We start from the raw sequence: 71,898 nt of genomic DNA on the forward strand, positions 1-71,898 counted from the left end.
CCTGAAACTACTAAAGATATCTCGAAATTATTTTTGGGTATTCTAGTTGATACTTCTGACACATCAAGAACTTACTGCATATTGTGTTTGTAATCATTTCTTTTATTTTGGGTGGTAGGAGTGGGCTGTACGCTTACATGGTCAAGAAGAATGAAGATTGCTTTAGATGCTGCGAAAGGGCTTGCTTTTCTTCATGGTGCAGAGAGACCAATCATTTACCGCGACTTCAAGACATCAAATATCTTGTTGGATGGGGTTAGTTGTCTTGTTATCTTTTATATTGTGTTCATAACTGTTGAGCATCTTACTTGACGTGCTGTTAGAAATATTTAAAAGAGAATACTTTCGCATTGAAACTCAACCACGCGATGAAGTCCACATGAACGTTAATTGTCATGATCCTTTATCTAATTCTGGCAAACAAAGACAGGTGTTTTCTGATTGAATACTATTATGCATGTTTTTTTTATAGGAAAATGAGCGATTTCTTGTGAATAACTTGTGCTGGTTGTTTTTACTGAAATTTGAATTATAACATACAGGATTTTAATGCAAAGTTGTCAGACTTCGGCCTTGCAAAGGAAGGACCAATGGGAGACCAAACCCATGTTTCAACACGAGTGATGGGAACGCACGGATATGCTGCTCCTGAGTATGTAATGACTGGTGAGTGGTTTCTTGCCACCGATTTATCTTGTAAAATGTATTTTCTTTCTTGATAGGAACGGACAAATATCTTTTAGCATTTTTCATAAAGATATGCAAAGAACTATCATGGATGTTATACATGGTTGACTAACGTCTGATCATATGCATTGGTTTTCATCATGGTTTTTGTGCTTCTGATTTAAAGGAAAAATTGAGAGGAAGTTATTTGAATATTGATAAGAACTATCCCCTCTATCTTCCTCCCTCGTGTTCTCTCTCCATATACATCAATTTGGCGAGTGCGTGGCTTTTATATGAATGCTTTTGCAGATGAAACAATATCAATGTCAAGCCTATCTCAACTTGGTTTTTTATAGGAGTATACCTTTTAACAAGTAATATGGCATAATTCCTTATTTATTGTTGGTAATATTTACATCATAGTATACTGTGACTGAGTATTAAGTTGATCCAAACAGGGCATCTCACCGCTCGAAGCGATGTTTATGGATTTGGAGTGGTACTGCTTGAGCTGCTCATTGGAAGAAGAGCAATGGATAAGAGCAGACCCGGCCGAGAACACAACCTGGTGGAGTGGGCTCGCCCACTCTTGAATCATAATAAGAAACTTCTGAGGATTGTAGACCCTCGACTGGAAGGGCAGTACTCACTTAAAACTGCAATGAAGGTGGCCAATTTGGCGTATCAATGCCTTAGTCAAAACCCAAAAGGGAGGCCCCTTATGTGCCAGGTGGTTGAAATGCTCGGTTCTCTTCAGACAACAGGAAACGATGAACTTCAAAGTGGAGAAGGTGGTGTAACTCTTTATGAGGCTCCGAAGGGAACCTTTGGAACTCCCGCCAGGAAGAGAGACCCGAACAGAAGAGACGGTGAAAGGGGAGGAGAGGCACGTAGAAGGAGCAAACCGGGAAATGGAGGGAGCAAGAGCGAGCCTATGAAAGATATCGATAGTAGTAACTTGTCTCCAGATTTTGTTACATGAAAAGTAGCTCCGACTGGATGGAGGGTTGAAAGTGTACAAGATGATATCAACTGGTCTGTCCATTTGGTGTTTTTGAGTTAAATCCATGCCCAGGGGCGGGACGAAATTTGTGATTAACACTTTGTAATTCATTTTCTTCACATTGTATTGAATCACTATCATGTACGAATGAGATTATAATTTAGTAGAGCATCTCAAGAAAACCCTTTTTCTCTTAACTGTTATTGTGGATCTCTACCCACCTTTTCTCTTTTTCCATAGTTTATGAGTATTAGGGCTTCAATGTTGCTGACAACACAAACGCTCCCGGTTTTCGTGACACGACGGAGAGATGGATGTGCACGTTAAACTACCTACTACAGGAAAGGAAATTCTAATCCAGGAAAACATTCTAAATAACCCGACTATCTGGCTAAAATTGTACAAACTACAACAAAGCTTTATCCCACTAAGTGGGGTCGGCTATATAAATCCTAGAACGCCACTGCGCTCGGTTTTGTGTCATGTCTTCCGTTAGATACAAGTCTTCCTAAGCCTTCCTCTACCTCCTTGGCCCTGCGTCCTGTCTCGTTATCACATCTTCTAACAAGAGAGTTTGTAGGTCTTCGTTTCACATGTCCAAACCACCTAAAATTGTACAAACACCACTTAAAATTTCTAAAACAAGTTACCAATCGGAGTCTGCAAGTTCCATAACACAGCATAGCCTTGGTTTAATAACTGACTGTCACGAGCCTGCAGAAGTAGGCAATTATCGTTACCAAAGGCAGGTGGACGGATAATTTTTCAAGACTGCGTTAAAAATGCAAGTGTTGGGAATGCAAACACAAACGTTAACATGGAAATGAAATTACCCCATAAATGGTGTAACTTCACAGCTAACTGAGTAACAGATCTTCTCTCTGAAGGATTGGAAAATTCCATATTCAGAGATTCCTCCATGGAAAACAAGAATTCTTGTTTTGCTTTCGCTGGCAGGCCGAGGTAGTTTGGTACACGCTTGGTGCTCAAGTCAGCAATCTAAACGAGTGAAAATCGCATTAAGCATTAACATTTCAATTTGGAACACATTTTGGTTTCTAAGTAAAAATTACGTTGCATAAATAATGTATAAAAGCACTTGCCTGCTGCAACCAAGGAATTATGATGTTGATAAACCTTTGTTCTAGGAGATATGAAGCTAAAGTGCTAAGAACATCCCTCGCAGTTTTAGGCAACAAGCACTCCAGAACTGGACCGGTTCCTTCAAGAAGCTCAACCAGAACAATTTCATCACCAGAACAAAGAGCTTCCACATATGCAGAGTCGAGGTCCCCTTCACATAGAAAACCTTTCACTTGTTTCCAGAGGTTATTCTTACTATCTACAACATTTTGTCTAACTTTGGCATTAGAAGCTGAAGAAAACATAGCATCCGCCCTTGTTGGACCATTACTTATCCTCTGTGTTCCCTGCCCAGGAATTTTCCGAATGTCTTTCCCAATAGGATTCCGGGTAAGCTTCCCCCTATTATTACTCCATGTTTCTGTACAGTGTCCTGCAGAATTGTTTGTTCGGCTCCTGCCAATTGTGTTTGCCTCCCAAGTATCAGAATGTTTCACTGACAACATTGAAGGCTGCCGGCTGGTCATATCTATAGATGGCCTCGGAATGCTTGTGGAGAGCCTTGGAGAACGCAAATTCTGTCTCTGTTTCATGAGTTTGGAGGCTGCTAAATTTGAATGCTCCCTCCTGTGTTCAAAGTACTGAGCTAATCGGTTTACAACATCCTCTAGACCCACCACCCTTGTTTGAAACACAGACAAGCTATCCAGTATGCCAGATGTCAACACCTGTGAACAAAGTTTAATGCAAGAGATAAGTTAGAGGGTTTAGATTGATTAACGCTGTATGGAAATGAAAACCAACATATATTCTGACTTCTGAGCAATATTGTGTCAAAGTGACCAGCATATCAGAGTTTCTCTAGGAGCTTACACAAACTGTGCAGCAACTAACATATATGTATGTCTCAATGTATGTACCTGTAGAAGATCCATTAAGTTTGACTGTTTGGTTTCAATCTCCACAAGTTGTTTTCTAATGCAAACCACTTCATTGGCCATTTGCAAACAACATCCATGTGGAGTATGGGAACTAGATTCTGTCACAGTTGAATCCAGACTTCTACGGTGGTGTATCCTTTCAGAGTACATCTGTTTCTCACTACCAATCTCTTCAGCTGCAAACCGCTGATTTCTTCCCACTGGCTTCTGCGAACTACCCTTGACACGGCTATGAGTCACAAACTTCCCCTCTAAGTCATCACTAACAAGATTTGACCCAGAAGAACACTGTTCTTTTTCATCCATAGGCACATATTCATATCCAATGTCCTGTGTGCTTGTAACATCTGTGTGCTTGTCCGTTCTAAAGTCTTTGTAATAGAGCTACCTTCAGATTCTTCATTCTGAAATTCTGGCAAAGAAGCATTGTGGGTTTTCGGAACTGCAACTTCAAAATGCCAATCATCTTCATTGGAGCGTTTATGACTTTTGCCAAAACTTGGACATGTCTTTTTAATAGACAAAGGGGCTCTGCTCTTAGTTAAGCCAGTAATAACTTTCTTGAGTGCGAGATCCTTCCATCCAGATTCCCTGGCACTAGTAATATCACTGTAGTCACCGCCAAAGAAATTTTCTGACAAAAATTGGTATAAACATTATGAGAAGTAACAAGGGAAGCACAGTAAGTCAAAATTTTGCAGAACTACAAAAGAAAAAGGATGACATCTTTATCAATTACGGCAGGCTTTCCATGCACTAGTAGCATTTTTACTTTATTTTCTAAAACTTAACAACTACACCCTAGTTGTCCTCAGATTCGAGATGCATCTCAAAATGTGCATAACCCGTTGAAACTGCACCAGTTTCTAATTCTTGTCAGCTTAATTGAGAGTTGAGACCATCCAGAAATAGCATTGCGGTAAAACCCAGCAAGTAAAACCAATCTGAAGCATATAAGAGCACATGAACACATTAAACCTTTTATAGAAGATCCAGCTTCTGAAGGTTCAGAAGCATCAGGTCCTGGAAGACTTTTCCAGCACTGCAGGGCCTGAAGGACCGTGTCCCTAACTGGTTTCACCTACAACACAAAAAGCACAAAAAAGATCTGGTTTAATAATCTGCACGAAAGAAGATTCTCCAAATGTAGATTTTAATTAACACTGAACTTGTCAAAGCGACATGATTCAAGCGAACGAACGCAGGAAGCCTTAAAAGAGCCCATGAAGGATCCACCACTTGAAGCTATTTCCCCTAGTGCTATGCAAGCAGCTTTGAGTGTTGTCCAGTCACTACTCTCTAAAGATTCTTGAATGCTAATCATTTCAGAAGAGAGAACATTTTGCGTTGGAGCACCCCCTGCCTAGAGTAGAGTATAGAATCAAGCACATAGAGCAAGGATATTCTAATTCTACCACACAAATTCAAACAAGTGGTACCAAAAAATATGCAGCAAAATAAACACAAGCAATACAGAGCACCGAAATAGGCTGTTTAGCAAGTTACTAGACAACTGGCACTATCCAATTCCATTCAATGATTAACTGAAGAACGCACTGTGCCATGATTGAGAGGAAACACCACATAGCATGTTTTGCAGACAGAGACTCAAAGCAGATTACTTCGTACAAAATAAAAGTGAATAAACTAATAATATTGATGCAGATACATCAATCTGTGTATATATAATAACTTAAAACTTTTGTCTCGGAGTTCTTTCATGCCATACATTGTAAACTCACAAAAAAGGCCTCTCCCGATTATGAGGAGTACTAATTCAAATGGTGCACATAGAAATCAATTAACAGTTCTTCATACAGCATTTGGGAAAACAGTATTTTTAATAGCTGAATCATAATAGACGACCTGTAATATCATGACAACTTTAACTTATGTTTAACCTAAAGAATTCACCTGAATAATGCTTCCGTTTAACTCAAAGATTGCTGGCTTTGCCATGAAATGCGGATTTTAAGCAACTTTATTGTTCGATTCAACATGGGCTGCAGAATTGAAACTGGAGGATCATGAGTATTGTCAATGGCACTGGCTAAGCACAATGCTGAACCCGACTGCACCTGCCTGTTTTGTTCACACAGAGCTTCAAAAAGTGCCTGACTAAAACAACAAAGACCCCATCACCCTCACCCACATCATTACTGAGTTTTGATGCTAAAACACCAACAGTCTCCACGCATGCATCTCTCACAACGGAATCTGGATCCCTGAGCCGCTTAACAATGCTGGCAACCATCTACCAAGATGCATTCCAACAAACCCCTCATGATATCTAACTAATATACCAATTAGTCTAATACACTCCTTTCGGACTGCACTCTTTTGTTCTGAATCCATATCCAAAATACAAGACAGAAACGGAGCAAACCCATCTGGGGTCAAGCACTCAGCCATTTGCTCAAGTTCCTCGACGCCTAATTGGTAAGTATCCCGATCAGCAAGCTTGTTCATTGCAATCACCACCTTGTGTTTTAACTCGAAAACCCCATGTTGTGTAGTGATCCTCGCAGGTCCCCTCCCTTTAACAAGTGCACGTCTCTTCATCTTGAAATGCAGCAAAAAAGACCCAATTCGTGGTTATACAAGATTAATCCTTTAAAGTTGGGATTACTGATGGAGTAATTGGTATTACAGACACATCCCAACGTTCGAAATAACAAGTAGCAAATCCTGTAACTCCAAAGTAGAATACAAAAATTAAAGCAAACCAAACATTATTGATTATTATACCATGATGAACTAAACGGCAACTTAGATTTAACTCGAGAAATTTATTCAATTTCTTCTAGAAATTTATTTTATTTAAAAAAGTGAGAATTAAAGATTTAACTTTTTAAATTCCTACAATCATTTCACCGTTCCTTGAATTAGTGTTTTGAGCGTCACAAACTTAAATCCAAAGTATTTTCTTCAACATTTACGAAACTCCAAATTTTTGAAATAAGAAACACTCTAGGACCCTAGAAATTTGAAACCAAGCACTTACAGATGCATGCGTGGAATAAGAAACACTCTAGGACCCTCGCCGGATTAGGAGTCTTTCGCGTTACTACGTCAGAGCCAAGTACCAGAGCTTCCTCCTCTCCCACTTTCTCTTATTTTCCAGCGCTTTCTCGACAACCAAACAAAAAATCTACAGCGAGGAGAAATTTTTGAAAGAATGGCTTTGAGACTACCGAAATTTGAAATATTGTAAATTATAACCTCAGAGGGCGTTTCCGGGACGGAGTTCGAGAAAATCTGAGGGAGGGAGGGAGGGAGAGAGGGAGGGAGAGAGTGAGTGGTTTTTTTTGTTTTTTTGGAGCGATGGTGGGGTTTGGCTTCAAATTTCGCGCTGGTGTTCGGGTTTTCAAATTTAGAAGGATAATAATACTGGGTGAGAAATGCTAATTGCACTCTGGAAATATTTTTGATCACCACCCCTCAAGTAATGGTAATATTCTCCATTATATTTATTATTGTTGGATAAGTTTAACTTTCGAGATCTATGTAGTAAATAGACACAAATTTCAAAATTTAAACTCATTCCATAGTAACAAGTAGGATGGTGAACATTACCACCACTTGAAGGTGGTAAGCAAAAATGCGCAAGTCAATAGTAACAAGTAGGATGGTGAACATTACCACCACTTGAGGGTGGTAAGCAAAAATGCACTCTTGCAGTGCATGTGGTCCAATATTCTAGTCGGTAGAATTTTCACATACGTCCTGGATTCGAAACTCCCCCATGAGATGGCAGAGAGTCCATTTTTGAGAGATTTTCCTTAGCATTTCTCACCTTTTGTTGTTGTCTAATGATATTTCAACATATGTTTTCTTGTTTTAAAAATAATAGACATGTTATTAATTTTTTTGGCATTTTGCCCAAAAAGTGATTCCTTCAAGACTCGCTAGCCATGTAACTTTCCTACCCCTTCTTAAATTATAGATGGGGCCCACATCTCAAACAAAACAATAAAAATATACAAATGTTCAATAACCATACCTTGGAAATGCAAACAAGGGCAAATTTTTTATCTATTATCTCATCAAATTTAAATTTTTTATTTTACGGTTCTACTCCTCATGTAAGAACAAGAAGCAAAATATGAGTAGTTAGGAAGAAAAGCCAAGAGACCAGGCAACCACTTGAGTCACCTCACACTTGTTGTAACGTGATTTTCACAATATGTGTAATCATATGTGAAGATACATTATAACATTGGTGTACTAATATCCATATGATTGTAGTGAAATAAGTTATAATTAATTAATTAATTAATTCTAAAAGAATATGAACAGTTGTATTTCAACATGAAAAGTTATAACTTCTCCTGAAGAATACAACTGCTCTAGAGAGGTTACTTCCATCTCTATATATTTGTCAAACCATTTTCTGTCAGATTCATTCAATTCAATATTCACTATCTATTCATATCTTTCACACCATATTGTATCTATTCATATCTTTCACACCATATTGTGATCGATAGTCTAAACGACATCAATTTCCGATCTTGTGAATTACTCGATTGATTCGTAATCCTTCGCTGACTACTGCAAATCCGAGACTACACTCACGATTTTCACACTTTCCTCCGTCATGGTCTCACCTTCCGTTGTCGTCTCACCACAGCACCCCATTGATCCAAAGCAGGCAGAAACGTGTTTGTGTTTATCCATTTGTGGTCTCGTCCACTCGTGGTAATACATAACACCGATGACATCAATATACTCCAAGAAGAATTGTCTCTGCCGTTCGAGATTATCTGCCATGCTGCAGAACGAAGCAGAAAGAAGAACCTGTTTTTTCCCAGAGGAAGTGTTTTGAAAATAAAGAAGAAGAAGAAGAAGAAGAAGGGAATTGCTTTGAAAATAAAAAAGTAGAATTTGTTTTGGGGGAGGCTACACGTGGGGACCAGATTGAAGTCAAAAGATTTTTTGGTTCATTGCATTATGACAGTGCATGTTAAAATGCAAGGGCTTCAGGTGGGGAAAAAACTAAAGGTAGCAGATCGTTTGGTTATAAGCACTGTGATAGTGCACGTGAAGGACTAGGGGAAATTGATAAAGATTATTGTCCATTCAAGTTTGCAAGTCTTTTGAGGTGGGCTCATCTTCATGTGGCCCAAATTCAAAAAGTCACCTTCAACCATTTCCTACAACCTTGGCAGCTCCCTTCAATTCAAACTCAGGTTTTACTAATCCCGTTTATCCTAATAATTTTACTCATGAGGTTGATTTGTAGAATACTTTGAATAACAGTCACAAAAACCAAAAGTGGAAGCAAAGGTTTAATTTTAGGGATCTAAGAGTTAGAGTGCTAAATCATTTGGATCAATATAATACTCGTTACAGTTTTATATATCCTGATTTGACACAAAGAGAAATTTTAACTGCAAGAAATTTAAGGGGACCAAGGCCACTGAGAATTGAAAGAGAACCCACTAGACGAGAAGAGGCTACTTTTATGCAGGAAAATAGAGAAAGAGTTTATCACGCCTGGCCAAGTAGTCAGGCAAGAAATCCACGAGCCTTCTATCGATGTGATCGCATGAACAAGTACTCGTCTTTCATTGATTAGACAAAGCCTTTGTGAGTGCGTGCAATATCTGCTACTAAAAATAAACAAGTCTCTATCTTTTATTTTATTTGTTTTTAATTTTAAACTTATTAAGAACATTTAGTATTTGTGGCTTGTAATAATTAAAAGTACACTAGTGGCGCGTTTACGTAACCGTAATCAAAATAGAGGAATTAGATTGAGGAGGAATTGAATTGAGGAGGAATTGGATTAAGGAGGAATCAGAATAAGATTCATGTTGAAGCTGTTTACTTAAATGTTCTGGAATCGGAGTAAAAATGAAACAAAATTCATATAAGTTGTTTACTAATTCATCTGAATCGGAATAAAAATCAATATGATTACTAAAATGCCCTTATTTTTTTGTTTTATTTCTTGTCCATATTACATTTTCATAAAATGTCATTATTGTAAACCTTCATCTGCCTTCTGTATCTTCCCCAGCCGAAGATAAAAACTCCCCCCTCCCATTTTCCCCCTTGCTTTCATCTTTCCCACTCACCTTACCCCCATAATCACCACCCCTCCTCCCTGCCAAGTATTTCAATTTCAAGATTTTCTGGGTTTTGAGTGATTTCTTCACCGGATCTGTGGGTTTATTATTTGGGGTTTGGATGATAAATTCTTGAATCCGATTTGGGGGAAATGTGGTTGGGTTTTGTGAGGCAGTGGCAGGGGAGTAAGGCATGGCTACACTGGGAGGTGGAAGGTGTGGCGCAAACGATGAAGGTGAAGCGCAGGGAGCGATGGGTTTGTTGGCAAAGGAGTGATAGTTAGCCATCCTAATTTCCTACCCCAACCACACGCCATTAATATCATACCATCCATCCGATATCCCCCAAACTAACTCTTACACCCCAACAACATTTCACGTCGTTATTAAGGAGAAAGAGCCCATTTTCGAATCTCACTCTCACCCTCATTTCTCTCTTTCCGGTTGATTCGCACTCTCTGCAATTCAAATGGAAATTGCATGATTTTTCTGAAATAATTAAAAGGGTTTGTTGCTTGATCAATTTGTTGAAGTGCGTCTCTCTCACTTGCTGTCGACGATGAAGGTGACTGTAGTTTCGCGAAGTGGCCAAGAAGTTGTCAAGGGCATAGAGCTGCTGGAGAGGATGGCGGATGACAATGGAAAAAGGAAAAGAGTACTGAAGGTGGAGGGCATTTTGGAAAGGGAAAATTGATTCCGGATGGAGCCTTCTCCCCGGAATCCAAATACCACCTTCGTCTACGTAATCCAATTCCGGCAATATCAGGAATTGAAATCCTGGTTTTACATGGGGCCCGCGGAACTGTGCATTCCGCTTAAGTTAGTAAACAGATAAATGATCAGGAATGGGGAATGACTCCCATTCCACCATATCCTTTCCCTGTATGTAAACACGCCATAGTAGTATTTGTATTTGTATTTAAGTTTGTATTAAGTATTGTGTTTGTTTTGTAATTTTCTGAGCTATGGCAACTAAATCTTCCAAATCCGAAGTTTTTAAAATTGAGAGGTTAAATAACGTTAATTATCAAATATAGAAGAGAATGATCACTTATCTTTTAACCCATGACAAGACCTTGTACACTATCAAGGACGAGAGACCCCTTAGGCCCTCTCAAGTTTATAATAAATGGGTGGAAGATAATGAGTTGGCTAAGGCCACAATCTCAATTACAAGGAAGATAAATTAATATCTCTCTATGAAGAATATGATTCGGCCAAAGAAATCATGGATGTACTTGAAAAGAAGTATGGCCCTAAATCTCAAACGTACATTCAGTTATTGCTTGAGAAATACAACAAAAATGGAGGAAACTGATTCTATGGTTGATCATATTACTAAAATGGAAGTAATGGCAAAAGACTTAGCTAATACTGGTCATCCAGTTTCTGATAAAATGCAAGTTAGTGTTCTTCTTGGTAACCTCCCAAATTATTGGGAAAATGTAGTTACTTCCATGACTTATGGTCAAGTTGAATTAACGATGGATAAATTGCCTGCAATGTTGGCTTTGAAGAAGTTCGTAAAAGCTATAGGAAAAATGAAACTGGACAAGGCAGAGCCAACCTCCTCATATCAAAAGATTCTCAGAAAAACAAGCAACACATGCACAAGCTACATAGTAGTAATAAGCGCCCGAACTGCAAAAAGTTTGGACACCTCAAGCAGAACAAGTTTAAAGAAAGGGAGAGTGCATGTTACAATTGTAGAGAGACTGATCATTATAGGTATAAATGCCCAAAATGACGCAAGAACAACAAAAATCCTAAATAAATGATTTTGACTGTCTCCGAAGCACTCATTGTTAAAGATCAAGGACAATGGTGAATAGACTCAGGAGCAACTCGTCAGGTATGCAAGGACGAAAGTTGCTTCATCAATTTCAAGGAGAAAACACTAGGAGAACATCGTCTCTACATGGGTAACAATACTTATGTCGATGTTTTGGGTGAAGGAGATTGCAAGATCAACAATAGTAAATCTACCATTGTGCTTAAAAATATTCTGTTTGCACCAAATATAAGGAGGAATCTTGTCTCTGTCCAAGAAAAGAAAGGTTTTGAGACAAGTTTCATGAATGGTGTTGTCACTATTGGAAAAAAAAAAGGTTATATTTATGTAAGGGAAATAAGAGTCGATGATATGTACTCAGTTTGTATTAATAAAAGTATTTCTTCCGAGTATGCCTTTGTCTCTACTGTTCAAAATTTGTCATATTTATGGCATTTACGTTTAGGTCACAAAAATAAAAATAAAATGATACGCATGAGTAAAAATGGAATGTTGCCTCAAGTAAATGCACATGATTTTAATACATGTGAATCATGTATTAAAGGAAAAATGACTAGAAAATCATTTTCTCAGCATTGGACTTCTATAAATTTACTTGAGATAGTGCATACAGATTTATGTGGACCAATGAGAACTAAAACCCATAGAGGAATGAAATATTTTGTGACTTTCATCGATGATTATTCTCGTTATGGACATGTCTACTTTTGCAACATAAAAATGAAGCCTTAGACAAATTTAAAGCGCATGTCCTCATTCCAAAACCATTAAGAAATAAATTACAAGCAAAAACTTTGGAATGTAAATTTATAGGATATCCTGATAATAATAACGGATATAGGTTTTATCATCCTGAGAAAGGATTGATCGAAAGTAAAGATGCTACTTTTATTGAAACTACTTATTTGATTAATCACATACAAGAATTGTAATCTTTGGGAGAAGAAAATTCTCCTACGAATGATCAAGATTTCCATCTTGATTTAGACTTGTCTCATGATCATGACATTGACAATGATCAAGTGGGAGACGTAAACATGAGTGATCATAACAATGCCGATCTTGACACACACATGGATGATGATCATGATATTATCATGGAAGATATAAATAGTGGGAGTAATGATCAAATCAGTAGGAGTCAAAGAAAAAGGGAACCATCTAGAAGATTGAAAGATCACTTTGTTTTCAATCTTGAAGAGGTAGATCATTTAGTGGGAGATCCAGACCCAAGGAATTATAAAGAAACAATGGATAGTTTTGAGTCTGAACAATGGCAACAAATAATGAATGAAGAACTAGATTCCATAAAGAAAAATAAAGTTTGGGAATTGGTTGATCTACCTGATGGAAGAAAGCCCATCGGTTGTAAGTGGGTACTTTGTAAGAAGTACAAATTAGATGGTACCCTAGATAAGTTTAAGGCTCGACTTCTAGCTAAGGGTTATACTCAGAAACCCGGTAAGGGTTATACTCAGAAACCCGGTATAGAATTTGTGGACACTTACTCTCCAGTTGCGAAGTTTACATCTATTCATATTCTTATGGCAATTGTTGCTAGTATGGATTTAGAACTTCATCAATTAGATGTCAAAACATCATTCTTGAATGGAGATTTGAAGGAAGACATCTATATGATTCAACCCGAAGGATATCATGTCCAAGGACATGAAAACAAAGTCTATAAATTAAGAAAGTCGTTGTACGGCCTTAAACAATTATCAAGACAATGGTATTTAAAGTTCCACCAAGCCTTATGGAAATGGGCTACAAAATAAATCCATTGGATCATTGTGTTTAACTTGGAAGTGCCAAGATAATTTCTGTATGTTGTCACTATATATAGATGACATCTTACTTGCAAGTAACTCCATAGATATGGTTGAAAAGACTAAGTCATATCTGGGATCCAAATTTGAAATGAAAGATATGGGAGAAGCATGTTCTAGGAATTAAAATTACTAGGGATAGAGATGCCAAAACGCTCTATTTGGATCACCAAAATTATTGGGATAAAATATTTAAAAGATTTAATATACAAAATTGCAAGCCAGTTAGTACACCTGTTTGTAAAGGAATGATGCTTTCCAAATATATGTGTCCGGTACAAAAGTAAGACATCATTGATATGCAAAATGTTATGTATGCCCAAGCAGTTGGAAGTTTGATATATGTTATGACTAGCACAAGACCTGACATATGTCATGCAGTTGGATTGGTAAGTAGATATCAATCCAACCCCGAAAAGCAACATTGGATGGCAGTAAAGAGAATTATTAGATATCTAAAAGGCACCCAAGGTATGAAAGACTTGGATGACAAAAAGTCAACAAGTGGTAACATTGTCTTGTTTGGTGGAATGATTGTTTCTTGGTTAAGTCAGAAACAAGGTTGTGTTGCAAAGTCTACCATGGAAGCAGAATATATATCTTGTAACACAGCGGTAAGTACTACAGTATGGGCTAAACGATTTATCAATAATTTAAATATAAGTATACCTAAGGAGCTCGTCAATGTGTTTTATGATAATAAGTACGCCATCTTTCTGATAAAGAGTGGAGCAAATAGTTCCAAAGGAAAACATATTGATATTAAATATCACTATATACAAGATAGAGTGGAGAGAGGAGAGGTAAAGGTTGACTACATACCTCCGAATAGATGGTGGTCGATCTAATGACCAAGGGATTGTCTATGGAAAAATTCGAAGAGCGTGTGACTACAATGGGTTTGCAAAACATCTAGATGTGTTGTAGTGTGAGACGTGCGGCGGGCATCGTTGTATAGTTTTAGGGATGCCTGAAACATGGACAAGTAGATGCGACTCTATCTGGTTCTTTAGTACTTGGTCGGTTAAAGATAGAGGGCACTAGCGAGGTAACCATGTTATAATAAATCGTCTTGAAGGTAAAATCCGTAATAAACTTCAAGAAATAATTTATATAACATTGTGACGTATAGTGCAGGACAAAGTCATCATTTGTAACCGGGTATGGATTGTTTTTCCTAGTTACTTGGATAACTAAGTCATCATTTGTAACCGGGTACGGATTGTTTTTCCTAGTTACTTGGATATGATGTTATTTTAATAAAGAGTAAAATGTTAGCAGATAAAGTGGAATGGTGCATACCAGGTAAAGAAGTCACATATCTGATGTTACATTCAATTTGTTTATGAGTAATACTCTTAAGAAACAAATCAGAATAGGAAACCATTTATGTTATCATAATCAAGTGGGAGATGTTGGAATATGATTCTGATAACATGGTTTTCACAATATGTGTAATCTTATGTGAAGGTACACCATAACATTGATGTACTAATATACACATGATTGTAGTGAAATGAGAAAGAAAATAATATAATTAATTAATTAATTAATTCTAAAAATATATGAACAGTTGTATTTCAACGTGAAAAGTTATAACTTCCCCTAAAGAATACAACTCCTCCAGAAAGGTTACTTCCATCTCTATATATTTGTTAAATCCCTTTCTGTCAGATTCATTCAATTCAATATTCACTCTCTGTTCATAACCTTCACACCATATTGTGATCGATAGTCTAAGCGACATCAATTTCCGATCCTGTGAATTACCCGATTTCTATCAACACCGTCGTTTGCAAACCCTCTCCTCTCATCGCTGGTAAAAATTATTGCTCTAAACCTCGTGCATCTTCCTCTCTTTTCTTCGCTACCTAGAGACCCAACTCTAACCAAAGCAAATTAAACACAAAATGATGATGGGACCAAATTTATTCGAAGCCCACTTTCAAATTTAACACAAGTTCTAAGACCCATTTTTAAGAAGGGAATGCGACTGATGAGAAATGTTTAATGTGGGGGTGAAACGGGAATTTAAATTTGATGAGACACTGGAGGAACAAAGCTTGCTGCCGTTCGAATTTCCAATGCAGAATTAATGAATAACATGGGCCCTAGCTAGAATTCAATGAGGGGCTAAAAAGCTACTAGGTTAGAAAGTCATGGCAGAATCACTTGCTAGCAACTCTTTTTAATTGGATCAAATCAGAAAATGATAACATAGAACACTCGTTAGCAACTCTTTGCTTGGAAGGGCATTTTGTTTTCTCAAGCTTATCACGTTCGAAGCATTCTAAGTTATAGTTTTCAAGTATACGTTATTACGTTTGGCCTCATCTTCATTTAAGTCAATTTCAACGTTGGGTCAGGAATTTTTTCTGGTCAGGTGGTTTGGACTCTCGTGTTACTCCCTTAATTTCTTGGCATGTTTGTTGTCGCCCAAAGCATCTTGGTGGCTTGGGACTAAAAGGTTTAACAGTTATGAATTGTTCATTATCTTTAAAGCGTTGTTGGGACTTCTAGTTTCTTCATATCTAATGGCTATTTTCAAGCGTGCTCGCTTTTTGAATAAAGGTTTGATTTTCTACTTATAAAAAGTTCTCAATGTGACTGGGTTTTAAAAAGGTTCTTCTTGTAGAAACTTATGATTCTGTGAGAGAAAGGGTAAAGGTAGAGAGAGAGAGAGGATTCTAGAAAGAGAAGTGTATTGATTGAATGAATTCATCTTTCTGTCCGAAAGAATACAATATCATATAAATAGGTACAATTAGCTTAATAGCTAAGTAAAGTAAAACCTTTAATTACATATAGGTTCTATTATATTCCTAACACACCCCCTCAAGGTGAAGGGAGGAGGTCGAACTGAAAGCTTGGAAGCCAATTCGGCAAATCTATCAGAGGGCAAAGATTTAGTGAAAATATCTGCAATTTGAAGAAGAGAAGCAACATGATGCACACTGACTTTGCCACAGAGAACCTTCTCACGAATATAGTGATAGTCTATTTCAACATGCTTCGTCCTAGCATGAAATACAGGATTGAAGGCCAGTGCAATTGCACTTTTATTATCACAAAAAATCGCAGGAGTTTTGAGAAGAGGAAAGGAAAGATCCTGCAATACTTGACAAACCCAACTGAGTTCAGCAGCTGTATGAGCTAGAGACCTGTACTCAGCTTCAGTAGACGATCGAGCAACAGTGCATTGCTTCTTTGCACTCCAGGAAATGAGATTCGGTCCAAGAAAAACACAGTAGCCACTGGTGGATCTTCTGTCAACAGGACAGCCAGCCCAGTCAGCATCAGACCACGCAGTGAGGTATTGAAGACCTTTTGTTAGCCAAAGACCGAAATGAAGGGTACCTTTCAAATATCGAAGGATCCGTTTAACTGCCTGTAAGTGGACTGTCCTAGGAGAATGCATATGTTGACAGACTTGGTTAACAGCAAAAGCCAAATCAGGCCGAGTCCATGTGAGATACTGCAAGGCTCCAACAGTGGAGCGATAAAAGAAAGGATCAGAAAGAGGAGAACCAGAGTGATCCAGTTTCGCAGAACCAACAGGAGTGGAGCAAGGCTTGACACCAAGCATATCAGATTTCTTCAGCAAATCAAGAGCATATTTGGACTGATGCAGAAATAAACCTTTGGCAGATCGGTGAACCTCAATACCGAGAAAGTAGTGAATATCACCCAAGTCTTTCACATGAAACATAGTTTGTAACTGAGTAATAATGGATTGACAAACCGTGGTAGAACTACCAGTGATGATGATATCATCAACATAGACTAAGATGAAAGTAATGGTAGAATCCTTTTTGATAAACAGACTGGAGTCAGAATGTGAAGAGGAGAAACCTAAAGAGAGGATAGCCTTGTGAAAAGCATCATACCAGGCACGAGATGCCTGTTTTAAACCATAGAGTGACCGTTGGAGTTTGCAGACATGTGTAGGTTTGGACTGATCAACAAAACCAGGAGGCTGAACCATGTAGACATCCTCCTTTAATGTACCATGCAAAAAGGCATTACTGACATCAAGCTGATGGACAAACCAGTCATAGGAAACAGCAATGGATAAGAGAATGTGGATAGTAGTAGGCTTTGCAACGAGACTGAATGTCTCAGAGAAGTCAAGACCCTCTTGTTGATGGAAACCTTTGGCGACAAGACTAGCCTTATACCGTTCAATAGAGCCATCAGGCTTATGTTTGAGTCGAATGACCCATTTGCAACCAACCAAGTTCAAATGAGACTGAAACGGAACCAATTCCCAAGTGCCTGTGGATTTCAATGCTTGAAACTCATCCTTCATAGCTTGCATCCAGTTGGGATTTTTGGAAGCTTGTAAAAAGGTTGTAGGTGTGGAAGGAAGACAAGCAATAGAATCAACAGAGGCTGGAAGGGAATGTTTGGTTGCTGTGAAGACCTTTGGTTTATGAATTCCAGCCTTAGCTCTCGTAATCATAGGGTGCAAATTAGATAGAGCAGGGGCAGGTACAGTAGCAAATGGTAAACAGGGAGTAGACTGAGGAGAAGTAGCAGCTGTGGATGCATTACTGTCAGGTACAGAAGATGCTTGATGTGGATTACTGTCAGGTACAGAAGATGCTTGATGTGGTGATAAACCAGCAGGACTAGCAAGCTGTGAAGTACTCAGTGAAGTCCTTGGTGAAGAGGAGACAGGAATAGTGACAGTAATAGGAGAAGAGCTGAGATGTGAAGGACGCTGGGGTAAAGGAGAGGCAAAGAACAAGCCTTGCTTAAACGGGAACAGGTGTTCATCAAAAGTAACATGCCGTGAGATATACACTTTGTTAGCCACAGGATCAAAACAACGATAGCCACAATGATTGAGACTATAGCCGAGGAAAACACACAACCTGCTCTTCGGATCAAGTTTAGTTGATGAATAGGGCTGCAGCCATGGGTAGCACGCACAGCCAAAGGCTTTGAGAGTGTGATACTGAGGTACAGCATTGAAAAGTTTTTCCCAATGGCTAGTAGGAGATGCTTGAGGAGGCAGTCTATTTATAATGTAGACAGCAGTCTGAAAAGCCTCAACCCAGAATTTTGGTGCCATTCCACTCTGAAAGAAAAGAGTCCGACCCATTTCAACAACATGCATGTGCTTCCTCTCTGCGCAGCCGTTTTGTTCAGGTGTATGCGGACAACTTAACTGATGTGTAATACCCTGTTCATTGAGAAAAGTCTGAAAATTCTTGCTTAAGAACTCACCCCCTGAATCTGACCTGAGACATTGAATCTTGCAAGAAAAGAAATTTGTAACTTTGAGAACAAAAGTCTTGAAAGTGGAGTAAACATCAGACTTATAAACCATAGGATAAAACCAGCTGTATTTAGTGTAGTCATCTACCAAAATGAGGTAATACTTGAAACCAGTACATGAAAGAGTGGGAGAAGGACCCCAAACATCTGTATGCAGTAAGTGAAAAGGCCTAGTGGAAGTACAAGGCAAAGTAGAAAATGGTAATCTAGATGCCTTCCCCATCTTACAATCAGTACAAATGGACCCTGAATTGACAGAACCAATAACAGGTAGCTGATGTTTATGGACAACATTATGTAAAACTAAGCTCGATGGGTGGCCGAGTCTTTTATGCCAGAGATGAACATCTGCCTTAGCTATCATCAATGCCGTAGGCGAGAAAGCAATGCCTGAGGTTTTATTGGATGCAGTCCAGTAGAAAGGATATAAGCCACCTTCACAGAGGCCTTGGAAAAGCATCTTCCCAGTTCTTAGGTCCTTGATATAGAACCCAAAATGATCAAAAGTCAGAGAAGCCCAATTGTCATAGACAAATTTGTAAACGGATAACAGATTATGGGATGCTTTGGGAACCAACAACACATCATTGAGCTTAAATGTAGCATTGGAAGTACGAATTAAGGCAGATCCAGTATGAGAAATGTACAGACCTTTACCATTACCAACAAACAGTTGATCACTGCCATTGTAGGGAATTGCAGAATTAAGAGAGGATGGATCAGGTGTCACATGATGAGAGGCTCCACTATCAGTCAACCAATAGCTCAGTGGAGGAGAAGTCGCAGCCGTCATGCCAACAGGAGGTCCATGAGGTGATCTTTGAGATGCAAACTAAAGGAGCTTCTCACAGTTGAGAGCTTCATGACCAAATTTGAGACATAATTGGCACTGAAGAGAGCGGCCAGAAAAGGAATTGGTGAAATTCTGACCAGAGAATGTGGATCTGGAATTAGGACCAGGACCAAGAAGACCTCAAGAAGTGTTGTTGTAATGACGATTTCCTCCAAAATTGCGATTCGAATTGTAGCGATTTTTGTTCTGAAATCGACCACGGCCTCTGAAATTGTTGGAACCAGGTTGAGCCGTATAAGCATGAAAAGGTGCTGAAGAAGAAGACGGTTCTCTGGATTTGCGTTTCAGAAGAGAAATCTCTTTACTCAGGAGTAATCCATGCAGCTCATCAGGATTGACAAAGTCAGATCGTGTTTCAATAGAATCAATAAATGATTCATACTCAGTAGAGAGACCAGAAAGAATGTAGGCCACAAGATCTGAGTCAGAAATTGGTTCGCCAGCCGCAGCAAGTTTATCAAAGATTTCCTTAAGAGAGTTGAGGTAATCAGTCATTGAAGAGTCTCCTTTTTGGATAGTCTGAATCTTCGAACGAAGGCTGTGAATGTGAGTACGAGATGCACCAGAAAACCAACGTTCAAGAGATTACCAGAGAGATATGGAATCGTCCATGCCAACCGTCAATGGAAGGAGATCTTCAGATAATGTTGAATTAATCCAAATCATCAGGATTTGATCACGATCACACCAATTCTCAAATGCAGGATTAGAAACTTGAGATCCGGACGAATCAGTCACAAATGGAGGAGGACACACATCAGTTCCATTGACAAGCCCTAAAAGCTTGAATCGTTTCAGAACAGGAAGAAAGAGACTACGCCAAGTGATGTAGTTGTGGCGAGTGAGCTTCGTTGCAACCATGCCAGTGATATTCTGAACAGTGATCGAAGAAAGAGACGGATTGGACGCATTGGGCGTGACATTAGAACCAGAAGAACCAGCCGGAGAAGAAAGATCCGCAGAATTCACACCAGTCGCCATCAGAGAAGCAAGATTGAAGAAGAAATTGTAAGAAATTGAAAAAGGTCAGGCAGATAAGATCTGTTTGGGAGAAGAGAAAGGGTGAGAAAATTCAAGAAGACGGAAGCGGTGGATCGAGGTCGTTAGACATCGGCGAAGATACCATGTAGAAACTTATGATTCTGTGAGAGAAAGGGTAAAGGTAGAGAGAGAGAGAGGATTCTAGAAAGAGAAGTGTATTGATTGAATGAATTCATCTTTCTGTCCGAAAGAATACAATATCATATAAATAGGTACAATTAGCTTAACAGCTAAGTAAAGTAAAACCTTTAATTACATATAGGTTCTATTATATTCCTAACACTTCTTATTATCTCTTCACATTCAACTTGAGTTTTGGGTGATGGTTCTCAAATTTCTTTTTGGTCCCATACTTGGGTAGGCAGGCCCTTGATTTCTTATTTTGAAATCCTTAATGCTCTTGCTTATACGACCAAAGACATAGTGAAGAGACTTTAAATGTGGTTCTCATTGGGAGTTGCCGGCTGATTTCATTACTATTTTCCTTGAGGTGGCTACTCTAATTATAACTTCTTCCCTCCCTTTGCAGGCATCTATGGACTCTTTATTTCTCTCCTTAATATTTTTACAGCTAAAAAGGCTTATTCTCACTTGCTTAACTATGATATCCAGGTGCCATGGGGGGAAAATCATCTGGTCTCATTGCATTCAACCAAGGCAAAGTGTTACTGATTGGAAAGTCCTACAAGACTGTCTCCTCACTAATGTGGTGCTTTAGCATATGGGAGTTTCAATGGTTTCTCGTTTCTTATTTTGTAATTCAGCCGTTGCTTTCACATTTTTTTGGAATGTCCTTGGACGGTGGATCTTTGGTCTTAGTTGTTGGAGCTGTGAAGTCTAGACTTAAAGTTTTTATTATCTTTCCTTATCAATATTGTAATATACCACACATGCTCTAATTAGTTTGAAGATATGCTCTCATTAAGGCTTGTTGCTGTTGGAAATAAATGTTCGAGGCTTTGGCACATCACCTCAAAGGTTTGTTCATGCATGCATTTAACGTTCTAAATTCCTGTTACATTCTAACTAGTAATGTTGTCTCGTCATTATTGCTCGCTACTTTCACGCAAGCTGCCACGCAATTTAAGACTGCCCACATGGGCTGACTGACACATTTTTGCTGAGAGCCAGTTTTTTAACCTTGATATGCTCAGATAATTTTTTTTTTCTTTTTTTTCTTTTTTGTGTTGACAAGTGTCATTGTCATTGTTGACTGAAAACAAACAAGCCCTTTTGATAAAACCAATCCTAGGTTTCATTTCTTACTTGGTTGTTTAGATTTTATGTTTTAGAGAGAGAGTGCATTAAAGCTTTGAGCTTTCCCTCTTCCTCGTTAATGAAACTCTAGTTGCCATACCATTTTTCATGCAGAAAATTCCCAATCATTGAGAAATAGGTTTGCATTGTTTTCATGGTCTAGCTTTAAGTTTTAAATCGTCATATAGACCCTTGTTTGGATTCTCAATTAGTTTCTTCCTTCACTATTTGACCAGAGATACTAACTTGTCTTTTGAATCCACATTTCATATCATCCTACATCGTGTTGGTCTGGGTGCCACAAGAATATCCGTCTGGTAACAATTTCAGGAGCTTTTTTGTCATCCTTCTTTATTGGTAGGATCAATGTTACAAGTTTTTTTTCAAAAGTCTTCTTTCAACTCTTTTTGGTTCAACTCGAAAACTTTGGATTATAGTAGCTTGTACTTTTATATGGGGTATTTGGTTTCTTGGAAATCAAATTAGGTTTGGGGGCTAGTTTGCTTCATTGGGTTATACCAAGTGCTGGCTAGGGCTCGGTTTTGTGACTTAGCACTAGTGTGTTTCCCAAGTTGTAGCTCATCGTTTTTAGTGTTGGAGTTTTAAAACAGGTTTAGATGCTGCGCAAAAATAAAAATTGTTAGTAAAGATAAAAATTGACACTCATAAGTTGACTCGTAATTAAAATACTTAAAGACAATCACTGTCCCTGTCAACGATGCCAGAAACATGGTGTGAATAATTAGACCACTAACAAATAACAAATTCAAACCTCGCACGTATACGAATCGAATCAGATAATATAATGACAAGCAAGGGTCGATTGCACATAGATGAGATTAATTAAAGCAAAAATAATATCAACTCAAAAGTAGAATCAATGACTCTTTATTTCATTTTCGTATTATGACTCAACTAAATACCAAAGCATTAAACTAAAAATCACAATTTGGTTGCTTGATAAGCAAACAAGAAAACCAACGAAACAAGATAGTAAAGGAAAGAAATAAAACACAACAACGAATGAATGATTGTAATGAATTAGGATTGTAATCTATGGATGGTGAGCCTAAGGTTTCGGAATCCACACTCAATCATACGCTTCTGAACTCAATGCTCCGTTCATATATTTCCAATTTATTTCTTGAAGTTTACCTACAAAAAGGTCTTGATCCAACTCAATTTGCAATTGTTTCCCATAAATATAATTTCTCCCAATGGTCATGGTAAGAGTCAAGTATTTTTGTATACAACTAGCCTATGGTCAAGGTCGAATTTAACATCCAACAATCCATTAAGCTCTTTGGAAACGATAAACTTACACACCATACAAGTCTAGGTCTAGCTCATATGCATATGCAATCTCTAAATCGTTGTGCTTATATGTAAGGCAAGACAATCACTCAACACAAACAAATACAATTATATCTGTGGAATAATAATAGATAAGCATCAAACCATATATAATCAACGATAAATTACGTTTTGAGATTCAAGAATCCAAACATTAAAATTGCATCAAGTTTGCATTGAAATTGAGAAACTAAATCTAACTGTTTCATTCTAACCTTAGGATGAGAGGTTTAGCTAGACAACAACAACAACAAAGCCTTTTCCCACTAAGTGGGGTCAGCTATATGAATCCTAGAACGCCATTGCGCGCGGTTTTGTGTCATATCCTCCGTTAGATCCAAGTACTCTAAATCTTTTCTTAGGGTCTCTTCCAAAGTTTTCCTAGGTCTACCTCTACCCCTTCGGCCCTGAACCTCTATCCCATAGTCACATCTTCGAACCGAAGCGTCAGTAGACCTTCTTTGTACATGTCCAAACCCATTTGGTGTACGTGTTGATGCTTCACTGCCCAACATTATGTGCCATACAGCATCGCCGGCCTTATTGCCGTCCTATAAAATTTTCCCTTGAGCTTTAGTGGCCTACGACGGTCACACAACACGCTGGAAGCACTCTTCCACTTCATCCATCCAGCTTGTATTCTATGGTTGAGATCTCCATCTAATTCTCCGTTCTTTTGCAAGATAGATCCTAGGTAGCGAAAACGGTCGCTCTTTGGTATTTCCTGATCTCCGATCCTCACCTCTAACTCATTTTGGCCTCCATTTGCAATGAACTTGCACTCCATTTATTCTGTCTTTGATCGGCTTAGGCGAAAACCTTTAGATTCCAACACTTCTCTCCAAAAGTTAAGCTTCGCATTTACCCCTCCTGAGTTTTATCTATCAACACTGTATCGTGTGCGAAAAGCATACACCAAGGAATATCATCTTGAATATGTCCTGTTAACTCATCCATTACCAACGCAAAAAGGTAAGGACTTAAGGATTGTTGATGCACAAAATCAGTGAGGACTTTGGTACAACAGAAAGTATTAAGTTTGTGATATTCGCTAGATTGCTCTGGTCATTAGTGTGGATAAGTATGTAAATGGATAGAGACAGGAAAGCAAACACAAGATGTACGTGGTTCACCCAGATTGGCTACGTCCACAGAGTAGAGGAGTTCTCATTAATTGTGAAGGGTTTAAGCAAGTACATAGGTTCAAGCTCTCCTTTAGTGAGTACAAGTGAATGATTTAGTACAAATGACATAGGTGCAAGCTCTCGTCTTCACTTGCCTTAACTGTCTCATTGGTAGATGTGGCATCTTCTCTGGAAGTACGCTTCCTCCATCCAGGGGTGGTATCTTTAACTGGTGGAGATGCACAAGGTAATGTATCAATTTCACTTGAAGCTTACTTTTAGTTTCAGGCTTGGTCAAGCGCGATACAAACCATGTAGTAGGAGTCCCCCAAGTCGCCGAGCTAGGAGATCTGCTGAAAGAGGTGACAGACAAGGTAAGCAATCAGAGCTCCAAGCAATCAGTCTCAGATCTAGAAGTTTGATTTCGAGTTCCGGCTGGTTGTTCTCATTCTCCCTATCTTGCAGGCAACATGAAGGATAAAGAGAAGAAAAGGAGAATAGATGATATGAGATACTTTTGCTTTTGAAGAAGTAACTTTCCACAAGCTTATTCTTGAACTGGGCTGGAGGATTTTCTGGTTTCCTCCAGAGTACAAGGCCGACTGAAGAATTTGAGGGTCAAAACACGTCCATCAAATCTAGAGTACGTTCGACCCTGCTGATATGGGATACTTTTGCTGTTAACAAAGTAGTGGATGTATCGGCACGTGTTCTGTTACGCTTGTCTCTACATGCTTCCTTGTATCCTTCTGACTTTCCCTATCTATTTTTCAGGCAGATGTGGTATCTTCTCTGGAAGCATAAGATGTTGAAGATGGGTACTCGAGAGCAATGCCAGGTAAGTAATCAGGTAAGGGGTTCCAGGCAGTCAGTTCCTGACTGGAAGTTTAATTCCAAGTGCTGACTGATTGCTCTCTTTCTCCTTGTCTTGCAGGTAAGAACAAGGCCAAAGGAAAAGACAGGGAAAAAGCATGATATGAGATACTCTTGCTTTTAACCCTGATGATATGAGATATTCTTGCTCTGGTGTAGCTTGTTTGCAGAGGTATTATCCGGGGGAAAGAAAGCTAAGTATTTCGAGAGGCTTCGTTGGGAGTGCCCTCTCAGATATGAGGGAGGGTTGAGCATTTTTGCAGGTCTGCCTGTCCGTTGAGGATGGAGGTCGACATATATAGGAGTTTCCCTAACAACAAGTAGTAATGATATTCCTTTACCCTGCTTGGTCATAGCACGGTAATGGGAGCTGCCAGCTTCACGTGTGTCAGAGCACTTTGAAAAAGTGGTCTGTGGTATCTGGAAAGCTGATGTTGCGTGTGAAGATTACAGACAAGCTTTATCCAAGGAGATCTGGCTCTCGAAGTTGAGAAAGCGGTGCCTCTTCGATTTTCGTACAAGCAATCCTATCGGGGATCTGGCTCTCGAGATTCGGAAAACGGTGCCTGTGACAGTCCGTCCCTAATTTTAAGAATTTTTCAAGTTTTAATAAAGGATTTTATAAAAATGCCCGTTGAGGTACGTGCATTATTCGAGGTTAATCGTTGTGTCGTGCCATCTAAGATTTGTTTTCTTGACATATCCTCGTAGTACTCGTCACTACGGAAGCGTGGGCGCAGACAGTTCGTGATTTGGAGTTATAACGAAAAAGATTTTAAAGTTTGAAGTTTGGGCATTTTATAAATTTTATTATTAAAATTTGGATGGCCCAGATTAAAGGAATTTGAAATGGATGGTTGGGATGAGAGAAAGAAAGTTTTGTATGTGTGTGTGCGTGAGAGGAAAAAGAAAACAGAGAGAAAGAGAGATTGGGCAAAGCTGCCCAATCGGAGAAGAATGAGGAGAGGCCGAATGGGGAGAGGAGAGAGGAAGCTGACTAGCCAACCAGAGGAAGGTAAGGAGGAAAGGAGAGAGGGCGAGAAGCGGAGGAGAGAAGGAAGAAACGGGTTTTCCCCAACCCGTGTGCCCGCGCGACCCGCCGGTGTTCTTAACCCATTTCCATCGAAATTTCATCATTTTTCCGGTGAGTTACATCAATCCATCACTTGGAAAACCCTCTATGATCTTCCCTCTTCCTATTACACCCCAAAAATCAAGGAGTTTGGCCTTGAAATTTGATTAAAACCGTGAGGGGTGTGCGGTAGCTTAGTGTGAAATTTCTTCAAAACCTGAAACGTTTTCTTTCAATTTCTAACACCCATAGCATCCCCTTAGGACCTGGAACAAGCCCAAGCATTGAATTGGACGGTGGAGTTGATTTGAAGGTCGAATTGAAAACACCCAATTCTAGGGTTCTTCACGGTTTTGGTGAAATTGAAGTGCTTCCAAGCCAAATTGTCCTTGGCTTCAGGTATAAAGTTTACTCTACTCATTGAGATCTTCAATTCTGTATTTTTTGAGAATTTTTGGAAATAGTTGGATTTTCCGGCGAGCCGGGGCGGCCAACCGCCACCCGCGGCGGCCCGTGCGGCGGCGCGTGGCCAATGGCCCGACAATGTCATTCTTAGCATGTTTTTAAGGTTCTAGGTTCAGTTTTGATAATTGATGGACGTAAAGTGAGTAATTGAACCTAAGTTCGTCTCGATTCGTGGTTAGGTGAAAATGTGAATTGACCATCCGATCGTTGGATCGTCACCAAACTTTGATACATTGTAATACGTAATATTTGAGGATTATAGGAACTTACGGATCGGGAATCCGATTTACGGATCTTTCGGAATTGGAGTTGTAAGTTCATAAAATAGAATGTTACCGTCACTTGGTTTTGGAAATTGACGGAGATCCGACCGTTGGATGGTAATGAAATTTTAGGATGATGTCCTAAAGGTATATTGTGGACCTCTGGAAGTTATAGATTTGAAATCTGAGTTGCAGATCTTCCGGATCGAACTACGTAGTGACGTGTTTTATATAAGTTATATATTGTATCGATATGATTTCTGAGGTTGGATTTGATTATTGTTCTAGGCGGCGATCGTCATGACGCCTTGATGTGTTGTGCTAGGGAGTTGTAAGGCGAACTCCAGGTGAGTGGGCAGTATTTTCTGTTTATACCTATATGCTATTGAAATTCCCAGAAATTGAGTTTTAATGAAAGTATGTTTCTAAAATGCCATGCATGCATGATATGAATGATATGAGTTATATGAATTGATAATTGATGCATATATATATATATATATATATGTGAATTGGTGCTGTGAACGCACAGGTAAGTATCAGGTGAGTTTTATATTATTCATGTGAATCATTGATGATGTATATTATGTTGATAGCTCATAACCTGCACCCTTGGTGTTAGTGCTTATATTATTCACCGCACCACATGCTCACCTTGGATCCAAGTAGGTGAATGTCGTACAGACCATGTGAGGGTTCCGACATGCTAGTCGTATAGATCGCTAGAGGTGATTCCGACTAGTGGGTGACCTTAGTTTATGCGCGCCGATGATTGATGAGAGAAGCACTAGAGCTTATTATTACACCATTCATGTCGTACAGACTACTTCAGGTAGTTCCAACTTATATGCAGTGTAGTGTCGTACAGGTCACCGAGGTGACTCCGGTTGGATTGGATGTTGAGCTATAGAATTAACCGTACAGGACCAACTGCAGGGTCTCCGGTTAATTCACCATTTCACCTGTTACATTGATGCATCATTCATTCTGTTTTTGAAATTATAACATGGCATACTTTCTGGTTTTTGAGAAAAATTGATGATTTGAGATTTATGAAAAGTATTATGCTATTATGCTATTATGCTATTTTCTGGGAAAGTATACAGGTTTTACAGCGAGGGGTTAGAAATGTTTTAAATGAAAAGTTTTCGAAAAACTTTGTTTTACTGACCCACTCAATTTTGTTTTGCGCCCCTCCAGGTTCTAGTTAGCAGAGCTTTAGTGGCCACAAGGAATCCAGCGGTGTTCTGACAGAATTCACAAAAGTAGGACTCACCCTCGAGTGTTTCATCTTGGTAATTGTATTTTTTTAAAGCTTCCGAACTGTGTAAATGGTTACGTCACACTCACGTGACGGCCAGCATGCCCTCCTTCGGGATGGGGTGTGTCAGTGCCTCTTCGATTTTTGAGAGAGCAATCCTGCTGGGAGTCTAGCTCTCGAGATTCGGAGAGTAGTGTCTCTTCAATTTTTGAGAAAGTAATCATGTTGGGAATCTGGCTCTCGAGATTCGGATGACGGTGCCTCTTCGATTTTAGAGCAAACAATCTTGTTGGGAGTGTTTTCTCGAATGTAAGTAAAGGTTGGGCATGTTTGCTAGTCTACCTTGCCACAGAGCATAAAGGTTGACGCACAAGGACTTTCCAATTATCCAGCAGCGGTGCTGTTCCTTTACCTTTGTAGGTAATAATATGGTAGCTAGACCTTCAAAATTTATGTGTCTAAACTTTGTTAGTGCTGTTTCTTTACTATTCTTTTACCCTTCTTGGTCATAGCGATGTAGTGGGAGCTGCAAGCTTCACGTGTCTAAACTTTATCAGAGATCTTTGGCAAAGTTATTTGTGGTACCCCTGAGCTGATGGTGCGTGTGGAAAGTGGATGATTGAACAGTAAGATTCATGTGCTTTCTACTTCATCAGAAATCTTCAACAGAATGCCCGTAATTTCAGCAAAGCTGAGTGTGCATGTGACAGGTGCTGACAAGGTTGAAAAAAGTAGGTGCCTCTTCGATTTCTGAGATCGGCCCTCGTGGTCTCTGAGTAGCCCAGCTTTTGAGAAAGCAAGCGCCTCTTCGATTTCTGAGATCGGCCTTCGTGGTCTTTGAGCAGCCCAGCTTTTGAGAAAGCAAATGCCTCTTCGATTTATGAGATCGGCCCTCGTGGTCTCTGAGCAGCCCAGCTTTTGAGAAAGCAAACGCCTCTTCGATTTCTAGGCAGACGCCTCTTCGATTTCTAGGCAGACGCCTCTTCGATTTCTAGGCAGACGCCTCTTCGATTTCTGAAGCTCCGTCGAGTGTAGATTTTTATAGAGGCTGGCATTAAGTTCCAAAGCACACTTGAATCTTCACCAATAGAAGCTTCTTTCTTGCACTTCTAAGATCTTGATTTGTCCAACCTCTTCTCTCTTTAACACCTTTGAAAATGTCTGGCCCCTCCGACCGTCGTTTTGACTTGAACCTCGTTAAAGAGGTAGCCACGCCTTCTCCAGACAACATATGGCACTCATCCTTCTTATCCCCTACTGGTCTGCTTACCGTTGGGGATTCCGTGATAAAGAATGATATGACTGCTGCGGTGGTGGCCAGGAACCTTCTCACTCCCAAAGATAACAGGCTACTTTCCAAACGGTCTGATGAGTTAGCTGTTAAGGATTCTCTGGCTCTAAGTGTTCAGTGTGCAGGTTCTGTGTCTAATATGGCCCAGCGCCTACTTGCTCGAACCCGCCAAGTTGAATCATTGGCGGCTGAAGTGATGAGTCTCAAACAGGAGATTAGAGGGCTCAAGCATGAGAATAAACAGTTGCACCGGCTCGCACATGACTATGCTACAAACATGAAGAGGAAGCTTGACCAGATGAAGGAATCTGATGGTCAGGTTTTACTTGATCATCAGCGGTTTGTGGGTTTGTTCCAAAGGCATTTATTGCCTTCGTCTTCTGGGCTGTACCACGTAATGAAGCTCCAAATGATCAACCTTCGATGCCTCCTCCTTCTAGGGTTCTGTCCAGTACTGAGGCTCCGAATGATCCCCCTCCGGTGCCTTCTCTTTTTGGGGCTCTACCGACTGCTGAGACTTCTCCTAAGCAACCTTTGTGAAGGCTCCCTCTTGTTTGTTTATTTTGACTCATGTATATGTACATATTTGTAACTTATCAGAGATATCAATAAATAAGCTTTGCTTCATTTCAACGTATTGTATTAAATACACCAAAGCCTTCTTCACTGAGTGGGGTCGGCTATATGAATCTTAGAACGCCATTGTGCTCGGTCCTGTGTCATGTCCTCCGTTAGATCCAAATACTCTAAGTCTTTTCTTAGAGTCTCTTCCAAAGTTTTCCTAGGTCTTCCTCTACCCCTTCGGCCTTGAACCTCTGTCCCGTAGTCGCATCTTCTAACCGGAGCGTCAGTAGGCCTTCTTTGCACATGTCCAAACCACCGTAACCAATTTTCTCTCAATTTTCCTACAATTTCGGCTACTCCTACTTTACCTCGGATATCCTCATTCCTAATCTTATCCTTTCTCGTGTGCCCACACATCCAACGAAGCATCCTCATCTCCGCTACACCCATTTTGTGTACGTGTTGATGCTTCACCGCCCAACATTCTGTGCCATACAGCATCGCCGGCCTTATTGCCGTCCTATAAAAATTTCCCTTGAGCTTCAGTGGCATACAGCGGTCACACAACACGCCGGAAGCACTCTTCCACTTCATCCATCCAGCTTGTATTCTATGGTTGAGATCTCCATCTAATTCTCCGTTCTTTTGCAAGATAGATCCTAAGTAGCGAAAACGATCGCTCTTTGGTATTTCCTGATCTCCGATCCTCACCCCTAACTCATTTTGGCCTCCATTTGCACTGAACTTGCACTCCATATATTCTGTCTTTGATCGGCTTAGGCGAAGACCTTTAGATTCCAACACTTCTCTCCAAAGGTTAAGCTTCGCATTTACCCATTCCTGAGTTTCATCTATCAACACTATATCGTTTGCGAAAAGCATACACCAAGGAATATCATCTTGAATATGTCATGTTAACTCATCCATTACCAACGCAAAAAGGTAAGGACTTAAGGATGAGCCTTGATGTAATCCTACAGTTATGGGGAAGCTTTCGGTTTGTCCTTCATGAGTTCTTACGGCAGTCTTTGCTTCTTCATGCATATCCTTTATAGCTTGGATATATGCTACTCGTACTCCTTTCTTCTCTAAAATCCTCCAAAGAATGTCTCTTGGGACCCTATCATACGCTTTTTCCAAATCTATAATGACCATGTGTAAATCCTTTTTCCCATCTCTATATCTTTCCATCAATCTTCGTAGGAGATAGATTGCCTCCATGGTTGAGCGCCTTGGCATGAACCCAAATTGGTTGTCCGAAACCCGTGTCTCTTGCCTCAATCTATGCTCAATGACTCTCTCCCAGAGCTTCATTGTATGGCTCATTAGCTTAATACCCCTATAGTTCATGCAATTTTGTACGTCGCCCTTATTCTTGTAGATAGGCACCAAAATGCTCTTTCGCCACTCAGTTGGCATCTTCTTCGTTTTCAAAATCCTATTGAAAAGGTCAGTGAGCCATGCTATACCTGTCTCTCCCAAGACTTTCCACACTTCGATTGGTATATCGTCTGGGCCCACTGCTTTTCTATGCTTCATCTTCTTCAAAGCTACAACCACTTCTTCCTTCCTGATTCGACGATAAAATGAGTAGTTTCTACACTCTTCTGAGTTACTCAACTCCCCTAAAGAAGTACTCCTTTCATGTCCTTCATTGAAAAGATTATGAAAATAACCTCTCAATCTGTCTTTGACCGCATTCTCTGTAGCAAGAACATTTCCATCCTCATCCTTGATGCACCTCACTTGGTTTAGGTCCCTTGTCTTCTTTTCCCTTGCTCTAGCTAGTTTATAGATATCCAACTCTCCTTCTTTGGTATCTAGTCGCTTATACATGTCGTCATAAGCCGCTAACTTAGCTTCTCTCACAGCTTTCTTCGCCTCTTGCTTCGCTCTTCTATACTTTTCACCATTTTCATCGGTCCTGTCCTTGTATAAGGCTTTACAACATTCCTTCTTAGCCTTCACCTTTGTTTGTACCTCCTCATTCCACCACCAAGATTCCTTTTGGTATGGGGCAAAGCCCTTGGACTTTCCTAATACCTCTTTTGCTACTTTTCGGATACAACTAGCCATGGAATCCCACATTTGGCTAGCTTCCCCCTCTCTATCCCACCCACACTGGGTGATTACTTTCTCTTTAAAAATGGCTTGTTTTTCTCCTTTTAGATTCCACCATCTAGTCCTTGGGCACTTCCAAGTCTTGTTCTTTTTTCTCACTCTTTTGATATGTACATCCATCACCAACAAGCTATGTTGATTAGCCAAGCTCTCTCCCGGTATAACTTTGCAATCCTTACAAGTTATACGATCCCCTTTCCTCATTAGAAGAAAATCTATTTGTGTTTTTGACGACCCACTCTTGTAGGTGATCACATGTTCTTATCTCTTCTTAAAGAAGGTGTTGGCTAAGAAGAGATCATATGCCATTGCAAAATCCAAGATAGCTTCCCCATCCTCGTTTCTCTCCCCAAAACCATGGCCACCATGAAAACCTCTACAGTTGCCTGTCTCCCTGCCCACGTGTCCATTTAAATCTCCTCCTATAAATAACTTCTCCATCTGGGCAATTCCTTGCACCAAGTCTCCAAGGTCTTCCCAAAATTTCTCCTTCGAACTCGTATCCAACCCTACTTGAGGTGCGTACGCACTAATGACATTGATGAGTTCTTGTCCTATTACAATCTTGATTGCCATGATTCTATCTCCTATTCTCTTGACATCTACAACATCTTGTGTCAAGGTCTTGTCCACGATGATGCCAACACCATTTCTCGTTCTATTTGTGCCCGAATACCAAAGTTTAAACCTTGAGTTTTCTAGATCCTTTGCCTTAAGACCAACCCACTTAGTTTCTTGTGGGCACATAACATTTATCCTTCTCCTCACCATAACTTCCACTACTTCCATAGATTTTCCCGTTAAGGTTCCTATATTCCACGTTCCTAAACGCATTCTACTCTCTTGAACTCTACCCTTCTGCCCTAGCTTCTTCACCCTCCCCCGTCCAATAGGATCAAAGTACTTCTTTTGTGTGTCTTGTGTAAAGTTGATAGGAGCATATGCTCCCAAACAACTTTGAGTGGAGTCGTTCGAAAAGAAGTTTCTATGGCCCCCTTACTCATTTAACACTGCATCCGGGTGCCGATGGAGATACAGCGACCCTTGCTCACTTATCACTGTGCTCGGGCCACACAGCGCGCCACTTACGGGTGACGCCCTAGCTTTAGCGCAATTTCGTTCTGGATTCATTTTCATAAGGATTCGACCTAACTGTGGAGTGCCGGCTGTCGACTACCTGACGCCCTCCCCCTCCTCCTTTACCCCGGGCTTGGGACCGGCAATGTAAGATAAACTTACACATGCGGAGTTAGAGGTTTAGCTAGACATGAAAATAAAATATAAAGAAAAATTGTTCAACAACATAAGCAAAACACTAAGTAATACAAGCATAGGCAGGAGATGATGACGTATATGACACGGCAAAAAAATGAGGTAGTGAAGATGAAGATATGCTTGATACTTGATGAAGAACTGATGTTTCGAACATGAAAGGAATAAAGGGCAGCCTTCCTAACCTCTCTCCTGCAATGCTGCAAGTCACGCTGCTTTCCCCACGTTCTGGGATTGCAGCTATCAGTCTCTCTCCTTTTGTTGCTAAAACAGCCGACCCAAAATTAGGGTTAAATCCCTCTCTCTTCCTTGCTTTATTTGGACTCCAAAACACTCAAGTAAACCTCAATTAAAGTAAGTAAATATCTTTTGAGCCCATTGATCAACACATGTGTAATATATTTCAATATCATCGACTCGTAACTCTAAAGCGTTGTGGTCGTACAAGTTATCAGCACAAACCCGCGTAATATCTCTGACTGAGCACCAGTCACCTAAAATTCAATAATTTCTTCTTCAGACCTCGGAATCACGAGCTGTAAAAGTGTACAAAAACTAGACACACAGAGCTTTCCATCCATATATGGCTCACCACCTGGTTCGTTCTGAGCTGTTCTCCAAAAATTATTCTAGTTGACGTATCTGCACAGCCATAATCCAGCACTTGACCAAAATTGCTTTCAATTTCTTCAAAAATTCTTCCTTTATCTCCTTTTGTACCAATTGACCTACAAAATACATAAATAACATACAACAACAACAACAACAACAAAGCCTTTTCCCACTAAGTGGGGTCGGCTATATGAATCCTAGAACGCCATTGCGCTCGGTTTTGTGTCATGCCCTCCGTTAGATCCAAGTACTCTAAGTCTTTTCTTAGAGTCTCTTCCAAAGTTTTCCTAGGTCTTCCTCTACCCCTTCGGCCCTGAACCTCTGTCCCGTAGTCACATCTTCGAACCGGAGCGTCAGTCGGCCTTCTTTGCACATGTCCAAATCACCAGAGCCGATTTTCTCTCATCTTTCCTACAATTTCGGCTACTCCTACTTTACCTCGGATATCCTCATTCCCAATCTTATCCTTTCTCGTGTGCCCACACATCCCACGAAGCATCCTCATCTCCGCTACACCCATTTTGTGTACGTGTTGATGCTTCACCACCCAACATTCTCTGCCATACAACATCGCTGGCCTTATTGCCGTCCTATAAAATTTTTCCTTGAGCTTCAGTGGCCTACGACGGTCACACAACACGCCGGATGCACTCTTTCCATCCAGCTCGTATTCTATGGTTGAGATCTCCATCTAATTCTCCGTTCTCTTGCAAGATAGATCCTAGGTAACGAAAACGGTCGCTTTTTGTGATCTTCGCTAGATTGCTCCGGTCATTAGTGTGGATAAGTATATAAATGGATAGAGATAGGAAAGCAAACACAAGATGTACGTGGTTCACCCAGATTGGCTACGTCCACGGAATAGAAGAGTTCTCATTAATTGTGAAGGGTTTACACAAGTACATAGGTTCAAGCTCTCCTTTAGTGAGTACGAGTGAATGATTTAGTACAAATGACATTAGGAAATATTGTGGGAGAATGATCTCGTAATCACGAAACTTCTAAGTATCGGAGTGTGGTGTCGTCTTGACTTGCCTTATCTGTCTCATAGGTAGATGTGGCATCTTCTCTGGAAGTACTCTTCCTCCATCCAGGGGTGGTATCTTTAACTGGTGGAGATGCACAAGGTAATGTATCAATTTCACTTGAAGCTTACTTGTAGTTTCAGGCTTGGTCAAGCGCGATACAAACCATGTAGTAGGAGTCCCCCAAGTCGCCGAGCTAGGGGGTCTGCTGAAAGAGGTGACAGACAAGGTAAGCAATCAGAGCTCCGACTGATTGTTCACCTTCTCCCCATCTTGCAGCAACATGAAGGATAAAGAGAAGAAAAATGAGAAGAGATGATATGAGATACTTTTGCTTTTGAAGAAGTAACTTTCCACAGGCTTATTCTTGAACTGAGCTGGAGGGTTTTCTGGTTTCCTCCAGAGTATAAGGCCGACTGAAGAATTTGAGGGTCAAAACAAGTCCATCAAATCTAGAGTACGTTCCACCCTGCTGATATGGGATACTTTTGCTTTTGACAGAGTAATGGATGTATCGGCACGTGTGCTGTTACGCTTGTCTCCACATGCTTCCTTGTATCCTTCGCACTTGCCCTATCTGGTCCTCAAGCAGATGCGGAATCTTCCCTGGAAACATAAGATGATGAAGATGAGTACTCGAGAGCAATGCCAGGTAAGTAATCAGGTAAGGGGTTCCAGGCAGTCAGTTCCTGGCTGGAAGCTTGATTCCAAGTGCTGACATATTGCTCTCTTTCTCCTTGTCTTGCAGGTAAAAACAAGGTCAAAAGAAAAAACAGGGAAAAAGCATGATATGGGATACTCTTGCTTTTAACCCTGATGATATGAGATATTCTTGCTCTAGTATAGCTTGTTTGCAGAGGTATTATCGGGGGGAAAGAAAGCTGAATATTTCAAAAGGCTTTGTTGGGAGTGCCCTCTCAGATATGATGAAGGGTTGAGCATTTTTGCAGGTCTGCCTGTCCGTTGGGATGGAGGTCGACATATATAGGAGTCTCCCTAACAACAAGTAGTAATGCTATTCCTTTACCCTGCTTGGTCATAGCACGGTAGTGGGAGCTGCCAGTTTCACATGTTTTAACTCTGTCAGAGCACTTTGAAAAAGTGGTCTGTGGTATCTGGCTCTCGAGATTCGGAGAACGATGCCTCTTCGATTTTTGAGAAAGCAATCATGCTGGGGGTCTGACTCTCGAGATTCGGAGAGCAGTGTCTCTTCGATTTTTGAGGAAGTAATCATGTTGGGAGTCTGGCTCTCGAGATTCGGAAGGCGGTGCCTCTTCGATTTTGGAGCAAGCAATCTTGTTGGGAGTGTTGTCTCGAATGTGAGTAAAGGTTGGACATGTTTGCTAGTCTACCTTGCCACGAAGCACAAAGGTTGACACACAGGGACTTTCCAATTATCCAGCAATGGTACTGTTCCTTTACCCTCTCTTCGATTTTGAGAAAGTAGTCATGTTGGGAGTCTGGCTCTCGAGATTCGGAGGACGGTGGTTGGGCATGTTTGCTAGTCTACCTTGCCACGAAGCACAAAGGTTGACACACAGGGACTTTCCAATTATCCAGCAATGGTACTGTTCCTTTACCCTTGTGGGTAATAATATGGTAGCTAGACCTTCAAAATTTATGGGTCTAAACTTTGTTAGTGCTGTTTCTTTGCTATTCTTTTACCCTTCTTGGTCAGAGCGATGTAGTGGGAGCTGCAAGCTTCACGTGCTCAACTTTGGCAGAGAACTTTGACAAAGTTATATGTGGTACCCATGAGCTATTGTTGCGTGTGGGAAGTGGGTGATTGAACAGTAAGATTCATGTGTTTTCTACTTCCCCAGAAGTCTTTGACAGAATGCCCATAATTTCCGCAAAGCTGAGTGTGCGTGTGACAGGTGCTGACAAGGCTGGAAAAGTAGGTGCCTCTTCGATTTCTGAGATCGGCCCTCGTGGTCTCTAGGGAGCCCAGCTTTTGAGAAAGCGAGCGCCTCTTCGATTTCTGAGATCGGCCTTCGTGGTCTTTGAGCAGCCCAACTTTTGAGAAAGCAAACGGCTCTTCGATTTCTGAGATCAACCCTCGTGATCTCTAAGCAGCCCAACTTTTGAGAAAGCAAACGCCTCTTCGATTTCTGAGCAGGCGCCTCTTTGATTTCTGAAGCTCCGTCGAGTGCAGATTTTTATAGAGGCTGGCATTAAGTTCCAAAGCACACTTGAATCTCCACCAGTAGAAGCTTCATTCTTGCACTTCTAAGATCTTGATTTGTCCGACCTCTTCTCTCTTCAACACCTTTGAAAATGTCTGGCCCCTCCGACCGTCGTTTTGACTTGAACCTTGTTGAAGAGGCAGCCCCGCCTTCTCCAGACAACATATGGCGCCCATCCTTCGTCTCCTCAACTGGTCCTCTTACCGTTGGGGATTCCGTGATGAAGAATGATATGACCGCTGCGGTGGTGGCCAGGAACCTTCTCACTCCCAAAGATAACAGACTACTTTCCAAACGGTCTGATGAGTTAGCTGTTAAGGATTCGCTGGCTCTCAGTGTTCAGTGTGCAGGTTCTGTGTCTAATATGGCCCAACGCCTATTTGCTCGAACCCGCCAAGTTGAATCATTGGCGGCTGAAGTGATGAGTCTCAAACAGGAGATTAGAGGGCTCAAGCATGAGAATAAACAGTTGCACCGGCTCGCACATGACTATGCTACAAACATGAAGAGGAAGCTTGACCAGATGAAGGAAACTGATGGTCAGGTTTTACTTGATCATCAGAGATTTGTGGGTTTGTTCCAAAGGCATTTATTGCCTTCGTCTTCTGGGGCTGTACCGCGTAATGAAGCTCCAAATGATCAACCTCTGATGCCTCCTCCTTCTAGGGTTCTGTCCAGTACTGAGGCTCCAAATGATCCCCCTCCGGTGCCTTCTCTTTCTGGGGCTCTACCGACTGCTGAGACTTCTCCTAAGCAACCTTTGTGAAGGCTCCCTCTTGTGTGTTTATTTTGACTCATGTATATGTACATATTTGTAGCTTATCGGGGATATCAATAAATAAGCTTTCCTTCATTTCAACGTATTGTGTTAAATACACCAAAGCCTTCTTCGCTAAGTTCTTTGAATTTTCTTTTGTTGAAGCTTGTATGTTGAAGCTTTCTGAGTGGAGCATGTAGGTTGGGGTAGTGTTCCCTTAAGTTCCCGAGTGAGGAAAACTTCTTGGTTGGAGACTTGGAAAATCCAAGTCACTGAGTGGGATCGGCTATATGAATCTTAGAACGCCATTGTGCTCGATCCTGTGTCATGTCCTTCGTTAGATCCAAGTACTCTAAGTCTTTTCTTAGAGTCTCTTCCAAAGTTTTCCTAGGTCTTCCTCTACCCCTTCGGCCCTGAACCTCTGTCCCATAGTCGCATCTTCTAATCGGAGCGTCAGTAGGCCTTCTTTGCACATGTCCAAACCACCGTAACCGATTTTCTCTCATCTTTCCTTCAATTTCGGCTACTCCTACTTTACCCCGGATATCCTCATTCCTAATCTTATCCTTTCTCGTGTGCCCACACATCCAACGAAGCATCCTCATCTCCGCTAATGACTCAAAAACAAAAGAACCCAAGCAACAAAGATTAGGAAAAGCTTGTAAAAATAATGACCAATTAACCACTTATCATTGGGCATCTCACCACTTTCTATTGTGCCTTCATCCTTTATTCCAGTCCTTTGGAAGTTGCCGATGGCTGGGTGGCTTAAGGTTAATACTGATAGGTCTTGCACCAACGAACATGCTAAATTTCTGGGGATCTTCGCTCTTTGGAGGGTAGGGTGTTTGGTTCTTTTGCATCAAATACGAAATTTGAAGTTCAATTACTGCAGAAATTCTTGCCTTTATTGCGTATAGCTTGGGTCAGAGACTGGAACCATATATGGATTGAAACAGATTCCATGTTCATTATTCATTATCTTTTCAAGGCTCCTAATGCGGTTATTTGGTTCCTTATGGTGGATTAAAAGAATTGTCTATGGTGACTTTGTCAAATGCGGTTTATATATACACATATTTGTCGAGAAGGAAATCAGGTTGTAGATTCTTTATTGGGGCTGATAGTTATGCTTATTAAAAATGGTGAAAAAAGGATGGGCGGGAGGGTTTATGGGTGTAATGGTCCTCACTCCTACGAAGTAGTATATGTGCCTCGTAATCGATCATTGCCAAATAGCTAATATCGCATAATCTCTCTATTTAACTTATAAAAAAAAAGGTACTAAGTATCATCCAATTTAGAATGGGAGAAATAAGAGGATGGGGTTTTTGGACCATTAATTAGAGCTTCGGTTTGAAAGAGACTCGTGGAGCCCTTACGCAGCTCCTGACCTTCTTAACATTAACTGAAGATCTAGATTCCTTTTTTTAATTTTTTCTGAATAATATTTGAGTACTGACATGTTAATAAGTCTTTTTATTCTTCTGATGCTTAACTTATAAGAAACATAAAAGAAAAAAAGAAGAAGATACTCTACTTTTCTGATTTCAAGCTAGCTCTCAATCATGTCTTTTTCTCGTCTAAGAACTGCCATTTCAGCACTATTCCTCCCCACTAAAAGATAACATTTCAACGAAAAAAAATAAAATTCCAAAGAAATAAGAATGTGATATTAAATGTCAAAAATAATTAAACCAATGCAAACAATTTAAATCTGTTTGATGGAGGTTTCGTAATGGCCAACCCAATCGAATAATGCAGTTTAGTTTTTTCTTCCTAAATGATGCTAGGAAACCACATTTTGTAGACCATATTTAAATTCTCTCTTTATTACAGATGTTGTTTACATGTGGTCTACCGAATGTGACCTTACCTACCATTTTCCATCATGTTTAACTTCTTTGAACATTCAGGCATACATTGAAGGGTATACAAATACGACTCGACTGGTTTCATAACTCATAAACGTTCTACCTCCACTTACTTTATGTCATTCAATGCATTCTTATAGGGTCGAGGAGTGTAACTGTAAAAAATCATCAAAATCGAAGCTAAAATAACCGTTAAATTGTGATTTTTCGTTTATAACCGTCGAAATTTTTTGGTCTGTTACCTAATCTCCAAATGTTTGTTTTTTGTGTTTTTTTACGTATGCGATCTCGGAATGTATACAAACAAGTTTGATAGTTAGATCATTGAAAAAAGTTTTGTAGAATGTGTATCGTGTCAAAACGGTAGATTAAATAAACACTTAAGAGTTAATGTTATACTTCCATTAAGTATAAAATAAGGTTTCGTGGTATCCACTAGTGTAAATATTTTAAATTGAAGATCAAATTTATTCATTGCATTCTTATAGGGTCGATGAGTGTAGTTGTAAAAAATCATTAAAATCAGAGCTAAAATAACAGTTAAATTGTGATTTTTCATTTATAATCATTGAAAACTTTTGTTCCGTTACGTAATTTTTGAATTTTTTTTTTACAATTTTTTACGTATGCAATCTCGGAGTGTGTACAAATAAGTTTTACGGTTAGATCGTTGAAAAAAAGTTTCGTAGAATGCATATCGCGTCAAAACGGTAGATTAAACAAACACTTAATATTATACTTCCATTAAGTATAAAATAAGATTTTGTGGTATTCACTAGTGTAAATATTTTAAATTGAAGATCGAATTTGTTCATTGCATTCTTATAGGGTTGAGGAGTGTAAATGTAAAAAAATCATCAAAACCAGAGCTAAAATAACCATTAAATTGTGATTTTTCGTTTATAACTGTCGAAAACTTTTGTTCTATTACCTAATATCTGAATGTTATCTTTTTTTTTTGCGATTTTTTACGTATGCGATCTTGCAGCATCTACAAATAAGTTTGACGGTTAGATCATTGAAACTAGTTTTGTAGAATGCATATCTCCGTTAAATTTGCCTAAATTTTGAAGTGGGAAAAGTAATTTGTGCTAAATTTTTATTTATGTTTTTCAAGTATTGATTAGACAATATTTAGTTTGTGTGATGACATTTTCATTGTACAAATCTTTTTGTTTCTTTATCGCATATTTTACATGGGTTATTATTTATTAAACCAAACAATTATTTATTTAATTTTTAAAAACGTATTCTATGTAAATCCATATTATTTATTTATTAAACCAAACAATTATTATTTTAATTTTCTAAATCGTAACTAAATTTTGGGAAGGAATTTAAAATTTTGGGAGGGAATTATGGGGGGATTTTTTCCGCCAATTTTTTCTGTCGGCTATACCCGATAGTAATGAAAATTTTCTGTCGGTTTATATTTTAAAAAATGTTTCTGTCGATTTTAATCAATAGTAATAAAAATTTTCCAAAATAAAACCACTCCATCTCTTCCTTGCATTCAATGTTTCAACGTCTGCAAGTTTTCTTACATATTTTTATGTCTCTGAAACTTGTTTGTTGATCTTTCTCTGCCGGTAATCCCGCCGAGTTTCCCTTGGAGAATTCTGTATCAGAAACACCATAGGCGGTACTGCCTCCAGACTCTAACTCATTAGTTAACTACGCATAATGCCGATCTCTTGCATCTCTAAGATTGTTTATTTATGAGCATGCGACATAACCCATATGCATATATATGTTTTGACTTGTGGGTTTGTACAGGTTATGGATATAGCTGCTTCTGCTTCTGCTGGTGGCGGTGGTGGACCTGGTGGTGCTGCTGATGTCCACCATTCTCGAGAAAAGTATGATGTGTTTAACACCATGGCTGCTTGGCTAGTTGATGTTAACACCATCAAGATCCTACCTTTCCAGCTCCCCACTATTGGTAATAATCTCTCTCCTTCTTTTTAATTTCGTTGTTCTGTTCGGTTTTCGGTTTCAGTTTGCAGTTCTATATTTTTTTGGTTTTCATGGATGTATAGCTAACTTATTTTTCCCCTATTTTGTTGGGATTTCTTTATTTTAGGACCGAATGATGTTCGAATTCGAATTAAGGCTGTCGGCATTTGCAGAAGTGATGTTCACTACCTCAAGACCATGAAATGTGCAGATTTTGAGGTTAAGGAGCCGATGGTGATCGTACATGAGTGCGCTGGGATCGTAGGTAGACAAAGTTGGGAGCGAGGTGAAGCATCTGGTGCCCGGTGACAGAGTGGCGTTTGAGCCCGGCATCATCAGCTGCGCACATTGCCAGCAGTACAAAGGAGGCCGCTACAATCTCTGCCCTGTGTTAACATCAATTAGGATTATTTATTCAATTATTAGTTTTGTTTATGTTTATTTAAATTGTCCTTTTTATATTTTTTTATTATTAATATATTTTCTATCGGTTTTATCCGACAGAGAATGCTCTTATCTATCCATTATTAATAAATTCTTTGTCGGTTATATCCGACACAAGTTCTATCAGTTTTAGAGTATTTTCTATTGGAAAATTTATTTCCTGACGCTGGCAATTCTGTCGCTTATTATATCCGCCACTGCATCTATTTTTTGTCGAATTTTGCTTAAAATCCGACAATAATATACGTTTTTTGTCAGTTTTTGGCGCACCAGTTATAGATAATTTTGTAGTAGTGTTATAAGACAATATTCTGGAGTTATTTAACCTATAATGTAAAGTACTAACATAATATATATAATTAGCTATATAAACCATGCACTATAGTCAATAACATGGATCAGTTTTGTTCGATAGAGAACATGATTTGTGTTAATTTTACATATATAAAATAAATAGGTAAACGGTTATCCGTTTATAACCGCGGTTAATACCCATAACCACCCATTTAAAATTCACAGTTAAACGGTTATACCCATAACCATTTATTTATCTAAACGGTTATCCATAACCATAATTGTGAAATTTAAATGAGCGGGTAACCGCGGTTACTCATATCCGCGGGTATTTTGCCCATCCCTTCAGAGATTACGCGCATGATAATTGAGATGGGTTTTAAACCTACGAAGCCTATGAAGTTGTATTGTGATAATAGGACTACGATTATTGATGCACACAATCTGGAGCAACATAATCGAACCAAACATGTCATCGCTTTTTGAAAGAGAAATTAGAGACCACACCTTGGGTAAGCATTGTTCTAAAAATCCCCAGATGGCGCTGCCTAGGCACTAGGTTACTGATCACCATCCCGATTAGTCCCTAAGCGTTTAAAAATTAAGAAATGACACCTACACTTGCTTAAGCGTCCACCTAGCCCGCATAAACCAACCTAGTTCGCGACTCCCACTTAAGCCAAAAATTGATAACTTGCATTCTGCATTTTATTTTTTCATAAAAATGTAAAGGACTTGTTGAATACTTTAATAAACACTCATAATATGCTTGTTCCCTATGTTTTCAATATGTTCTAATACTTTATATTTTATTATGCAATTTATGTATCCCAATATAATTATATGTTTTTTTTTTCGAAGTATAAATAAGCACTTATCCATATAATATATATAATAAATTTACTTAAATCCGCCTAGTCCCTGTCTAGCCGCCTAAGCACTAGGCCCCAACCAACCATCGGACTAGCGTCTAGCGTCTTTTAGAACCGTACAGGCTTGGACAGAGGAAAGTCCCTGAGCAAAGTGACCTGGAAAAATACCATACAAGATACTACTATGTTAAATATGCAGATAGGTTCTCCAGAGAGGTTTGGATAGAGGAAAGTTGTCCTTGAATTGTTCTAAAATTTATTTTTCTTCACCCTTTAGTTTTCTGTTCCGGTCTACAGCTCGTTACTTCGCGATGCTTAGTTGACAAAAACAGTAACTGAATCTGAAATACATTGGTACAATGTCACACAAATTAGTGGCAGAGCTAGCTCACGAAGCCTGCAAGACACGACAGCGGTATTCACCCAATGCCCAGATGGGGAAGATATTCCGGTATGCAGCATACGTGATCATACAGTTCCGGTTGAAGACACCCATGATTTCCTGCAAAATAAAATATTGAAGGAACAAAAAAATTAAAACGTATTTGCCAGCGTTGCTTCATTTCCGTAAAAGAGTTACTAATGTCCTAAGGTTTAAGTTGCATTGCACATCTCTGGCTTGACATGGTTTAATCTTAGACTGCACGTACACTTGTCCGATACGCTAATCCTTCACTAACGAGTTAAGCAATCTTATTAATTTCATTTGTTCATATCCTAATACGTGAAAATCTTGTTTTTCGAGGAAGTATTCACTAGAAACCCAAAAGACAAGCAAAATGCAAATTAGAAGAGGCTTTAGAGCACTTGTTCTGAGGTTATGCATCTTAAATGGTACATAGTATTGGAACAAACAATGATGTACCTCTTGAGGAAAGTCTCCATTCTCCATTTGAGAATTTATCAAAAATCTAGCTGCACGGTGCAACGGTGTTGGGTCTCTCTCAGCCTGCTCCAATGAGTAAGACACCACAATAAGAAAAGTGCAACCATTATGAATAACACCAAGGAAAGCAGTGAAAAGCCCAATCAGCAGGGAGTAAGTTTTATGGAGTTGACCGTTGGCAGTTTTAGAATTGTTAAGTTGGAGTGGCCAGATTTTGTGTGTTCTATGGTATTCAGTGTCTAATGAATTGACTTGTTTAGACACACTTCTTTTTTCTTAACACGGGATTAAAGCATGGATGTATTGGACTCAAATTGTTCGAACTCGAAACTAAAGGGGCTTATGTGGGTCTGATAAAGTGCTGGTAGTATACTGTGAGTTTCGACAGTAGAGGCTTTGTTTGTGTGTTTGATGGATTTCTGGTCCATTTTAGTGGTGTCGATGTTGGTAAATTCTGATGAAATTATTTGTTCTCATCCAAAAGAATAAACACCTTGAATCAAAGGTTGTGACACCAGAATAAGTTGAATAACAACCTACCAATGTACATGAAAGTATTTGGTAAAACTATATGCATACCTGGCCAGCATCAATAAGAGCCAACATGGCCCATCCAGTATTGACCACATGAGACCTATCACCATCAAGATTTGTGTACACCTGTATTGCCACCTCATACAAGACGCATCCCATTACTATCAAAGTTACAATCTCTTCGAGAGTCTCTTTGTTGACAAATGAACATGTTATCGCAAACATCATGAATACATTGTAAAAAGATATGCTTTTTTTTTTGGGTAATCAAAATATATGCATTTTCAAAAACAAATGTTAGAAATATTCAAACCTTGCTAACCTGTTCTCTTTTAAATTAATGATAAAAGTTTTACCAAAAGAAGGCAAAGGACCCAACACTCTGACTCAGAGAAGGAAAATAAAAGCTTCATTTAGATTCAGGATTTTAATACACAGAGACACTACAAGCATATGTATTGTTATATGCTTTTATCGGAAACAACTAGCAAATCAGACGGTATTTGGCCTTAAACCCTAGCAAACAAGCACACCAAACAGAATAATTCCTAACACTGATTAATTAAAAAATAATCAATTTAAAAGGATTACGAGCTAAAATGAGGCATACAACAGAGCTTGTAATTCAGGATTGATGAACTTAATAATTTATAGAAAATATTTGAAAAATAAGAATGATGTAAAATCAATGAACTTGCCTTGTTTTGACATGATAGATAACTCTCTGACCAGCCACCAGAAGCAAGTTGTTTTGATAGCAGAAAATCACAAGCTTTCCGGATGCTGGAACTATTGTTATAATTTTTTCCAGCAGCCACCAACCCTTTTACGCCAAACCATGTACCATAAGTGAAGCAAACCCCCCAAGAACCATACCTGTTCAGCAATTTTGGAAATAACATAAAAAGCATGCACATTGATTGATTGAGCAAGATCTTGGAACTACTAGATCAGAGAATAAGAAAGCAGCTAAACAGAGCTTATAGAGAAAGAGACATGGGGCTAACCATGAACCATCAGATGCTTGTATCTTTTCAATAAACTCAACAGCTTTTTTGATACAGCTTTCTATTTCTTCTCGCCGATGACTAGGATATAATTTCTTAAATGATACCAGAGCTTGAATAGAAGCTGAGGTACATTCAACATACCTACAGAGACATGCCATAATTACTTATTTGCTAAACTAAGTAAACTGGAAACGAACAAAAAAGAAGATATAAACGGATGCAGTTCAAGGTGCTGGTATCTTACGGATAATCAATTACAATGTCACCGAAGGTTTCAGCAGGGTTGATCAACTGGGAAAAGAAAAGATACAGTGGATTAGGTTAGTTCTCCATTATCTCAGGGGGTGATGGTAGCTTCAACTTAAACCATTTTATGAGTCATGACTCATGACATACAACAGTGACTTTTTCCAGTTTCAAGTAATATTTAACAGAGAATAAATTATAATTTTTCCTAAAAGAAAATGTTGAGAGCATAAACCACATCGATGGTAAATTTTTCTTGTACATTTTCCATTGTTCATGGAGTGGTTTTCACTAGTTTATAAACAACAGAACCTGTGTAAGGGGTTTGATAATATGCAATCACAAAACGAAGAAAAACATGTTTTCCCTATCTTTCCAGATTATGTTAAGATGGAATGAGCACAAAATACAAATGTGCATGTTCCTTTTCAGTCGCTATACAGATTCTAACACTTATTGAGGGAGGAGTTATTATGGCAGTCATATTACTGAACATGTTGATGCACAAAACCGAAGGTCTTGGAACAACGTAAATCCGACCGTGAATCTGCAAGTAATGTAAATAACACAAGATGTATCGTGGTTCCACCCCAAGGTTTGGGATACGTCCACACTGATATTGTATTTATCTGAGAGGTGAGGGAGAGAACCTCTGAATATGAGAGGGGATGTGAGAGGCGTGAGAAGGCTTAAGAAATGGCCTCCCCTAATTGTGAGGGTGAGGAGTCCTTTTATAGAATAAGGGCTCCTCACTTATTACATATTTACCCATTCCTTTATTACATAATTACATTTAAGTCCCCTAAGTATTTGTACGAGATCTAAATACGGAGGCCCTAAGTATGGTATAAACAGTAGTTCCCCAAGTCTTCAGTCAAGAGAGTCTTTTGGCTGGAGACTTGAAATTCAGTCCATGTGTGGGCCGAAGTAACTAGATGTCGTCTAGAGCTGAATACTCGATATGAGGCAGTGCTCAATGTGAAATGAGGCTCAACTAAATGTAGCACATGTTGCGAGGCTGCTCAGCTTGTGGCTTATGTTGCCTTGGTTAGCTCGGCTTGTGGCATTTGAAGGTGAGGGAGTCCCTTTTATAGAATAAGGGCTCCTCCTCAATACATGAATGATGGGCTAGAGTTGATGCTTTCTAATGATGGTGAGGAAGCCCCTTTTATAGAATAAGGGCTCGCTCCTCAGTACATGAATAATGGGTGCTCTCTAATGAAAGTGAGGGAGTCCCTTTTATAGAATAAGAGCTCGCTCCTCAATACATAAGTTTAAGTCTCCCGAGTATTTTTCATGAGGCCCAGTTGAGGCCCGATTTATGGTACATAATGTAGTTCCCCAAGTCTTCGGTCAATAGAGTCTGTTGGCTGGAGACTTTAAATTGAATCCATGTATGGGCCGAAATGGTGGTTGTTCGGAGGCGGTATTTGTATACCGTGCACTGAAACTTTGTAGGTGAAGCTTTGCAAGTGAAGTTTTGAAGCTGAAGCTTTTGTAAATGAAGCTTTTGAAGCTGGAGCTCTATAAATGAAGCTTTTGAAGCTAGAGTTCTGTAAATGAAGCTTTTGAAGCTAGAGCTCTGTAAATGACGCTTTTGACGCTAGAGCTCTGTAAATGAAGCTTTTGACGCTAGAGCTCTGTAAATGAAGCTTTTGAAGCTAGAGCTCTGTAAATGATGCTTTTGAAGCTAGAGCTCTGTACATGAAGCTTTTGAAGCTCTGTAAATGAGGCTTTTGAAACTAGAGCTCTGTAAATGAAGCTTTTGAAGCTAGAGCTCTGTAAATGAAGCTTTTGAAGCTAGAGCTCTGTAAATGACGCTTTTGAAGCTATAGCTTTGTAAATGAAGCTTTTGAAGCTGATTGACATGAGTGATGCTCATGAATGTTTATGTTGATTGACATGAGTGATGCTCATGGGTGTTGTCATGAGTGATGCTCATGAATGTTGACATGAGTGATGCTCATGAATGTTTATGTATGATTGATATGAGTGATGCTCATGAATGTTGACATGAGTGATGCTCATGAATGTTTATGTTGATTGACATGAGTGATGCTCATGGGTGTTGTCATGAGTGATGCTCATGAATGTTGACATGAGTGATGCTCATGAATGTTTATGTATGATTGATATGAGTGATGCTCATGAATGTTGACATGAGTGATGCTCATGAATGTTGACATGAGTGATGCTCATGAATGTTTATGTATGATTGATATGAGTGATAAGGTCGTACCCAGTGCACAAGGCTCCCGCTTTACGCAGGGTCTGGGAGAGGTGAATGTCGGCTAGCCTTACCCCCACTTTTGATCACCTGGTTGGTGGTAATAGCAGCAGGCTATTGAATAAATTTGGAGTCCTGGGCGTACTTTTGATCACCTGGTTGGTGGTAATAGCGGTAGGCTGCCGAATAATTATGGAGTACTAGACGTAATTTTGATCACCTGGTTGGCGATGATAGCGGCAAGGTGCCAAATAATTTTTTGTAGTACTGGGCGTACTTTTGATCACTTGGTTGGTGCTATTTTGGGCTTATGGGCCTTCGCTCTCCACACAACATTCCAGCCCTTATTTTGGTGTTTTATTTTTTATTTTTTATTTTTTTTATTACCCTCTGATGGGGTTTATACAGATATCTCCGAAAGATAAGAAAAATAAATTACATCATTCAAAAATAAATCCGACCCTCTGCTCAATGGATCACGCCCATAATGCCATCACCACCGCAATTATCTTCTTTTGCTTTACCTTCTCTTTTCTGCTTTCTGAAATATTCTCCCAACGACATGATCTTTTTTCTTTTTCTTTTCTATTCCTTTACCTTGATCTCTCCACCTCCAGACACACTCGCTTTGGTTGTGCCCATCCATTCTCACTTCTCTTTTTCCCTTTTTCTTGCTTTTCTGTTCCCACTGCTTTTCTCTCTTTCGACAAGATGATGGACGGAAATGAAGCTTTTGTAGGATGACCCCAACTTCGAGTAGTGTCCCCATGCTTTTGCATGTTTATTCCTTGCTGCTCAACCAAGAAAGTGGAGGGAAAGATGCCAGATCTGCTTATAAACATTGTAATCCGTAGACAGGTGGGACCAGTCCGAGCTTGATGAAGGAGAGCTTATTGGTGCGATTGCCGATGATGCGGTTCTTGAGCTTTCTGAGAGCCTTGAGCTGGACGTCGAAGTCGGGTGTTGTCAGCCGGGTCAAGAGGTCCGAGTGGGTCCCACTGGTTGAAGAGGCGAAGGCGGAGACTTAGGGTGAGGCTGCGGTGGACATCGCCGGTGCTTCTTCTCATCCTGCTTGTTCTCAAAGTACCTCATCCTCTTAACCTCCTGAATAACGCCGACCTTCATGACCTCCCACTAGAACCTGCCGAGCAGCCGCTCCTCGGGCTCGTTGTCGTCGACAATCACCTGCACATTGTACGCCGACTTGAAGAAGAGGACGTTGGCGTGAGCCAGAGAGGGGCAAATCACAAACTCTATCGACGAAGAAGAAGAGCAAAGTGGGCCCCTTGGGCAGCCAGTAGAACCAGCCGGTCTTTGGGCTTCTGGGTCTATAGAATGGAAAGCTGGGTCGGTGGGAGTTTGGGTTGCAGTGGCTTTGAAAGGCTGAGGAGGGAGAACAAGTTGCAGAGAGCGGATAAAGTAGCCATGGATGATGATGTAAGAAGCCAGTTCTGGTGGCTTCGACAAGAGAGATATCTTGAATAGGAGAAGTCGACATCCACTTTGTCGAATTGTATCGACGGACCTCGTAGCCATTCCCGACCTCGACTGTGTCGAAGATAGGACACTCTATGTTGTTACATGATGGTGGAAATATTACCAAATTGTTTTTAGTTTGTGGCCACAACCCCAAGTTCAGATTGGAGAGAAGGCTCAAGAAAAATGAGAGCTTAAACATGTTGAAAAAAGCCATGGATGAGTAGTCGTTGGAGCCGGAGTAGGAGAAGAAGCTCCGGTCACACCAACGCCAATGAAACCACAGCGTCGGAGATAGAGGAGGTTGAAGACGATGAGACAAACGATGGCGTTTCCTCGTCCTTCGTCGCACACATGCGCTGTTTGCTGTAGCAGTAGCTGCAAAGAGTAAGTTATCATAGCAATTTCTCAGATCATGCATGTCCTGAGCCGCCTGAGCGAGCTCATCGACCTGAGCCAATGGTAGAATGTCTCTCTTATCTTTGGCATCGTTTTTGTGCAGTTCGAACCTCCGAAACATGCTGAGCAAGGTCTTCATTGCCGTGATGAGCTTTATTGTCGTGATGAGCCAGATTGCACTTCACCACGTAATAGTGGCCTGCTAGATGCTTTACTCCACGAGGCAAAAGCTCTTAGTAGTGCGAAGAATCATTCATCTGAGTGGGACTAACAGCCGACAAAAATGACTGTTTGGTTGGCTGTGGCTGAGCAGGTGTATCCTTCTGTGCTCGGAACTTGTGTGCATGGCGAAGTAGGTGGTGGCAGCTGAGAAAAAAGAAGTAGAGCAGGGCGGAGGAGACCTCAGAGTTTTGGTTCTCATATTTTCTGCTTTTGGCTTGCTAGGTTTTTGCAGATTCACCGCGGAGGTGAAAAATTGAGAGAGAACCGACATCACTTTTCGTATCGATTCCCACAGACGACGCCAATTGTTGATGCACAAAACCGGAGGTCTTGGAACAACGTAAATCCGACCGTGAATCTGCAAGTAATGTAAATAACACAAGATGTATCGTGGTTCACCCCCAAGGTTTGGGCTACGTCCACACTGATATTGTATTTATCTGAGAGGTGAGGGAGAGAACCTCTGAATATAAGAGGGGATGTGAGAGGGGTGAGAAGGCTTAAGAAATGGCCTCCCCTAATTGTGAGGGTGAGGAGTCCTTTTATAGAATAAGGGCTCCTCACTTATTACATATTTGCCCCTTCCTTTATTACATAATTACATTTAAGCCCCCCGAGTATTTGTACGAGATCTAAATACGGAGACCCTAAGTATGGTATAAACAGAAAACATGCCACACAAATTTGAGCAGAACCCACCAAAATAAAATGATGAAAAGTGAAAGATAATTGGGAGTCATTAAAATGAGACTACCTCCAACCAACTGTACGATCTTGTGAGCTCATATGTTGCAAAGCCACCATCACCATTCTGCAATCACATTATAATAAATAGCTATCAGCGATTAAAAACTTTCAGATCATAAATCAGTTATTACAGAAAAAAAGCAATGATGATTGTTCATAGGGAATATGCATATGGGGAAAGTACAGAAAAAAGCAACGATGAGTATTCGTAGGAAATATACGTATGGGGGGAGAAGTGAGCTTCATGATCAATTAGCACAGTTCACATTTTGATGTAATAATAGGTCAAAATAGAGAAGGCATTGTCACACACATAAATGTTCTCCTGGTCACTCACCCTTGAATTCGATATCACGGGAGGAGAATAAACGGATGTACTTTTAATGTTTTAATCTCAACTTTTGATATCAAATCCAAGGGTGGGTGACCATGAATTCTTGGCCACCAGGTGACCAAGAGAACGGAACTCGCATAGCTCATTGCAACTCACCCTCCACATTGGAATTTTAAGGGTAACCAGGTTCATCTGTGGTTTCATCCTTCACTCTCTAGAATTTTGTAATTAAGAGTTGGAAAAATTCAGGTAAGGTTCTAGGTAGGTGCAAGTTAGGATACTGATTTTAAATAGGTACTACAAAATCCTGCTGCTTCTGCTGCTGTGGATGCTGATGATGATTATCTTGACATTATTGATAAATTTATGAGGTATTGAATCTAGAGATAGACAAATCTAGCATCGAAACGGGAGTGGAGCCTCAGATAGAAAGCTTAATGAATTGAGAATAGATATCTTGTATTATAAGTTAACCTTAGTGGAGGACTGATGTAAGTTACCCTTCTTTTATCGTTGTTAATGTTTATGATCCTCAAGAAAGGAATTTATTATAAAGGCGAAATGGAAATGCAATAGCCAAAAATTCTAGAAAATCTTAACAAAATTGATTATTGTGAAGTTTGAAAAGGTTCTTGTTCAAGAATTGTAATCATCTAATACATAATAGAACTTTATAACAGTCATACTGGTATGCAAGCTGCATATGTCCCACTTCTAAAGTCATCATTGAGTGCATTAATAAGTAGCTTTAGAGATGCCATGGGTGGTAGAAAATTACTACACTTATATACTTCAGAGTTCAGACTATCATGGCCTGAGCTAACCTGTAATGAGAGTATGACATTGACAGCATCATAAAGCCGCTTTGTATCTAGTGGTTCACCAACAATTTCTGATGGAATTTTGGACAATGATAGAACAGCCTGAAAAAGAAAGACTTAGAAATAGTGAACAATGAGTAAGCAGATACAGTGTGTTCAACTGACCAACACTCACTTTCAATCCTTCAGCAGTGCAGTCTGAGATGGGCCATCCATGATCAGCAGTTGAGAAAGGCCAAGCACCCTTTGAAATGTGGCGATACCAATAGTCAAGATCACCGGGACAATCTTCTAAAACCTTGAGAGAAAATAAAACAGTCAATCATGGATATGGCGGGCCCATTAAAGTGTAACAGTATTAAGAAGCAAACATGAACTTGGATGCACAAGGTCACCACCTGTGAATCTTTTATGTATTGATGTCCCTTTCTTAGAATTGAACCAAATTCTTCTATAAGGTTGGTTGCGATAATTGCTTGAACAGAAAAAGAAGTGTCCCATGCCTGGCTTCCATTATACCCCTGCAGTAAATTCATAACATCAGGTTACTTGGCAGAAAACTCATCAAAAAATGCTGTTTCAATAAGTGCTGTAAAACAAAGTCAGCATAACTGAGTTTATTAAAAATTTCAGACTTTTTGTCTCGGTAAGAAGGAACTCAATGCAATATCTGGATAATGAATAAATCACATTTTGAGGCTATTAAAACTTCAAAAACATGCTCAACTTCCTGGCAATTGTATTGTATATGATCATCATGCATATTTTTGTAGAAAAAAAATTTAACATTATCATGTTATTGATGACTACTGAATACAATTAGAAAGATCAATTATGTAGCAAGTTTTATGATAAGCATCCCAAACAGCTATAAAGTGTCAATGGATGGGATATGTTCCAGAAATATGGAAGAATAGTTAAAAATAGTTGAAGGTAAGATGGTAGTATACAGACCTGCATTTTCATGCCATCTTCAGCAATCCATAGGTAATCATAGATTCTTGGAATATGTAACTTGAAAGCCTCTGAATTCGGATCTTCTGCCCAACAGCAAAGCATATTTAAAACCTGCAATCCGCAACAACCTCAAACTCTAATTGACATGTAGAAATATGCAAAAGGATTGGGAGGAACTTGAACTTCAATAAAAAAACCAAAATGACAAACTAATGAACAGTTAAAACAGTCATCCAGACAAAGGACCAGATTTATTAAAGATCAGTAAAGCATTTAAGAACCTAACTAATAAACCATTCTTGACTTAAAAATTTTTAATAACAGCATTATCATCATAACCAACACCAAGTTTGGCAGGCTGAAGAGTGTGAGTGAAAATGGGGATGGAAAGATAGGTGAGGAAAAAGGACAATTGGGTGGAGGAAGAGCCTCCAGACCCACCAAAACCATACAAAATTAACTGAAACCGAATAAAGGACTAAATGTAATCTTTTATATTAAACTATTCTTCCTCTCTCCTTCCTTTCAACCCAACAAGAGGAGGAAATATTTAAATCCATCTCTCTTTCTATCATCATCCCATGTCTACTATCCTTTTCCTCCTTCTTACTCTCCATCACCTCTTCCAAATGTAGTATAAGTGGCAGCACTAAAACATTACGTTTGCTCCCCTTAACAGACAAAGTTTAAAAACAAGTCTGTACAGCACCGAACCACTGGGATATGTACCTTATTCACAGGTCCAATGCAAATATAACGAGTGTTCTCATCTTCATAATGTATGTGCTCAATTGCAGTGCGAAGAGCCTTTTCTCTCAACTTCTTCCCAGGCCAACGCAGCAAGATTGGCTCAACAGCCATATAAAGAGAGGACCAAAGTATATCCTGTACGAGGGGGTGTGGATAGTACAAATCTTCCTGCAAAAATTAAAGAAACTAAGTTTCTAGTAAGCAAAAATGAGATCAATGAGAATGGATACACAAATAGTTGACCATATTCCAACTGATGAAACAATATAAATATTGCAATCTGCTGACTATATCCACAAGGTATTTAGATGCATTCCTTATTTTTGTAATAAGAAAGAAATGAATTTTCTTGTGACAAAAATTAGGATCCATGTCAAAGTACAGACAGATAGTTCCGTATACCAATTGATATAACAATATAAACATGCAATCTGCAACTGCTGACTGTAATCCACTAAGATGTTTGGAACACATTAACTGAACTTTGCTCGTGAATGGATCATTATTTTAATAGAAACACAGTGATACATAGTAATAGGTAGAAATAAGAAAAGAATATACACAACTATAGTAAAGCTATCAAAGAAGTAGATAATAGCAGTCAAATTTGTTACACATAAGATTTTAGCACTGATTTGATGACATGATTAGTTTGACCAACCTTTGCACACTGGTTGCGTGCCTCATTCCAATCTATTTCATGGTAGGGGACATTAAAAAGTTCTTTCCTCAAAGACAAAACTGTCGGTGTGATTGGGCCAACAAACCTCTTCCCATAAAGGTAAGACATTGGCAGATAGACCATCCGGCAGTGACACCACATCCTTCCTGCAGAGTAATGTGCAAACCATTTCTCTGTTATGGTATTTACTAGACGGTCAAAACAATTATTCATGCATGCCGCAAGAAATCTTTATGTGAAATTTTACAGCTGGAACTTCAATTTGATTAAACAATAACCACACTAGTCGAGAATGGTGGCAGTTGAAATCTCAATAGTAGGACAAAGAACGCAATATTTAAACTAAACTTTGAGAAGTGAAGAAGGCCCAGCAGAATAGAGCATATTCTATTTATTGTTAGAAGAATGCTATATCACTGGCAAGATGCTAAAAAAAATCAACCAGAGGTTGATCACTTCAAAATTGATGCCGATGAAATAAAAAAAGGGCTCGGAGTTAAGCATAAAATGTATGCTATTGAACTAATATGACCACCTAAGCTGTGTTGATTGCCATAATTGATAGTGCACCACAAGTTATGAGGTCATGTCTCTATCAGCCACGTTAGAGAAATTGCAGAAAATGCTTTTTTCCCCCTCTTGTAAGAAGCAATCACTTATTCTTCTCAAACACAGACACAAATACACACAGGAAAAACACTCATACACATAGAATGAACAAAAGGCAAGAACCTGGATGGATAGGGAGCATGTATGGAAGAAGCCATATCTCAGGGGGCAGGGGATTGTTGCCAGACCATTCAAATGCTCCAAGTACCTATTACCATCCACCAATGCTACAATGATTAAATACTGCACTAGATTGAGTACATATAGAACTCTTTCCAGCACAAACTAGTAAAAGACGCGAAGCCAACAAGATGAAGGTTAAGTTCTGAACTGATAACCACATTTTCCCCCACGACGTAATTGCAGTAGCACCACCATGGTCCAGAATCCATCTACGCCCACTCTCCATGGCTCCTTGTCCATCTTTAGCTCCTTCACCAAGCAACCTTAAAGTAACATAAGTCAAGACACTACCAAACATAGTACTCGGGCCCTCGATGTGCAATCCCCACCCACCATCTTTGTTCTGCAATTAAACATCTCTAAATTAACAAATTTTGGTCCCACGTGCAGAAACTCTACAATACGAGATCACGAGATCTCTGATAAACAAACAAAAGTTTAGCAAATAATAAGGTACCAGTGAAATGGTGCATGTGCCCCAAATTTAAAATCTAAACTGATCCTTGCCTGATGATTGTAAAGGTATCGACAGATCTCCTTCTTATGCTCATCTGATAAAACTGCATTTAATGCCCCAGTGATAGTCAAAGTAATCACCTGATCATTTGATGAGAAAAAAATGTCAGGAATGACAATGATTACATTTATCGTGAAAGAAAAAATAAAAAATTTTAGCAGCCTCCAGTGTACTTTTATGTTTCTGAAGGCTAAGAAATTGATCTAAAATACAACCCACTCCATTTTGGGATGACCTGGAATATTTTCCGCAACAGAAGACTTTGCCATTAGCAGCATCAGCACTTACCAGGCCAGGAAGTAGAAACATAGGACCTCCATAGTCCCCGGGCCAATGTCCATCATGGGCTTGAAGTGTTGAATGGTAACTTATACCCCTTCTTACTGTATTTGTCACTGCCTCTTCAGTCACATCTTCAGTTTCTTTTACTTTGACCTGGGGTAAAACAGCACGGCCTGGGTTCTCCTTGGAAAACTATATTTTTGTGAGGAAAGATAAATGGTTATAATGAGTGATGGCATTTAGACATTATATAAAAATAACTTTATGTACAAATGTTTGAGCATTAACAATCTCATTCACCATTCCCCTCAGAGCAAAGCAAAATAAAAAATGAATATGTCAAATGAATAGTCTCCCATGAAGCTCTCTCAACATGTTTTTTCTCAAGAAAAGATGATATAAATCTCTGATGATTTACACAAAAAAGTAATCAAGGAGGCAGCTTCATTTTCTGGATGAGTTAAGCAGCCGGTTGTAAAATCTTGACCACTATTCTAACTACAGAAGGACAGGAAATTTTAGATTTTATCTTATATAGGAGACGTGTAAATCTATTTTATATTAGAAAACTTAAAAGCATAATTAATTTTGCAATAATATTGGACAAGAGGTCAAAGGGAAACCTGTTTAGAGGAGTCTTCTGCTGTTCAAACTTAATAACTCTTTCAATGTAACCCACAAAAGATAAATTTCTTTAAACCAACACTAAAATGTTCTTTATGGAAATGCAAAGGTGAAGGCTTATGATTGCATATTCACTAACCTTAGAACTCAAGTCACAACAATATCACCTATAGCAGTATATTGTACAGAAAGAACCAGTTTATGTTTAATTATTCCACCTATTTAATGGAAAGCACTATGCTTCTAATAAGTTATCTTAGAGCTCAGGCAATGCTTTTAAATAACCAGAAGTACTTGTGGTAATGTTTGGCAAAACATATTTAAAACTGATTTCTGGAAAAACACCCAGCATGCGCTTCTTCAGGAAGCACTTCCAAGTTATTTTCAAGGAAAAATAATTTGTTGTGTTTCTAACAAAAGCAGTTCAGCAAAAGTGCTTATGAAAGGGGCCATTACACAATATGCCCTTCGCATTTAAAAATAAAAAAGATGAAAGGTATAAAGTATAAGGTGTACAGGATTTATCATTGACTACAAGTAGATAATTTTTTGCAGGGTGCTTACTGCTATTTAGTTCAATTTAGTGATTCAAACTTTAAGTTATAACCAGTTTCAGAATGGTTGAAAAGTGGTAGTTTTAGAGTTGACCACATCTAGTTACACACTGGCTTGCACTTGTTCCTGTTGGTAGAATTTGAATTTCAGAAGAGCCTAGCTCAAAGTACTTCAGAAGTTTTTTCAAATGAAATTACAAACAAAATGGTAATAATTTGACGTGGTGGCTTGATATTAATAAATATCTCAAAAACAAAATAGTTGCTAAAGGAGTCAGCTGCATCCTAACAGCATAACAATTACGATGTTAACAGTAGAGAGCAGGTTGAAAACCATCTATAGAAAACAGAAATCAACGACTAAACTAACATTATCATAATTGTTTATCCACAATTTTGCTATTGTTGACTCTTAAGACTTTGTGACTTTTTCTGAAGCAATTAGATTGTCAAAGATTAATAATAAAGACAAGTCCCCACTTAGTTTACAAAACTCATCCAAGACAGACAACCACTTTAGGAACTCTTCTGGAAGACTCAAAGTCTCAGAGTGTTCGCCGCAACCACGAGACTGTTAATCTGTTATCACCTATCAGATCAAAACAAAAGTACCGTGATGCAAACAAACCCACAACCAATTAGCTTTCCAACCACACCAACTTCAAAAAAATACTCATGAATTTCCCTTTCTCCACCACAATCTCACAATTCAGTCCACCACGCAATCCATTATTAACTGATTACTCAGTCAAACCAAGCTCTTTTTTCTTGTCAACTTCAACTCTAACTCCCTAACATATAATATCACAACAAACAATATAAAATCCATACATTCACAATCAAGCCTTCAAGAAACAACTATATCCATGAACCGAAACCAAAGTGCGAAAAATCGAAGCAACCACTCTCGAAAAAAGCAGCAGAGCTTTCGTTTTCATCAAACCAACAACGCAATCAATCGGAGAAAACAAACAGAGCGAAGAACTACCTGAATGCGCATGAGCAAATCGGAGCTGTGCTTCTTAGCGAACCGATTGTTGTGGTAGTTCTCGCGAGCTCTCTCAACCTCGAGGAGCTCTTCAGGGGTACCGAGCTTGGGATCGAACTCCCAGACTTGCCTGCCCACATGGTTGTTGAGTGTGCGCAGCCATGGACTCCCTCCCTCCGCAATCTTGAGCTTCCACATTTTCCTGTATTCTGTTGGGTTCCCGGGGAAAAAAAAAAAAAAAAAAAGAAACCCAAATGCCAGAAACAGTAAAAACTTTAGAGAAAATCAGGCAAAAATTCGGAAAAGTCGTTTGCTTTTTTGGGATATTTGAGATCCGTAAAGCAAATGCTTAATGCTTAAGCTTTTACCAGATTGCGATTTTCTCAGTGAAATGTAGAGAAAAGTTGCAGAGCGCGTCCAATTCAATTAACTCTCTCTCTCTCTGTCCCCTACTTACTTGGTGACTGAGACGTTTGGAAGAAGGAAGTTGGAGGAGGCATGTGGCAATTTGGATTCACAATTTCACAGAGTGGGAGACAGAGAGTGTGACAGACAAATACACCGTGATTATTTTTGGCTGCATTTCAAAACAATAAAAAATCATGATAAATTTGAAGCCACGAGAGATAAATTTTTTAAAATTGAGGACTTCTTAATAAACAATTTAAGATAAATGGTTATGGATAAACTCAATAAATAATTAGGATTAATGGTTAGGAGGAGATAAATATTGTGACTTTTTGTGTTAACGATACACTCTTATGCAGATAAAACGTTTATTTATGCGGTTGTTTTGAGATGATTTTTATATTATTTTTTAATTGCTTACTCATTTTTCTTTTTTTTTCGTTATTAAATTGAATAAACCAAATGAAAATAACGGTTATTATTAGATAAGAGTGTGTGAGATAATAAAAATGTGTGTATATCATTTTCTATGATTGTATATTGACACAAGATAAGATGACACGACAACAATGTACATGTGTCATTTAAGTTATGAAGTGTGTTATTCACACACCCCTTTTACTTTTTAGGGTTTAGATACACACCCACTTAATTTGAGATCATCGGATCGACTAAATTAAAAAATATTAAAAATAGAAATTAACAAAATGTGTATGAGAAGTAAAAAAGAATACATTTATAGCATACCTTTATATTATTACAAGGGCTGGCACTTAATATTACAGTTACTTCTCAATTATAAATGAAAAATTTTTAAATTCGAATTTTAAAAATAATAAGTTTATAACCAATTTATTCCATCGTCTTTTACTTTTAATATATTACTTTAAATATATGGTTATATAAAGGTTTCTGCTCTTCACCATTTGCAGAATTATTAAAGGTTTCTTGCTCAAGATCCTCGGGTGCGTTTGGTACGCAGACGGGACGGAACGGGACGGGACGGGACGGGACGGGACGGGACGGGACGGAACGGGACGGGACGAGACGGAACGAAGGTGTAATTTTTGAAAAAGGCATGGGGTATATTTGTCTTAAAATGGTAAAACATTGTGTTCCACAGACGTGGAACAAACCCGTTCCAGGGGGTGGAGGTGGGACGCAAAAACACCCAAAATCTGTCCCGTGGAACAGCCGTTCCACCCATTTTTGGCGCACCAAACACGGGACGGAACGGCTCGTCCCGTTCCGTCCCGTCCCGTCCCACGTACCAAACGCACCCCAAAGGATCCTGAAAGTTTTAATACTTTATTAGTTGACACGTGAAATTTAGGAACGTAGAGTGTGACAATGTTGACTGTTCCCACTGTCATTGCCTCGTGGGGTTTTGAGGGGCGGATCCTTTTCTTTAGGGTTATAGGATTCCGTAATCTTAAACGTTTATCGTACATGATACGGTCAGTTTTCATTAAGTATATTTTATATTTAATTTTAAATTTTAAAATTTTAAAATAATTTATGATCGTATAATGTAAAATAAACGGTCACGATTACAAGAGATCTAGAATCCCAAAAAAAAAATAATGCGAGGATCCTTTTCCGTTTTGAGGGAATCTTTGGATATTGAGAGAATGTTTGGATAGTATTGGATCATGATACAAATGGATCTCCATGTGTCAAGCCATGTGAAACACAAGAAGTTGGTTTGCACGAGACAAGACTTGGTATTTAGAGTTTTTAAGCCACGGATCCTTTTGGTGAGAATTCTGAAAATTCATAAATTATGTCTGTTTATCGTATATCGTACGATTAATTTTTGTCAGGTACTGTTTGTATTGGATTTAAAAAAATATATATTTAAAATGATTTCTGACCGTACGATGTAAAATGAACGTATATGATTTACGGATCCCCGGAATCCTCACAAAGAGGATCCGACAAGGATTCGGATTCGTTTTTTAGGACACACCTCAACAAAATCCATGGAAAAGAAAGTATAAATGGAAGTTGAAAATGATGATAAAATTGAGGTTTCTCTATAAAATTAATTTGTAATATGAGAAGTAATCTAATTGTTTATATATACATGCACAATTTCTTCTTTTTTTCGCTATGTGATTCATATTCTTGACATAAGATACATATCCTCACCAAGAATCGTATAAAGTTAGGTTTTTTTTATTAGCACCCCACATTAAAAATTTAGAGAGCTACTAGACCCATCACATTGTCTTATTTTCTCACCCACGTTATAATCTCACCCACCTTAAAAAGTTAAAAAATTTAAAATGATATTTTTCCACCCACTATTATTCCCAAAATAACCTTTAATATATCTGTACATATGAAATTATAAAATTTTCTCTTAAAAAATATAACAAATAATATGTAAATGAAAACCACTAAGGTCTGCAAATTCAAATGGAAACGACGGAGATATCCAAATTCAAAAGAATTTGACAACGACAAATTTAAAAATACGATGGACAAATTCAAATGACATACACACAAATTATTCTTCTACCTTTTCAATGGAAACATAATCTTTTACCTCTTCCATAGAAGCATCATCTTTCTACCTGTTCAATGAAAAAGTCATCTTCTAAGTCCATTGCTATTTTTTTACTTTTTCTGAATGAAAGGAGATGAAAATATGAGTTAGGGTTTAAGGTAGACAAATTGTCTTCCATGCCCAACTTTTTTTTTTTAATTAAGCAAAACAAGATAATTAATGTCCTTATCAGTCTTTTTGTAAATGGACAAATATGTGATTAAAAAATTAAAAGGTGGGTGAGAAGATAAGACATTGGAGTAGGAATAACATCACTCAAATCAGTTTTAACGTGTATAGTCCAAAATTATTTATCCTCTTCAAGACTTCAACTCTTTTTTCTCAAAAGCACTTTCACCATCCTTTGTAGAACACATCCACTGATGACTGATTCATCAGGGCCATTGTTGACCTTTATCGTCAAACGTCTCTCAACTAGTTGTTGGCAAATAGGGTAGCGGTTTGTTTGGAATCTCAAGAGCTTGTCACACACATGCATTGCAGCAAGAAAAGAAGTCCAACTAAAAATCAGTCGAGCGAAAATCCACCATAAATTACACTCAGGTTGATTAAAGTAGATTAGTTTTGCGAATATAGGATAGATATCGAAGTCATGGGCGGGATGGGATGCCTCAGCCTTGATAGCTATAAGATAGATATCCGAGTCAGCTACTTTCAGTAACTTTGTATCCTCAAACATTGAGAAGTTAATCCCAGTTTTCGAGGGGCTACCTGAACTTCTGGCCCAGACAGTGTTCAAAATGTATAGTCACAGGTGGACGAAGGCTAAAATGTATTGTCATTTCTGGAATTCACCTGGGGGCTGCCTGAACTTATGGCTCAAACCGTGTTCAAAATGTACTGTCACAGGTGGATGAAGGTTAAAATGTATTGTGATTTTTTGGACACACATTTTCACTGATCCACTGGTCAGAAAAAAGTTGAGCAAATCCTTGTTGCCAAAAGATAATTTAGGGGAAAGAAGTTGAGTAAATCCTTCATGACATGAATGCTTTTGTATCAAATGGCATAAGAAGAAAGAAACCATTATGAAGAGAGTGGAGTGTATGTAGAAAATGCAGGGTGTATGTAAAAAATGTGGAGTGTGTAGAAAATGTAAGGTGTATGTTGGGAGTGTGGGGTGTGGGGTATTATGGAAAAGTACGTGAGGTGCAATAAGATAAATTTTAATTAAAAAAACATATATGAGGTGTGTTAAGTATATGAGGTATATTCAACAATATGCGAGGTGTTAATATAACAAGCCTAAAGTTATCAATCATATTGAAGTTGAATAAGATAAAATGATGTTATCACGTAGGGATAAAATGATGTTATCACGTAGGGATAACATGGATGTAGTTAGCAGAGATGTATATGGTACATGGGTAAATTGTTTATGGGGTTACATCATGTCAAAGCTGGTCTTCCACCCTCTTAACCATATATTTTATATGGATGACAATTGAACCAATGATGTCGAGCCATAAATAATCTTTAAAATTCTAGAGCTGCAATGTGTACTTTTTTCCTGAAGAAGATAAGAATGCTCTTATTAAATTGGTAAGGTACTCATTTAAGTTCAATCTCCCTGAAGACATGAGCAACCTACTACGACATCATCAAACTCTTTTGTCCATGGCAAAGACAAAGGTCAAATGCATTAAAGATAGGGTTAGTTACCAAATCCTATCTTTAATACTCTCATAATTGAAGATCAATTTAAATAGAGAAGGAATCTGAATTATATACAATCAAGATACTTGCCAGATAATTCCAAGATATTATCTCATAACTAATATATTTGAGATTAATCTTTCCTCATTCATTACATGGATAACTCACATTGGCCAATCGGATGCAGCCATGTGTAAGGCAAGACCCTAACCCTATGGCTAGACCTAGCTCTATAAATATCCCATCTCCACCAATTTCTGGTAATCTTTTGCTACGCACTTAAGCTTTCAACTCTCTTTTCAAAGAAACTGACTTAGGCATCAGAGATCTATTGGCTAACCCCCTCCAACTTGTGGGCGCATGAGGCTTTGGCCTTGATCAAATGTGTTTAAATTGTTTTGTAGGTACAATTTTGTCAAGACTAAAGACGACGAAATTTTGCTACAATAAATTGGTGTTTTCATTGAGAGCTCGATTTAATATGCTCGAAAAGGCTCTCACATTCATTCTTTGAGATTTTCTGTTACGTTGAATTTCCCTTAGACTCCTAGTTATTGAATTTTTCCTAGAAAAGTTCCTTGATCAATCCTTGGGAAAAGGATACAATGGTAGGAAATTATGAAACCATGACATATAGAACAACCTACCTCGAAGGATACAGACTGGAGGATGGAGACCAAAACATGGCTTGCGTTGACGCTCTTCGAGGCTTAACACAACACAGAAGGAGCCCGACTGTCGAGGAGCACCACCGCTGCCCACTGCAACCCAGCCAAATACAATGCCCACTGCAGCATCAACTGTTAGAGATTTCAATAATAAATATATAAATTATTATATATATGACTTGGCTGCGTTGTGCAGCATATGTGTGTGTGTGCGCGCAGAAAGGGCAGCAACCTTACAAAAGGTTGTGTTTTATTCAACCTTTTAGGGTTGTATATCTTTTGAATGGTTGCAAGTTTTGGTTAAAAGATATGATGCTTACTTAAATTGTATGAGTAGAATTAAAAGATATAATTACTCAATATTTATTTTCTGATAATTCTAAATAGAAGACATGTCTTTTGGATCAACACTTTTAAGAAGAGTTGTATATCTTCAACTAAAATGAAAGGACTCGATGCACGGGTGCTTTAATGCCTATAAATACCTATTGTGGCATAATGTATGTTTCACACAGAGTTTTCAGAAATTTGTTTCTACATTCCTTGCTCTCTTTTCTCTCTATCACATTCATACAATTTCTTTTTAGTTAATTCTAAGAGAATACAATTCGGTTTTGCTAATCGAATATTTCATACTTTGTTGTATCCTGGAAGTGACTTGCCAATAACCCTTTAGCAAACTCATTCGAGTGGGGGCAAATAACACTTTAAGGAAACGATTCAAGTCATACCTCAAAGTCATCATTCGAATTATTCTCTATATTTCTACTTTTTACTCTATCAGCAACAGCCCAAGTTGAGGCTTAGGTGCATCATAGGCAGGAGGCCCAGAAGGAAGCAACCCATATTGCAACTATAATCCATGACGCCAGGCCTAGACAACAACATCAAGCCTTGATGCCCAAGAGGCCAAGACCGAGCACAGCGCGCAGTAGAAGCACCACCAAATCTCCCTATACTTTTCTCTAAGAATACTAAAAATGAAATCACAAGCAAAACCCAAAAAATGTATTCAAGCTTACCCAACAAATATCTCCTCCAAACACTTCATTGTTTTCTTCTAGTTATCAAGATAGAGATTTCGAAGAACCAGAAATTTGTCATACCTGTGTAGCAGATTAAAACACCATTTTCTGTAGCTCAAATCAAAAGGTCGTCTTCATAAAAGTTGTTCGTTAACTCCTGAACTACAACATATCCAAAATTGGGGGGCCATATAGGAACAGTACAACCTCAGAAACCCACGTATAATTAGTGACTGTTCATCACTTGTCTGAATAGGCCTGTTGTAAGCTTCAAAAATCCTTCAGAGAAGTTGTTCCTTATCTTTTCTCCCATAATATATCATAATACTAGAAAGATCCAATGGTCCATTCGTTCTAGGATATGAAAATACTATCACAATCATGAAAATCCGCAGAAAATCCTAGTCATTTATGGAGCTTCAAAACTCTAACTTCCTGCGAAAAAAAAAAACACTTCCTTCATAAAATTTGTTCCCTATCATCTCTTCTATATCATATCCACAAATCATGACAATCCAATGTACATGCTGACCTGTACGTCGGTTTGAGCAGCTGATGTACGGTTGAGCTAGCCTTTTCGGCCAACCTCTTTGTCTGATCAACATCTCCAGTTAAAGAGAAGGAGTTTAAGAAGGGAAGAAAAGAAGAGAGAGAGAGAGAGAGAGAGAGAGAGAGAGAGGTGAAGAGAGAAACAAGAGTGTTGTTTTGTATTTTGGTAGATGTGAGAAGAAAAGAAAGAAACAGAGTGGCGAGTGAAGGGTGAGTGAAAAAGAAAAAGAATTCAAAAGAATTGAAAGAAAAGAAATGAGGTTCGGGAAGGTTTGGTGGGAGTTGAAAAGAAAGAGAGGAGTGGCGAGAGGGAGTAAGTTTGGGAGAAAAAGAAAAGTGAGTTGGTGTGAGTAAAAGAAATTTTATCCACACTAAAGAATAAAGAACAAAAATTAATAAAAGAAAACATATAAGAAAGATTTAAATTTACCTAAAGAAAAAATGGTGCTTTAGATTTTGGCACTTACAACTCATTATTTATAGATAAAACCCATCTATCTTTAAAGATCCAGTTTAAGCCCAAATTTAAAATTTGCAAACATATGGGAACACTATTGACTTATTAATACAATTTATTTACACTTATGCCACTCATACTTTATGGTCTCTTTTCCAAATTCCTAAATCTATGCCAAATTAAAAGTAGTAGAAAAAGTGAAATAAAATGTAAAAAGTGTTTGCATTAACCGTATCCATGTCAAACTAGAAAAGTATTTTTTTTTCGTGATATATTTTGTATCAATTTTACCCATATTAATTGGTAGGTAAATTAATTTGTTCCAATTATTTAAAAAAAAATACTACACCTATATTATATATTTTGAATCAAATAACATTCCTCTAACTTGTAGGTAAATTATTTTCTATGTATTGTTATATATGTTAGACACGTTTTGTTGTTGTATAAACATGAGTGGAACATAATATTGTTGATTTTATACGTCAAATTGCATTTCTTTTGTTATAGGTAAATTATTTTTCATGTACAAGTACATATGTTAGGCACGTTTTGTTGTTGGTACATGCAATATTTTGTATCATTTTGAAGAAAGATATTACATTACACCCATGATATAATTGTTGTAGGCAAATTATTGGAAATTAATTTGTAGTTAGGTAATGAACATTTTGCATCATTAGAAATGAACATTTCAAATAGTAGGTAGGTAAATTAATTTGTTCTAATTATATAAAAAAAATTACACTACACCTAGTTATATTTAATTTTTCCAATTATTAAAAAAATTTATACTACACCCAACCTAATAACTAACTTGTAGGTAAATTATTTTCCATGTATTGTTAGATATGTTAGACACGTTTTATTGTTGTATAAACATGGGTGTAACATAGTATTTTTAATATTATGCATTGAACTACATTTCTTCTTAATATAGGTAAATTATTTTCCATGTATTAGTAATATGTTAGGCACGTTTTGTTGTTGATATAAACATTATTTTGCATCATTGTAAAAAAGAGATATTATATTACGCCCATGGTATAATTGTTGTAGGTAAATTAATGTGCATGTAGATAATGAAATACAATGTTCTAATATATTAATAAAAAAAGGATAAATTCAAAAGTATTCAAGAGTATGGTGAAAAAAAACTGAATCAAATAGTTTTATGAAAATTCAAAGCCTTTCTAAAAAATTAATATGCAATAAATTTTTAACATTAATGTCTTTTTTTTCTTGTTGCAAAATCATTTACTATCTCCTTACAATTAATTGTCTACATCAAATATGTAATAGGGGTATTTTAGGCATGTGAAAAATGTAAAATGTGTGAAGTAATATGAAATTAATGAATTTGCTTATGTGGATCCTAGTCATTGGGTTTTCTTTGAGTAAAAAAGTTATGTAGGGTTTTATATGAAGAAAATTGAGTTGGAAGGGCTAAAATCATATTTTCAGAAGAAAAAATCAGCTGAAGGAGGACAACTTGATGGTAAGATAATCTTTTACCTACTTAGCTTTAGTTCTTGACCATCTCATTTTATTTGACATGAATGGCACTTTATGTGTTTGGATTGCTAAGTGAAATTATTGTTTTACACACTACATTTCGAAGATTATACCATGAGAATATTGGCTTTGATATGTTGCCTTACATATGCAAAAGCATTGGTGCAAAGCAAGACAAAGAGTTGAGTTGTAATGACTATTGAGTTGTGAAGATATTCAAATGATGGAGAATGCCTTGAATATATAATAATGAAATCTTGTATGTGTCAAGCATTGGGGGAAGGGCTTCAGTATACAAATTGGGCGTTGGGGAAGGGCTTTAGAGATGAATGGGTGTTAACTCATATTCTATTGTATTCAGAGCCAAGTGGCATAAGAATGCTATGGGACGTGTATACTTGTGTGCCCTAAGGTATGTGTTAACGAGATTAGAAAGAAGTGAGTACATTCATGCATCTTATTTGCACATATTTATATATTTGCATGAATTACTCATTTCAATTATTATTTTGTTGGTAATTTCGGTTGTGAATTAATTTGTGCACTAATGGTATTCTGATGCGTATTTGATACATTTTATGTAGTAAACTGAAGCATTTATTATGTAAAAGTTGTTAACCATGTGTAATCGTTACAAATAGTACATCTGGTGGTATCAGAGCTCAGCGACTAAATACCCTAGAATTGTACCTGTGGTGGTTATCATATTTGTCGAATAGTCTTGGATTTAGAATTCCATTGTTATGAATTTCAGATATTTACGTTCTTATTCAAAATTGGGATTAGATTTTCTTGACTAGATGGGTAGTTTCTTTATGAACTAGAATGTGAGTATAGACGTTTACTATTAAATTACAAGAATTCCAAGTCACTGGAAGAATTAGAAAGCGTAGAAAGTAAAAAAAAAAAATATATATATATATATATGTGTGTGTGTGCGCGCGCGTGCACGTGCGTGTGTGTATATGTATATGTATATGTATGAGTATGTGTATGTGTCCATATTTTTATATGTATGGTGATCCATTTCTTTTGGAATTTGAGTTTTGTTCAGAAAACGTTGAAGTGTTTTAATGGTGTTCCTTTATTTCAATATACTTATTTCTGTAATGGTTTTGTAAAAATAGTAATTTAACTACTTATTGTGTTTTATTGTAACAAATGATATTAAATATCTAAAGGGGTGGGGAAGTGAGCAAGTGGCCCTCTACCACGTTGGTAGAAAGGAGTGCTCTCCTTGTAACATGGTGTGGGTTCAAACCCCATCGGCTCTCTAATCTAACGTCTAATCTAACAAATTTATCGTTTGACATAAAAATATAAAGGGAATGAGGGAGTAGCTGAGCCTCACAATGGGCATGCAATAATATGGTTCAAATTCACATTTGGTGAGAATCAAATCTAATACCTCTTACTTACTAGTGAAGAGAAATACCACTATAAAGGGAATGAGGGAGTAGCTGAGCCTCACAATAGGCAAGCAATAATATGGTTCAAATTCACATTTGGTGAGAATCAAATCTAATACCTCTTACTTACTAGTGAAGAGGAATACCACTAGACCGTAGTACTAAGTGACTACTACTTATTTCTGTAATGGTTTTGTAAAAGTAGTAATTTAACTACTTATTGTTGTTTAACACTTACAATTTGTTCACATGAATATGTTTTCCTTAGTAAATGTTTGCAAATTTTGGCAGTGAAACGAATTCGGATGTAATTCATTCCTACTCACAAAAAAAAAAAGATCATTGTGAAGTGAATTCTCATTCCTACGCGAGTTGGTATTGTCGATATTAATTCTCATTCCTATACAACAATGGGTTGTATGATGAGCAAGTTAAATCTCATTTCTACCTAGTTTTGACATGGGGCATGATGAATCCGAAAAGAACTGCCTACATATCTCCGGTAAGAAGAGTTGGAAGTATTCCCACAAATCTACTCATTTGATGTAATAACTTTTGGAATACTTATTATGTTAAACTTTTATTTTTTTAATGGAAGAGCAAAACTTATTGTTAATCACTATTTGTTGTATCATGTGTTTAAGCCATAACAAAATCTGAGGAATGTCTACAACTTAAGAGAGAAGTGATCTAAGTAAGTTAGATTAATGAGACATTTCTTTTATGTTTAGTCCTAAAACGTTCCTAGCCATAGGATTGTCAATTGGGCATTGACAATCCTCTAAGGTTAGTATGTGTTATGTTGACTCAAGCGGGAGTATGACTAGTCTCAAGTCATTTAGTGTTGGACAATAAGACAAGCAAAGTTAGATAAACGAGACATTTCTCTTATGTTCATTCCTAAAATATTTCTAGCCATATGATTGCCAATTGGGCATTGACAATCCGTTAAGGTTAGTAAGTGTTATGTTGACTCAAGCATGAGTATAACTAGTCTCAAGTCGTTTAGTGTTGAACACTAAGACAAACACATAGGTGTCAAAAGGTTGTTGAGTCTACTGAACAACAATCAAAAGAGATTTCTAACATACATGTTATGTAAAAATTCATAAGTTACAATAATACAAAGTAGTTCTTTGACATGAAGCATCATAGTTGTCCAGTGGTTGGGTCCTTAATCTTAGATTGTGTCAAAGGCATTCTATTGAGTGTCCATGACATTGTTAGGGTGAAGCTATGTAGTCACTCATGCATGTGAATGCACAACATGGGATCTCTATCCTTTCATATAGAGAAGTATCACATTCGATAGTAGACATGAAACAAACCATCAGTTAAACAATCTGAAGAGTATTGGATTAGAGAATGACCGTATTGCATTGCAGTTGTAACTGGATAAGTTCTTTAACCACTTCTACCTAGCTTGGGTAGCTATGACATACTCCTAGGTGTTACTCATGGTTTGAGGAAGCCTTGAAGATTAGCAAACACTAAACTTCATCAAAGGGACAATTGAAATGTGGTTTCAATTCACAATCGATCGCTAAGAGTAATAATCGCCCACTGCCTCACTAAATGAAACCTAATGGATTGTAGACCGAGTAAAGATGAATGCCAAGAACTATAAGTAAGATTGATAAGCAATTAAATAGTTTAAAAGATAATGGTCAAGGTTAATTAATTATACGAAAGGTTCATATTGGGATTTTAAGTTAGTTTCAGGTTTTGGGGCCCAAAATGATTTGGGACCACAAGGCCCATTAGTTTTAAGTTGTGTAGCACTTAAAACAAAGTGGGCAATTAGCCCAATTACTTAAGGAAGGCCGGCCATAGGGTTTGGGGTAGTGAACTTTGCTTAAGTGCAAGTTTTCCACTTCCTTGGAAGGTGGTATAAAAGCATCTTTATAGTCATTCCTTCAATAGGGTTTTCTTTGGAGAAAAGAGAAACATTTTCACTCTTTCTACAACGAGGCTAGCCACTTCGGAGATTTTTACTAGCATAAAAAAATCTCTCAAATTCATTCATTTTGTCTTTCATCAAACATCCTTGGTATGGAGACTTAAAGGTTTGCAACCTTGTAAACTTTGGAGTTCTTTTCCTCAAATCCTCAAGGAGAAAAGGAAAAGCAAAGGAACAAAATGAGAAGAATCAAATCACTAGGGGTTTCTTCCCCTTTTGTTCAAACCTACAGGCAATTCTTGAGGACGGTTCACCTCAAGATTATCGATTTCTTCCCCTTTTGCCCAAACTTGTGGTTTTTCCTCCATAAATGCAGTTGATGTCGAGGGTAGGCTTTTTCGTGGAATGTCTATCATCCTCATCATCCGTAAGTTTGTACCTGTAAGATTTGCCTTTGTCTTTTCCTCTAGTAGGTTTTTCCTCTCGCACCTTGCTCCTTATGAACTCCTAGCAATGTCCCTAATCGAGAAGTTCTTCGATGCAGTCCCTAAGCAACCGGCAATTTCGGGTAGTGTGAAATGTGCATTAGTGGAATGAGCAGTACTCGTTCGACTTTTTCTTGGCCAAGTGTTTAGGAATGAGCTTAGGTTGCTTGAGAAATGGCTTGTCCTTGATGTTGTGGAAGATGTTGTTGATGGTCATGTCCAGATCCGTATACTATCTTAGCCTTAGCAAAGTTGAATTATCATTTCTCTCTTTCCTATCATTCTGACGAGGAGATGGGATAGAATGTTGCGGTCTTCATTCTTTAGCTTGAGCTTCATCCACAATCTTACTTGGGGACCTTCTTCTAGTTTGGTCATCCTAATTGGTAAGGTCATTTGCCACGTTAAAGCATTCTGCCAAGGTAGGTTGTAACACCTCGCCCCCGAAATTATTTATTTTCGGCAATAATTATCGGTGATAGGCCCAAAATTTAAACTCTCGTTTATTTAGCTGCCAATATTCACGACTCTTTAATTAAGTTCCTTAATTCCACACGTTCGATAACCTTAATTCTCATAGAATAGCATAACAATTATATTTATCAATTTACTACCTTTACTGCACTTAAATAAAATTACAATCTAAGAATAATTCTCAACTAAAATAAAATTCTCGATTATTTAAAGCTGCATCTAACACTG

At 38.4% G+C, this 71,898-nt stretch overlaps 5 protein-coding genes and 1 pseudogene across 5 annotated transcripts in view; 3 read left to right on the plus strand and 3 right to left on the minus strand.

Moving 5' to 3' along the window:
* The window catches only part of LOC126607511 (probable serine/threonine-protein kinase PBL17), a 4,782-nt gene extending 2,913 nt beyond the window's left edge, over nt 1-1,869 (plus strand). Inside the window, exons 4-6 of the mRNA XM_050275123.1 lie at nt 119-255; nt 543-666; nt 1,128-1,869. Coding sequence (XP_050131080.1) covers nt 119-255; nt 543-666; nt 1,128-1,651 — 785 coding nt within the window. The 3' untranslated portion in view covers nt 1,652-1,869. The remainder of the gene's footprint in view (nt 1-118; nt 256-542; nt 667-1,127) is intronic.
* A 153-nt stretch (nt 1,870-2,022) lies between these two features.
* Nucleotides 2,023-7,201, minus strand: LOC126607510 (TORTIFOLIA1-like protein 2; annotated as a pseudogene).
* A 22,325-nt stretch (nt 7,202-29,526) lies between these two features.
* LOC126607512 (uncharacterized) lies at nt 29,527-38,084 on the plus strand. Its single transcript, XM_050275124.1, has 2 exons — nt 29,527-29,652; nt 37,658-38,084. Exons 1-2 carry the CDS (start codon nt 29,535-29,537, stop codon nt 38,071-38,073), a joined length of 534 nt encoding a protein of 177 aa, XP_050131081.1. The 5' UTR covers nt 29,527-29,534; the 3' UTR covers nt 38,074-38,084.
* A 3,341-nt stretch (nt 38,085-41,425) lies between these two features.
* On the plus strand, nt 41,426-42,464 carry LOC126607765 (sorbitol dehydrogenase-like). The gene is made up of 3 exons (XM_050275483.1): nt 41,426-41,580; nt 41,715-41,880; nt 42,022-42,464. The coding sequence occupies exons 2-3, from the start codon at nt 41,718-41,720 to the stop codon at nt 42,201-42,203; spliced, it is 345 nt and encodes a 114-aa protein (XP_050131440.1). The 5' UTR covers nt 41,426-41,580; nt 41,715-41,717; the 3' UTR covers nt 42,204-42,464.
* Nucleotides 42,465-43,727: 1,263 nt separating this feature from the next.
* Nucleotides 43,728-59,086, minus strand: LOC126607763 (cycloartenol synthase 2). Its single transcript, XM_050275481.1, has 19 exons — nt 58,921-59,086; nt 58,553-58,761; nt 56,393-56,578; nt 56,095-56,184; nt 55,736-55,930; nt 55,528-55,612; nt 54,775-54,941; nt 54,093-54,281; nt 53,361-53,474; nt 52,805-52,927; nt 52,582-52,704; nt 52,410-52,508; nt 51,259-51,315; nt 46,179-46,225; nt 45,932-46,075; nt 45,623-45,800; nt 44,970-45,050; nt 44,370-44,453; nt 43,728-44,006 (listed from the first exon to the last, which is right to left on the minus strand). The coding sequence occupies exons 2-19, from the start codon at nt 58,748-58,750 to the stop codon at nt 43,893-43,895; spliced, it is 2,274 nt and encodes a 757-aa protein (XP_050131438.1). The 5' UTR covers nt 58,751-58,761; nt 58,921-59,086; the 3' UTR covers nt 43,728-43,892.
* On the minus strand, nt 48,763-51,252 carry LOC126607764 (uncharacterized). Its single transcript, XM_050275482.1, has one exon. It carries the CDS (start codon nt 50,419-50,421, stop codon nt 49,504-49,506), a length of 918 nt encoding a protein of 305 aa, XP_050131439.1. The 5' UTR covers nt 50,422-51,252; the 3' UTR covers nt 48,763-49,503.
* Nucleotides 59,087-71,898: the final 12,812 nt, after the last annotated feature.

Source organism: Malus sylvestris, chromosome 16 (assembly GCF_916048215.2).
Source record: "Malus sylvestris chromosome 16, drMalSylv7.2, whole genome shotgun sequence".
Taxonomy (NCBI): Eukaryota; Viridiplantae; Streptophyta; class Magnoliopsida; order Rosales; family Rosaceae; genus Malus; species Malus sylvestris.

What these genes read in the sequence shown, in the direction of transcription:
- LOC126607765 (XM_050275483.1), top strand. Translation starts at nt 41,718, where the DNA reads ATGGATATAGCTGCTTCTGCTTCTGCTGGTGGCGGTGGTGGACCTGGT. An exon ending in TTTCCAGCTCCCCACTATTG is followed by an intron (nt 41,881 to 42,021) that starts GTAATAATCTCT and finishes TCTTTATTTTAG; the next exon opens with GACCGAATGATGTTCGAATT.
- LOC126607764 (XM_050275482.1), bottom strand. Translation starts at nt 50,421, where the DNA reads ATGAAGACCTTGCTCAGCATGTTTCGGAGGTTCGAACTGCACAAAAAC.
- LOC126607512 (XM_050275124.1), top strand. Translation starts at nt 29,535, where the DNA reads ATGACTGCTGCGGTGGTGGCCAGGAACCTTCTCACTCCCAAAGATAAC. An exon ending in TCTAAGTGTTCAGTGTGCAG is followed by an intron (nt 29,653 to 37,657) that starts GTTCTGTGTCTA and finishes TTCAGTGTGCAG; the next exon opens with GTTCTGTGTCTAATATGGCC.
- LOC126607763 (XM_050275481.1), bottom strand. Translation starts at nt 58,750, where the DNA reads ATGTGGAAGCTCAAGATTGCGGAGGGAGGGAGTCCATGGCTGCGCACA. An exon ending in AAGATGGCATGAAAATGCAG is followed by an intron (nt 52,928 to 53,360) that starts GTCTGTATACTA and finishes AATTTACTGCAG; the next exon opens with GGGTATAATGGAAGCCAGGC. An exon ending in GCACTGCTGAAGGATTGAAA is followed by an intron (nt 52,509 to 52,581) that starts GTGAGTGTTGGT and finishes TTTCTTTTTCAG; the next exon opens with GCTGTTCTATCATTGTCCAA.